At 44.5% G+C, this 72,089-nt stretch overlaps 1 long non-coding RNA gene across 1 annotated transcript; it reads left to right on the forward strand.

Annotated features, from left to right (window-relative positions):
- The first annotated feature begins 25,990 nt into the window (after nucleotides 1–25,990).
- Nucleotides 25,991–52,901, forward strand: LOC122690612. The gene is made up of 3 exons (XR_006340056.1): nucleotides 25,991–26,094; nucleotides 41,140–41,146; nucleotides 52,872–52,901. It is a non-coding gene; the product is annotated as an uncharacterized LOC122690612 (long non-coding RNA).
- Nucleotides 52,902–72,089: the final 19,188 nt, after the last annotated feature.

Consider the following 72,089-nt stretch of genomic DNA (forward strand, 5'->3'; position numbering starts at 1 on the left):
TCCTCCTGCTTCCCATTAAGCTGTCTAATGAGACATCTTGGCATCTTTCTGAGGGTCATCTCCAAGCGTTTTCCTGATGCCTGGGGTGGAGGAAGGCAGCAACCTCATTCTAGACTCCACCAACCCCTGTCACCCTACTCTTCCCACCTTAGTCTTTGATTAAAGGCAGAATCTCACAGTCTCTGGGACCCTACAAATCATCTAGCCCTATCCAATGGAGAGACTCAGGCCCAGAGAGGGTGAGTGACTTGTCCAAGGTCACAGAGCATAGAACTGGGCAAAGTGGGACAAGAAAAGGCCCAGGGCTCTCTTGTCACACAAAACTGTGTCCCCCTATTTGTGTATTTAGCAGGTATTTCTTGATTATCCACTGTGATCCAGTCATACTGCTAAGCGCCCAGTATAAACAGTTGGATGAGTCATGGGATCAAACTCCCAAGAATTTAAGAGTCTCATTGAGGAGAGGTACACATAAATAAGAATACAGAACTCTAATGGATCAGTGCACTAGTCAGTAGAGCTGCCACAAAAAATATCTTACAGATGGGACGGCTTAAACAACAATCCTGGAGGCTGAGAAGTCCAAGATCAGGGTGTCAGTCAGTCAAATTCCTGGTGTGAACTCCCTCCCCGCCATGCAGAAGGCTGCCCTCTTGCTGTGTCCTTGCATGGTTTTGTCTCAGTCTGTCCATGAGGGAAAAGAGAGATCTCCTTTTTCCTCTCCCAGTCAGTCTCCCAATCTATTAGGTGTGTGCCCTATCTTTATCATCTCATTTAACCTTAATTACCTCCTAAAAGCCCATCTCCAAATATAATCATGTTGAGATTGGGTTTCAATAAATAAATTTGGGAGGGGGCACGATTAAGTCCACAGCAGTCAATAATAAATATAGCAATAATAACCTTAGGCTATAATTATTGAGAACTTCCAGTGTACTAGGCCTCCTACTAAGTACTCTCTATGTATTATACCATTTAACCCTCATAGTAACCAATGAGATCAAAGGTATAATCATCCCCACTTTACAGATGAGTCAACTGAGGCCCCTGGAGAGGTTAAGTAACTTGCCTAAAGACACACAGACAGAGTCCCCTTTACCAATATTGGGGAGAGGGTGGGAAAAGCTTCCAGGAAAGTTTCCAGTGATGCTGGGAGACATTTCAAAGGCCTGGGAGAAGCAAGTGTCAGCCTGTGCTCCCTCCTTCTTAATCAAAGGACGGACTCCTTTTCCCAAGCCACCTTTTTCTTTCCAAAGTTGCTAGCTGCAGCCCGGCTGGGAGAAATGCTGCATTTGCCACAAGGTCCCTGGGCTCCAAACTTAAGTTAGCCCGCATTAAGTGCTTTCTTAGTGACCCAATACCGCCTGGCAACTGGCCGCCTTCTGCTTTTGACAGCTTGCCATATTTGGTCATTTACTGGGTGCATGTGAAGATCAAATGGGTTAAGATTCTTCTCTTTAAACAGCAGGGAAAAGAACATCAAAAAGGTGTACATTTCATTTCCCCAGTTTTGATTAAGTCAAGCATGAAATGAAATGTAATACCCTCAAGTGGCCAGGGTTTACCCCATTGATGGCGTTACTTCTGCTTCAGGAGGCCTAATCAGCCCTGGGCAAGGAGGACAAGCTAACAGAGTTTTAGGGTGGCCAGATGGACAGGGTTTACCGTGGTTGAAAAGGCAGCTTAGCGCTTGCCTCTTCCAGCCAACTGTGTGAAATCCTGGGGCGGCCCCTCTCCTCCGGCTGGTCTTCCCGCAGCCCCCGCCTCCCTCTCTCTGTCCATTCTGGATGGGGCAGTCAGCTTATGGATGGATGTTCCATCATCCAGGGCTATTTTGCCTGTGATCCCTCTTGCCCTAACAGGCAAGAAGGGGACCCCCTCCTGGACTGTCTGTGGGGCACAGTGGCCCCAAGAAGGAATTAGCATTCAAAGATCTCTGGCGGCTCTCTCAAGAACTCATTAATAAGTGATCCTTGGGTGGGAAGCTGAGGTCACCCCTGTGTGCCAGGTATGGCATTGGGCCCTGAAGAGGGGAACCCAGCCACCTGGCTCTTCTGTTTGGTTTTGCCAAATCCTAAGTGGTAGGCTGGGAACATCAAGTCAAGGTTGAAAGGCTGCCCCTAGGGTTCACCAGCTGACTCAATTCAGCTGAGAATAATGTTGAGTCAGTCTAGGGCAAAACTGCATTTAGAAGTCATTTCATCCATTGGCCCAAGGTCCACCATGTTCCCTATCTAAAAATGAAGTTAGAGTATTGGCTTCCAAATTTAAAAAGAAAAACTGCAAGGTCAATCTTATAAAATGTTTAATTATATTTCTGAAGAGGTCAGATCATGTCAAATGTTTGAAATTAAACTCTTGTCCGATTGTATCTAAACAACCGATCACATGGGGCTCCTCCGCTTGGTGTCCCACTGGTGAAGACTCTGTGCTTCCATGCAGGGGGCGTGGGTTCGATACCTGGTCAGAGAACGAAGATCCCGTGTGCCATGTGGCATGACCAAAATACTAAAAATAAAAATTAAGAAAATAAATAAAAATAAAATAAGTCAGAACAAAGCGGACCATTGATTCTCACTAAAGCAAAACTGAGAAAATAACTAAAATATTCTAAAAAGGTTTTCAGAAATTCTTGGAGTGAACAAGATTATCTTTAATATGAGATGTGGAAGCTTTTTATAGATTTGATAGAATGTGAAAGGGGAACCCCCTCTCCCACTTCAAATTTGGGTCCTGGTGGGATTTGAAAACAGCTCTGCTAGGCCACAGGCAGATGCTTCTGCATTGGGCTCTGGTCTGAGATCCAGCGTGGTCTTTCTGAGGCTGGAGAAGACCCATTTTGCAGAGGTGCTTCCGGAAGGTTCTACCCCGACCTCAGCTGAAATCCTCAGGCTCTCAACAGCTGGAGGAGAATAGCAGGGCTTTGGGAAGAACTTAATAGAATCCTTAATGCCGCTAACAATCCACTGCTATTGAACTGCATTAAGTAGATATTATGGGAGGACAAAGACCTAAATAGCTCGACATCACCCTCATTCGGCATGCGGGCCCCCAGCCGCCCCCGGGCCGAGGACCATTTTTACGGGCAGCGCCATTGTTCTGCACTCCCCAGGTTAGCTTTAAATTGCAAATGATACTCTGAAAAGGAAAAGAGAAGTGGTTTTCTTTTCTTCTCTCTCTCTTTCTCTCTCTGTCTCCCTCTCTTTTTCTGTCTCTGCCTCTCTCTCTCTCAAAATGGCCCTCACAGAAAGGAAATCATCTTAGGCCAGGAGAAAATGAGAGGCATTGTTACCATAGCTGGACCGTAGCAAATGAAATACATCACGGGCTCGGGAGCTGAAAGCTACACTCGGGCTGTTTTATTTTGGTGCTTTGGAATGTGGTCCACATGAGAACATAAACAATGCCAAATCTGTACGAATTAATAGGCCGGGCTTGACATATTTTCCTTTGTTTGAGGCCATGCAGGCTGGCGTTGTTGGGGTGTGGGAGGAAAAGGAGGAGAAGAAGGGAGAGGAGGAATCTTATTTGATTAAAAAAAAAAAAATCCAATAATCCGGATGAATAGGAGGAGCGTGTGGCCACCCTTCTGAAGACCAGCCTTCAGAATCAGTGACGAGCTGGCCGTCCACCACTTGAAGTCTCGTCACTTGCTAGGATCAAAATGTTTTTTTGAAAAAAAAAAAAGAAAGAAAGAGGGAAAAAAAAAGGTCTCCATAGAATTGTTTGCAAACTGCAGAGTGCTTCAGCGACTGACATGAAAATGTTAGAAGCTGGAAAACTATTCCCAGGCAGAGGCCTCCTCTGTCACCTTGGTGGGTGAATAATTGTGCCTTTTGCATACGCCTTGTCATCAGCAGCAGGAGTGAGGGGGCCCCAAGGACCGCCCTGGCAGCGCGGGTGTTGCACCAGCAGAGTAAATTAAAACACGGATTAGAGCCAGTATGATTGGGGATGACAAGCGGGGCGGGGGTAGCCACAGAACGGGCCGAGTGGCCCATATGGTCCTCGGAAAACCCACGCAGCGCTGCTTTCTCCCCAGCCTGCTCCAGCTGCCCGTCTGAAGGGGGCATTTAGGAGGCCTCCAGCTATTTCCTGGAGCTGGGAAAATTAGTCTCCTTTCTTTGCAAGTTCAGACATACCAACAGCTGCTACCAGGTACAAGGAGGTTGAAGCGGTAACATTCGTCTTCCCCACCAAGACCTTACTCCCTAGAAGGGCTGGGCGGTGCTGGGTGGGGTACTCTGACAGGCAGGGCCACTCCTTTTGGCTACCCTGTTTGCATTCAGAGAAGAAACTTTCTGCATCTTAGAAAGCAAGGTACAGGCGGCACCCCAGCCAATCTGGTGGCCATGATCACAGGGAAGGAGCCTGGGCTGCCCTGAGAAGATCACTTAGCAATATTGATGAATATATATCAGGCACATACCATGTTCTAAAAGTTGTAGCAGGGCTTCCCTGGTGTCCAGTGGTTAAGACTTTGCCTTCTGATGCAGGGGGCTGAGTTCAATCCCTGGTCGGGGAGCTAAGATCCCCCATGCCTCGCGGCCAAAAAACCAAACACACAAAAAGGAAGCAATTTCGTAACAAATCCAATAAAGACTTCTAAAATGGTCCACATTAAAAAAAAAAAATCTTTGAGAAATAAAAATATATTAAAGTTGTAGCTTTATTTCCAGGACCTATGTGAATGGTTTGGGTGAACAATATCATGTCAGAGATGCTCAGCGGAGACCAAGGAGGGCTGAAATCTAGTTCTCATCCTCTTCACCAAGCAGAGTGGTGTTCCTGGGAGGGAGGGTGTTTTTCCTATTTCCCACAAATGCACCATAGGGGGCTTGCAGTGGACCTGGATTTACCACAGCTTTGCTACATCTCTATGGATAAGTCTGATCACCATCATCCTCATTTTACTGATGAGGATTGCTGAGGCTTAGAGAAGTTCCACAGTTTGCCTAAGGTCACACAGCTAAGAAGGGGCAAGCTGGGACTCCGGTCTGTGTCTTTTGGGCCTGTCCCTCTTTTTTTTTTTTTTTTTTTAACGTTTATTGAGTTCTTTTTTTGTTTTTAATATAGCTTCCGTCTTTTTTTTTTTTTCTGACTGTATCAGGTCTTAGTTATGGCACTTGGGATTTTCATTGCATCGTGAGAGATCTTTCGTTGCAGCACAAGGAGTCTCTAGTTGTGACATGCGGTCTCAGTAGTTGTAGCACGCAGGCTTAGTTGCTCCACGGCATGTGGGATCATAGTTCCCTGACTAGGGATCGAACCCACGTGCCCTGCATTGCAAGGCGGATTCTTAACCACTAGACCACCAGGGAAGTCCTTGAGCCTGTCCCTCTTAATCTCTGTGTGGGAAGAAGGATAGTGAGATTTGGAGAACTGGAAAGCTACCCCTTGCCCTGAAGCTATGTCAGCGTGGAGACCTAGAAGCCGAAAAGGATGTGAGGATGGTTCCTGGAATTGGGACAGACTTGGGAAAGGGGGTAGGGCTGGAGATAGGAGGAGTTTGAAATCACTGCAAGTAGACAAACCAGGGTGAACTCTGCCAGGACAATAAGCAGAGGGTCACTTTCAGCAAACTCTAGGAGGATCCCCCATCCCTGAAGACCCCCAATCCCTGTTTGATGTCTTCATAGCCCACACCAAGAATCCTGCAGGGTGCATGTGCTCGCTCTCGCTCTCTCTCTCTAAAACATGGCCCACCTGAAACAAGTACCAGTGGGCTGCACACTCACCCTCCCTCCTGCTGGGAAGGAATTGTCATCACCCAGTCACATCCTCAGTAACAAGAAATCATCTCCAAGCAGCCATACTCTTTAACCCTTCCTGCAAAACTTACCGCATGAAATAAATTTCATCCCATAACATCTTGTGTGGAGAGAAGTTGGAAAACCAGATCTCCTTCTACACATTCAGCGGCGAGAACTCTTGCAAACCCCATGAAGAGTTACAAATTGTAGGTCATGGATTTGATTCTTCCAGGAACTTAAACAGGTAGAAAAATATTCCTTGCAAGAAATTTGCTTCAAAGGGGGTGATGGTGGTGAGGATGGTAAACAAAGCATTCATCTTTAGAGTTGACCCTTGCACAACATGCACTTGAACTTCTCGGGTCCACATACATGGATGTTTTTCAGCAAATAAACTGGAAAAATGTTTGGAGATCTGCAGCAATTTGAAAAAAAAAAGAAACTCATAGATGATCCACATGGTCTTAGAAATATTAAAAAAGTGAAAAAAAGTTATGTCATGAATGCACAAAATATTAATATGTATGTAGATGTACATATAACATACAAAGTATGTATTAATCTACCGTTTATGCTACCAATGAGGTTTCTGGTCAATAGTAGGTGATCAGTAAAGTCTGGGGAAAGTCAAAAGTTACATGTGGGTTTTCCACTGTGCTGGGGTGGGTGGGCGACCCTAAACTCTATGCTGCTCAAGGGTCAGCTTACCTCAATTATCAAAGACTGGGAGGAAGAGTAGCTTTCACTGACACTTGAGTGTCTAATGGGGGTTTTGTTGTGTTCAAAGATGAATTTCTGATGTTTGCTTTTATCCTCTCCCCAAAATTGTCTCTAGCACCTTCTTCATCTCTGTCTATGAGAAGTCTATCTTCCCAGTTGCTCAGGCCAGACATTTCAGAGCTGTTTTTGACCCTTTTCTCTCTCTCAGACCCACACCGCTTCATTCCACATCCTTCCATCAGCAAATCACGGCAGTTCTCCCATCAAAACATAGACATTCCACTGCTACTGGTCCAGGCCACCATGCTTGTCTGGATTGTCGTACGACCCTTCTCACAGCTTCCTGGCTTCTACCTGCTTCTATGTCACAACCTTGAAAAAGATTCTTCTGTTCAGGACTCTATGATCATTTCTGTGTGCATGTTAAGTCATTTCAGTTGTGTCTGAGTCTTTGCAACCCCTTGGACTGTAGCCCAGTAGGCCCCTCTGTCCATGGGATTCTCCAGGCAAGAATACTGGAGTGGATTTTCATGCCCTCCTGCCGGGGATCTTCCTGACTCAAGGATGGAACTCACATCTCTTGTGTCTCCTGCACTGGCAGGTGGGTTCTTTACCAGTAGTGCCACCTGGGAAGCGCGTGATGGTTTCTTGTGTTACTTAGAATAAAAGGTGAAGTCCTCGCCACAACTACCCACAAGTCCTCACGCTGACTGTTTCCTGCCACCTCTGTTCTTTCCTCTCCCATCCTCCTCCCAGATCACGGTGGTCCAGCCTGGGTGGGCTCCCCGCTGAGCCTCACGCACACCAAGCCCAGTCCTGCTGCAGGGCAGCTGCACTCAGTTCTTCTGTCATCAGCAGAGCCCACTCCTCCCCCAGACACCCACCACGGCGATTACGCCTTCGTTTCCTGCCTTCCAGGCTCTTGTCCATTGCCACCTCGTCAGAGAGGTCTTCCCTGGCTTCCCTAAATAAAGTAGACTTGCCACTCCCATATCACTTCTTTCTCCCTCCCTGTTTTATTTTCCTTCCGAGCACTTGTCACCTCAACTTTGTCTGCTTTATCTACTGTGTGTGCTAAGTCGCTTTAGTCATGTCAGACACTTTGTGGACCTCATGGACTGTAGCCCACCAGGTTCCTCTGTCAACTAAATTTTCCAGCGAGAATATTGAAATGGGTTGCCATTCCCTTCTTCAGGGGATCTTCCAGACCCAGGGATCAAACCCAGGTCTCCTGCATTGCAGGTGAATTCTTTACCCTCTGAGCTATCAGGCTTTATCTACAAGCTAGAGTTAAAGATCTGGGTGTTGGACTGCCTTCATGGCCAGTAGGATGACCCCAGGCCCGAATTCCAGAAGTGGGATTCAAAGGTTGAGATTCTTAGAAGGGGTCAGAAGGGGGATCCTGAGCATTTCTGGAAGCCATTTCATTCTGTGCTGGGGAGAGAGAAAAGGAAGCCTGGATAGAACAGGGAATCACAGATTGTCTAGGCAAATCACTTGGCAGAGCTGCTGGCTCGTAGTAAACTATCAACAAAGGTTTATTGTCATTACGTTATTACTGCTATTCCCTGGCCCTTGTTCCACATACATCAATTACAAACATTGGCAAAAATTTGTACTTTAAGGTACCTATATTGGGATTTCCCTGGAGGTCCAGTGGGCACTTCCACTGCAGGTGGCCCAGGTTCGATCCCTAATCAGGGAACTAGATCCCACGTGCCGCAACTAAACATCCCAAGTGCCAAGCAGCCAAATAAATAGAAAAACATATTTTTTTAAAGGTGTCTATATTAAATAGTGCAGTCATTTATTGAATCTAATCATTTTTTTTACTAAAAACATCTGAATGCTTTAAAATTTATATACCTTTAAAAACATTTTTCAAACTATAAAACATATGACAACCAGAAGTAGTACCTGCTCCTACATGGGGTCCTATACTGCAGTGGGGGGCGAGGGATGCTATCAAACATTACTGGGCTTCTCTGGAGGCTCAGTGGTAAAGAGCCCACCTGCAAGGCAGGAGACAGGTGTTTGATCCCTGGTCTGGGAAGATCCCCCATGCTGCGGTGCACCCGCTTATTTTATTTATTTTTGTGTGCCACAACTACCGAGCCTGTGCCCAGAGCCCAGGAGCTACACCTATTGGGCCCATGTTCTGCAGCTGCTGAAACCCTCACACCCTAGAGCCTGTGCTCCGCAACAAGAGAAGCCACAACAATGAGAAGCCCCGGGTACTGCAACTAGAGACTAACATTCGCTGCAACTAAAGAAAAGCCCTCACAGCGGTGAAGACTCAGCACAAGCGAAAATAAATAAATAAAAGTATTTAAAAAAACCCAAACATTATTGGGTCAACTGACAAAATTGAAACATAAATGATCAACGAGATAAAAGTTATTGTATTGAGGTTAAGTTCACTGAAGTTGCTATTGATGTTGTGGTTAAGTAAGAGGATATTCCTGTTCTTAGGAAATCCCCATGGAGACATCTGGGGATGTGTAACTTGAGGTGTGTAATGTACTCCCAAGTAGTTTTAGAAGCAAATTTGGGGTATGTGTGTATGTGTGTGTGACATGTATAATGATGCAACAATGGAAAATGCTAGTGATAGGTGAATCTAGGCCAGAGTGAAAAGGTGTTCTTTATATTGTTTTTAGTTTTGTAACTTTTCTGTGAATTTGAAGTTATTTTCAAATAAATATTTAAAAATAACAAAATAATGCTCGTAGATCAGTGTTTTATAGGAGTGTAAGGAATATGATCAAATTGGAAGTAAAATAGGAGATTAAATTATCTATCTTCAAACTAACAAAGAGAAGATAAAATTCTGGCCTGTAAAGCTGATGGGGAGGGTGCTTTGTTTGTTTGTTTGGTGGTGGGGAAAGTAGCTTTTTATTTTTTTCAGTGCGTGGAAGGCCTTCAAGACTGAAATATGTGATTTCACCTTAAAGAATCAGAAAACTTGGGAAGATGATGAAATGCAGCATGTCTGATAACTCAAGATGCTTCTTGACCAGGAGGCTTCTTTGAAGTTGGTTAGCATTTCAGAGCTTCAAATGTTAATTGTATGCAAAGAAATAAAACACTTAAGCAAACTTCAATCTAAGGAGATTTGCATAAAGGATTAGGACCCCTTGGCCCTCCAAAATACTCTTCCATCTGAAAATGGGTGCGCTGTGCTTTCAGATCCCCCAAATTTCTTTGTGTTCTCATTGAAGTTCCATTTAATCCTTCTCTCTTCATTCACACCTTCTCTCTAAACCTCCCAGGCCTGCGCTTTGACAGCCAAAGTTCATTCTTCTCCCTGGTTGAGGGGGGTTGGCTCTTCATTAATTTCTCTAAGAAGATTACCAAGTGCTTGTTTGTTGTTGTTGAAGCAACTAATTTCCCTCAAGCTCTTTGTTTTTCCAACTGGTTTACACTTTAATGCCCTTGATTGAATTTCAACAACAAGGGATCCACTCGACCAACCAACTCTCTTTAGGAAGAAAACAAAAAGTAAGAACTTGGTGCAAACTATTTTAATCACAGGCTGGCTCTAAAAATATCTATTCAGCCATTTAGACAGTTTCCAAAGAGATGTGTCCTAATTAGCATATCATTCAGGCCTTCTTTCCTTCCTAAGTCAAGGTGACCTTCACCAAAACGGAATTTCTTTAATTACTAAGGGATGGGAAACATCTCGTATAACAACCTTGTCAAGGTAACAGTGTTTTAAAAATTTGGTTTGTGTTTTCTTTTTCTCCCTTTTTCCTAATATTTCTTGTCTTTAATGGTGTAAAGCTGGAACAGAATGACAGATCCTTCTCAAGAACTTCAATACAGAGATTTTAAAAGCGATCAGAAATGTTTCGGACACACTTGTTTAGAGATCCATTTTTACCAGGATAATTGTGTGGTGGCTAAGTGGGAACCCCCTTCACTCTGATTCACAGCCATTTAAACATTTGTGCCAGTTAATTACCATAATTGGTTTGTTTAATTAGCATGAGGAACACTGGCGCTTTCACAGGGCGATGCCTCTATTTATTTGGAGATGGCTTCCCTGTCAGGCACCCCAAGGACACCAGCCTGGCTATTGTGGACTGAGTTTGGCTTCAAGTCTCCAGGGAGTTCCCCCCCCTGTCTTAAGCACCTTGAAGATTGACCCTTGAACTTTCTAAGCCTAAAATGCTATTGATATTCTGTACTTTGTCAGAAGAAAGGAGATGGGGGGGTAGGGCCTGGGAGCTGTGATGCGCTGCAGGAGGGTGGAGCCCAGTGTGGCAGCTAACTTGCAGATCTATGGACTCCCCAGACTGAAGCAGAGTTCCTGGGGCTGTGTCTGAAGGCCGGATCTGGGGGACCCCATGCTGCTCTGTTGAAGGCATGCTCACCCACATATGATGAGTTTCTTTTACAATCAGCATGGAGGATGGAAAACGAATAGCCAAATTGTAAACCCCAGGAACAACTATTGAGTGACAACTATGTGCGGAGTAATCTACTAAATGGAGCATCACCCTTTGGGAGGGGTTGTCAGTGAGGAATTGGAATCATCTAGGCCTGAGACCCAGGTGGTGCTAGTGGTGAAGAGCCTGCAGGAGACATGAGAGACCTGGGTTCAATTCCTGGGTGGGGAAGATGCCCTGGAGAGGGGCATGGCAACCCACTCCAGTATTCTTGCCTGGAGAAGCCCATGGACAGAGGAGCCAGCCTGGCAGGCTACTGTCCTTGGGGTCTCAAAGAGTCAGACATGATTGAAACACACAGACACAAAGGCATGAGACCCAGCATCCAGCACTCTGGGGGGAAGAATGACAGGGAAAGTTGTCATCAGAGAATCCAATTTAAAAGCATGCTGTTCTGTGTTCTGTTAACGTGAAGATTTAATTGTAGGATTTAACAATTTTGCGAGCACTTGTTACTATATTGTGATAGATTTTGGACCAAGTGCCTCTTTAAAACTCTGGAAATGGACAGAGGAGAGGATTCTTTTAACAAAAGGAATCCCACATTCCAAAGGTAAAATATCACAGATTCCAAATAGATGACGTTTGGCTTACTGTAAAATATTCTGAAGGAGAAAGCAGAAGTGTTCAGAATTCCAAATGGCTGAAATGTAAATTGAGGACAGAGTCCTTTCTCAGGTTTCCACAAGGCAGAACCTGCAAACATATTCATTGAAAAAGCGCTTCAAGGACTTTGAAGAAAATAACCTCAATGTGAAATCTATTTACTATAATTTTGGTTAATAAAGACATCGAGAGCATTCAGTTTAGAACATTTTTATTTCTTAGTGTGGGAACGAAATCACACACTCAGATTTTTTTTATTGTGTTTACAATTTTGTTTTGTAATTATTATTTTTAAAAAGACCCACCCTCCTAATACTGGCTCTGATGTGACTTAGCTGAAGACTCCTAGCTGAGCAATAACCCATCCTACACAATCATATAATTTAATGAAGGTAGATGCACTCCATCTTTCAAAAACTGCACCAGCACCCAGCTATTGATCAGACATGTATCTAGGCGTGTCTTCTTGTCCGAGAGTTTTAATAATCTAATTTAAAAATAGGATTCTTCTTTGAAAATATCTGAGTCTGACCCTCACGCTTCCTGCCACCCATAGTAATGTTGAGCTAATATGATTAGGAGGTAAGCTAGTCTACAGCCTGATTTGATGAGGAAGTGGGAGGGGGTGTGAGGCCTCATTACTTGACAATTACTCTAACTTTAGAAAGAGTCTCTGTATAGTGGAGCTGTAATGAATAATTAAAAGAAGTGTGGCCGTCCACTTTAATTAGATCTCAGCGCATTTTTCAAACAGGCATGAGGATGACTGGGTGAAACCAGCAGCCGCATTGTGTGTGAGAGCCAGAAATCTCTTAGGGAAGACCCTTGTCCCAGGGATCCCGCGGTTGTCACTATGTGGTGATGAAGTACCCATTTCTGAAAGGGTGCTGCCGTGGCAAGGGAACATCCACATTGGCACATCTTTTCCCAGCTTCATCTGCCTTGTCAGCACCATTGCTCTAGGCATCTCACCACCCTTCTGTCTGGACCAACATCAGAATGCGGCTGCTTCTCCAGTCATCATTGTTATCAAGCCCGAGCGAATTCCGTGTGAAAAGCAACCACTAGTAGAACAGTGTTTGACATTACATTTTGAACATGAATAAGCAAATAGGCAAGTCGCCTCTCTGGGGTCAAGCTTTATAGTCATTTTTATGACCCAGGAAATCATTTTCGGTGACAGTGATGACAAACGCTGAACACAGGCCCTGTATAAATACATCCGTGAACGTGGCCTTAGAAACACTGGGGTCATTGTCTACCCAGGGCCCTCCCACCAAGATACCTACTGCTTGGCAGGCACCTACTCCATTGGAAAAAAGAAGGTTAAGAAGGACTAGCATGTTGACTCGAAGTTTCTAACAAGATGTGAAGAGTGGGAGGGTGCCCTGTTTCACAGGCTGGTTAATGAGGTGGTGATACCCTTCAGTTTTCCTGAGATGGATACCAGCAGAGAACGTGTGTGTGTGTTAGCTGCTCTGTTATGTCCGACTCTTTGCGACCCCTTAGATTCCTCTGTCCAAGGGATTCTCCAGGCAAGAATAGTGGAGTGGGTTGCCATTTCCTCCTCCAGGGGATCTTCCCAACCTAGGGATTGAACCGGGGTTTCCTGCATGGCAGGGAGGTTCTCTGCCATCTGAGTCACCAGAGAATAGTTGGTGATGAAATTTCTCAAATGTGGCTCCCCTTTGGCATCCTCTTTTAAGAGAATTGTTAGAAATCAGAAAGCAAGTTTAAAATGAAAATTGTCATAATCATCACACTTTACAAATCTTCTTCCTTCAGCCAGGTCACACCTCTGACCTATTAAATCTGAATTTCTGGGCCTAGGACCCAAGCAACTGAGTTTTAAAAAATTCCCCACGTGGGGCTTCCCTGGTGGCTCAGTGGTAAAGAATTTCCCTGCCAATGCAGGAGACACGGGTTCGATCCCTGGTCCAGGAAGATCCTAAATGCTGTGGAGCAACTAAGCCCTGGGGCCACAACTACTGAGTCTGTGCCCAGGAGTTGTAACTACCGAGGCCTACGTGCCCTAGAACCTGTGCTCCACAACAAGAGAAGCCACTGCAATGAGAAGCCCGTGGACCACAACTAGAGACTAGCCCCTGCTCTCTGCAACTAGAGAAAAGCCCGTGTAGCAGCAAGAACCCAGCACAGCCAAAAAGAAATAAATAAATAAAACATTCCCCAGTTAGTTCAATACAGAGGCAAGTTGGAGTACCAGTGGCTTAAGAAACATTTTGAAAAAAGATACTGGAGGGAACAGTTTTCTTTTAGAACTTCGAGTTTTGATGGCTATGCTGGAGTTCTCCACAAACAAACAAAAATAATCATCATCAGTTAAAGGTGTTGAAATGTAATAACCTAACTACACAAATATCGTCGGCAACCCAACACACGTGCTTAAGAGCCCGCTGCCTCCCTGGGAGAGCCTGTTTGTGTTGCTTTATAATGGAAGCCACTCCCACCATCTATTGAACTAGCTGGCACCAGGGGCTGCCCTTTATCTCATATTTAAAACACAAGCAATGCCTGAAATTCATTTTCAATTTATTTTCCAATCATATGAAAGGAAGAAAGAAAAGAGATTATTCTATTGAATCTTCTTCAGGCTGGTAAAATGTTGGCGAGGCCGGTGCTGGATGCGTGGCGGAGAGCGCCCAGGATGGTCTACAGGGAGCAGAGTTAATCGAATAAACTAATCTGGGCTATGGAGATTAACTCTCAGTGGTTGCAGGAAACAGGGAGAGGCAGAATGCAAATCGCAGAGACCTCAAAGTGCTCAAGGGAGGCAGTTTGGACGCTCCCTGCCTCACCCCAAGGCTGGATCCCCTTCTACCTGGTCGTAAATGTTTGGTGGTGTGAAGCTTAGAGGCCAAGTGTTTGGGCTAGTCGCTCAGTCAAGTCTGACTCTGTGACCCCATGGACTGTACCGCTGCCTGACTCCTCTGTCCATGGGATTCTCCAGGCAGGAACACTGGAGGGGATTGCCATTCCCTCCTCCAGGGGATCTTCCTGACCCAGGGATTGAACCCAGGTCTCCTGCATTGCAGGCAGATTCTTTACTGCCTGAGCCACCAGAGCAGCCCTTAGAGGGCAAAACATGATGTTTTTTTGGCTTTTCTGAGGGCCTGGGCTGCTGCCCTGGGAAGCCAGAACATTTGTAGTGGCAGGGAGCCCAGGCTGTGTGTGTGCTGGAGGTAAATACTACCTGGAGGTGAGGATTTTGCTCAGAGCAATCCCGGACAGTGAGAATTGTCTGATTCTCTGGGCACATTCTTTCCAGTGACCTTTGATTCCCTCTGCCAAGGCACACCAGCCACACTGAGGGTGAAAGCCATTGTGTCAGAACTCCCGGTGTTCCTGGGGATGCAGGTTAAAGTCTCCGCCAGCCCCCAGGGTGGGAGGCAGGGGGCCTGCGAGGGCTCTGTGGGTCTGGAGAGGGCTTCCAGCACCCCGGGAGGCCTGTCTCCCTGTTTGCCTGGTTCTCAGGGAATCCATCTGAATGTGGGTCCCCTGGGATCTGCCGGCTCCTGCAACCCCTAGCTTCGAAGGTGGGAGCTCCCAGGACTTCACTTTGACAGTGGGAAGTGACAGCTGGGTCCCTGGAGGGACTGCCAGGCTCTCTGGTGAGTTGACACCTCCCCGCTCCTGTTCCCCAGCACCCTCCCCCCATACTCCCAGAGGGGAGTTGGGTAGGAGCTAATTCTTCCACAATTAGGGTAAAGCATGGTGTTGAGAACTCCCAACATCTCTAAATCGCCCCCATCTCCCCCACCTCCCTCAGCAGCAGTCCAGCCACGGCCCCTAATCTCAGTGCTCCGGAGCACCTTCAGGGTCTCTGAGCGGGTGGCCTCAGTTTCACTCTTGGCCTCCTCAGATCTGTTCTCTAGGAGCAGCCAGAGGACTCTCCCCTGTCATAAGATCCAGATGAGCATCTGGGCTGCTCCCACCAAGCTCCGACTGCTCTCAGGATAAGGCCTGATACCTTTAAAAATGATGCAAAGAGCCGACTCATTAGAAAAGACCCTGATGCTGGGAAAGAGTAAGAGCAGGAGGAGAAGGGGACGACAGAGGGTGAGATGCTTAGATAGCATCACTGACTCAGTGGACATGCGTTTGAGCAAACTCCAGCAGATAGTGAAGGACAGGGAAACCTGGGTCACAAAGAGTTGGACATGACTGAGCGACTAAACAACACCAACACCCTCTAATAAATACCCAGCCTGCGCCTGGGGCAGCAGACAGAAGGATTAGAGGGGTACCTGGGGAAACCAGGCGGGCTGGCTTTAAATCCTCCCTGTATGATGTTGGGTAGGTCCCAGAAACCCTCTGTTTTTTAAAAAAATTTATTTATTTCTTTTAATTGGAGGCTAGTTACTGTACAATACTGTGGTGGTTTTTGCCATACATTGACATGAATCAGCCATGGGTGTACATGTGTCCCCCATCCCGAACACCCCTCCCACCTCCCTCCCCATCTCATCCCTCTGGGTCATCCCATTGCACAGGTTTTGAGTGCCCTGTTTCATGCATTGAACTTGGACTGGTCATCTATTTCACATATGGTAATATACATGTTTCAATGCTATTCTCTCAAATCATCTCACCCTCGCCTTCTCCCACAGAGTCCAAAAGTCTGTTCTGTATATCTGTGTCTGTTTTGCTGTCTCGCATATAGGGTCATCTTTACCATCTTTCTAAATTCCATAAATATGTGTTAATATACTGTATTGGTGTTTTCTTTCTGACTTACTTCACTCTGTATAATAGGCTCCAGTTTCACCCACCTCATTAGAACTGATTCAAATGCATTCTTTTTAATAGCTGAGTAATATTCCATTGTGTATATGAACCACAACTTTCTTAACAGAAACCTTCTCTTTGGCATGAACTGTAAAAGGGAAAGAAGATGCTAGTCCTGACCATATGGGTTTTTTGTGAGGTCTGAATGGGTCAACAGAGGCTTAGAGGATTGCCTGGCACCCAGCAAGTCTGTTCTCATGATACTTTACTACCATCTTCTCCCGCCTTCTGCTAAAGCTTTCTTGACTTCAGTCAGGCAGGCTTGCTTTCTGTTCCTCCGGTATGCCAGAGTCTTTGCACACGCAGTTCCCTCTTCCCCGCCTTGCCTTTTCCCCAGTTAGAGAAGGCTCGTTGAAGCTTCTCAGCTTCTCCATCATCGGCCCTGATGGATACTGAAAGGAGGATGGGCCCTTCCCTGCCCCCAAAGGAAGAGTGGCCCTCTCCCCCCTCCCGAGACTCACAGTTACCATCTGTGGATTTGACTAAACCTGTGCCTGAGATCACAGCAGGCTGACAGGAGCTCCAGAGTAGCCTGGGAAATTCTTCACAAATTTTCATCATCTCTGGAGGAGCAGGGTTCTAGGAGGGGAGTGGGGCTACTTGCAAGAGGCAGCAGAAGCCTTCTGCAGCACTGGGATCCTACCCAGGTCTGTGTCTCTATCTGCACACAATTCTCTTTTATCCTCAGTGGAATTTTACAGGGTTGGTGTTACCATCTTCTTGTTATAGACTGAAAGGGTTCAGAGAGGTTAAGTGACTTGCCCAAAAGCAGAGCTTTTCCAATGGTGGAGCCCTTGCTCCTAGACACCACTCTCTCTGTTGGCACTCACACTAGAGTGTGGTCCCGCTAGAATGGCCTGACCCTCACGGCTCAGCTAGAAGTTCAGTTCAGTTCAGTCACTCAGTTGTGTCCATCTCTTTGCGACCCCATGGACTGTAGCATGCCAGGCTTCCCTGTCCATTACCAACTCCCGGATCTTGCTCAAATTCATGTCCATCGAGTCGGTGATGCCATCCAACCATCTCGTCCTCTGTTGTCCCCTTCTCCTCCCACCTTCAGTCTTTCCCAGCATCAGGGTCTTTTCCAGTGAATCAGCTCTTTGCATCAGGTGGCCAAGTCTTATCTTTCATCATAGAGACCTTCAGTTCTCAGTGGTTTAGGGAAAAATAAAACAAAACTATGTCTTTGGGTTTTCAGGGTAGCCTCTCTTTCAAGTCCCAAATCTGATGGCACCTCTTCCAGGAAATGGTCCAGGAAATGACAAGGCTTTCACTAAGCTCCTGCTCTACCTGATGGTATAAGAAACTCCCCATGACCTAACTATTTTGTTTTAAACCAGCACCTGCCACTCTCCCTCCTCATTTTGCTCAAGGAAGAATGTTTCATACATGTCTATGGACCCCAATCACGTTTCTGGAGTGTCCTCTCTCACTTTTCCGTAGCAAATTGCCAGTGTAGCAGGGATACTCTTCACAGCCACAAACTCAGATATATGAAAATGGACCTTTATTTTCCAATAACTGAACCAAACTTTGCTTTCCAGCCCAAATTCTACCCAAGAGCAGAAAATGTGATTTAGGAAACAGAGATAAGCCCAGTTCGGATTTTCCCTTTAGTCCCTTTTGGATAAATAACCCAGGCAAATGCAGGGCCTCCCCTCTCTCCTCTTCTCTCCTTCTTGGCAAGGTTGATTTCAGTTCTGGGAGCCAGGGGGGCTTTGTCAATCACTGAGGCATCCAACAAAGGCCTCTGGTCCCTCCTTATCAGTAGCTGTCCATGCTGGGCTCTGCCATTGGCCATGGTCATTGGCAGTCAAGCCTGGTGGCCCACATGGAGATGAGCTTGTCTTCCTGTGGGCCACATGATGGCAGAGGGGTAGGGGTTGGGGTGGTTAACCATTTGAATGGGGCTGGAGATTCTGCCTCCTCTAATAATGTATGCTCAAGAGAGGGTGTGATGGGTGACAGGAATCTGTCTTTTACTTTGTAGGTCTTTTGCTTGCATATTTTCTAGAATAGGAATATATATTGGGAGGATAAAACTTGAGCTTGGCCTCTGAACACAAAGCAACTGCTTCATTTGACACTCAATTGAAATGACCAATAATCTTTTCCCACACTGTTAATCCAGTATTGCCCACTGAACACACAGAGTCACTGGATTTTCAATAGCCGGATGGAAATGTTCAATCATCACATCCCGCCCCACCCCCTCCACCATTTTACAGATGAGGAAACCAAGGATCAGTGAGAGAGGTTGAGGATTATGTCCAAGGCCCACCGTGGAGAAATGGTACCACAGAGGTGAGTGATAACTTCTCAACAGTGAAAGGCATGTTGGCAGCTCAGGCAAAACATGTCTAAAATCTACCCTTGAAGCATCTCTTCTGTTTGAAATAATGCTTAGAGGCGCATCCTCAGCCCCGCTCAAGCTCACATTAAAAATCCGGTGTCAGGACTTCCCTAGTGGTTCAGGGGTTAAGACTCCATGTTCCCAATGCAGGAGACACAGTTTTGACCCCTGATCCAGGAAGATCTCACATCCTGTGGAGCACCACACCCACAAAAAGTAATCAATGGATCAAATGTCTTAGTTTGGGGTGCTATACCAAAATACCATAGATTGGGTGGCTTAAAAAACAAATGGGTCCCTCTCACAGTTATTGAGGGCAGAAGTCTGAGTTCAGGGTAGGCTTCTTGGTGACAGCTCTTTTCCTGGTTTGTGAATGGATGCCTTCCTGCTATATACTCATAAGGCAGAAAGAGAAGTTGTCTCTCTCTTGTCCATTCTTTTAAGGGCACTAATCTCTTTCATGAAGATTTCACCTTCATGACTGAATTACCTCTTAAAGGCCCCACCTTCAGATGCCATTGCAATTGGAATTAGCGCTTCAAGATTAAGAATTTTGACATAAATGTTCAGTCCATAGCACCGTGTATGTGAGGGTTAATTTCTGGAATCTCTATTATATTCCATTGGTCTATCTGCCCATCCTGAGGCTAGTTTCATGCTGTTTTCTAATACTGTAGGCTTGTAGTAAGTTTCACAGTCCAGTGATATGAGCCCTCTAACTTTATTCTTCTTTTTCAAGATTGTTTTGGTTGTTTGGGTCATTTGCAATCCCATATAAGCTTGAGGATTGGCTTTTCTATTCTAGTTTTTTTTTTTTTAAAAAAAAACAAACTTGGGATTCTGATAGGGTTTGTGTTGAATCTGCAGATCATTTTAGGAAGCATTGACATCATAACAATGTTGCATCTTCTTATCCATGAACAAACGACATTTTTCCATTTATTTAAATCTTTAATTTCTTCCACCTATTTTTGTAGCTTTTGGCATACAAGTCCTTCTCCTCCTTGGTTAGATTTATTCTTCAGTATTTAGTTATTTTATGTGCTATTAAGTGGAATTGCTTTCCTAATGGCATTAGCATTTTTTAAAGCTCTCTAAGAGATGCTTCTATGCAGTTGGGGTCGCAAACCACTGTTTTAGTCAAAGCTTGACAGATGGAAGCAGATCTCTCCCATACTCCCTGTTTCCATAGCTGGCAAGGACCTTCACCTTGAGTCATTGCTCAGTAACTTTTTTTTTTTTAATAATTATTTTATTGAAGTGTAGTTGATTTACAATGTTGTGTTTAACTTCTGGTATATAGTGAAGTAACTCAGTTATACATATACATACATATATATGCATGCAATACATTTACATATATGGATATACTTTTATATTGATATATATATGTATAAATATGCATATATATGTATATACAGTATAAAAGGATAGCCTGGTGGGCTACAGCCCACAGGGGTCTCAAAGAGTCTGACACGACTGAACAACTAAGCACAAACATACTCTGTGTGTGTGTGTGTGTGTGTGTGTGTGTGTGTGTGTGTGTGTATGGGCTTCCCTGGTGGCTCAAATGGTAAAGAATCTACCTGCAATACAGGAGACCCGGGTTCAATCTCTGGGTCAGGAAGATACCCTGGAGAAGGGAATGGCAACCCACTCCAGTATTCTTGCCTGGAGAATTCTATGGACAGAAGAGCCTGGCCGGCTATAGTCCATGATGTTGCAAAGAGTCAGATACAACTGAGCAAATAAGCACACAAATACTATATATATATACACACACACACACACACACACACACATGTATACATACATATACTTTTTCAGATTCTTTTCCATTATCATTTATCATGGGATATTGAATACAGTTCCCTGTGCTACGCAGTAGGACCTTGTTGTTGATCCACTCTATACGTAATAGTTCACACCTACTATTCCCAAATTCCAAGTACATCCATCCCCCACCCCTTCTCCCCTTGGCAACCACAAGTCTGTTATCTATGTCTCTGAGTCTGTTTTTGTTTCATAGATATGTTCATGTGTGTTGCATTTTAGATTCCACATAAAAGTAATATCATATGGTATTTGTATTTGTCTGACTTACTTCACTCAGTATGATAATTTCTAGATCCATCCATCTTAGTGCAAATGACGTTATTTCATTCTTTTTTAATGGCCATCAGTAACTGTTTTCTGGTGCATGCATGTGTAGCTTCCTTCTTGGAAAATACATTTTAAAATTTGTTAGATTTCAAATAGGCTGCACCTGCACGCTGATGGTGGTCCTCTTCCTACCCCCTAACATTTTTCATATTCCCATTTGTTTCCTGGAGGGACGGCCTGTTTATCACTGACTCCTCTGAAAGACTGGATTCATCCAGGAAGGTAGCTGATGTTGGCTACAGAGCATCTCCTACTGGGATGGGACAGGGGACCCACCCCCCTTCCTGAAAAGCAACGATACTTGATTTCAACCAAATAACACAGGCTGGGAAATGACCCCCTGTGCACAAATAGCAGCATTCAGACATGCAGAGTGTGGCTGCCTGATGGATGGGTCAGCTGGAGAAAGGAGGGGGTCTGCTTTGATTGAGGAGACCAGCACAAACACCCCACGATGGTCATATATGCCATCATCTGACTGTGCCCACCTTCCTTCACATTTATTACGTGCGCTCATTACGACTGGTATCCAGGGGCCTCCAGCCCCAGACACTCACTCGGGGACAGGTGGCCTTCCGCTGCAGGGTTTCCGGTCAGAAATTCACAACAATGAGGACTCCAAGTTCACCAGCCCGATTGGCAGTGCTTTCTGAGAAACCCAACAGATGGGCTCTAATTGCAGACCTGTTGTGGGGACATTGTTAACAAACACACAAGTAGCTGTATACAGGGCTTTTTGGAACCGAATGTGACTTGGCAGCTGGGGATGGCGATCTAATTACCAACATCTGAGTTTCTTGTTTAATGAAGGGGAATGTGGAAAACGGCCGTGCTAGAGGCAGCCGGGGGATGAAGGCAGCCAGGGCTGTGACTGCGCTGCGCCTGCAGTCTCTGGGCGGCCAGGTGCCCTCCTGTCAACCAGCCACCTTCTCTCCCCTCTCCCCGGAGACCAAACATCACTTTTGGGAGAGAGGATGGAATTCTTGGGATCCTTAGGTATCAACCATGGACCGTTAGAGAAAAGCATAGTTGGAGGCATGCTGGTCCATTAATATCCATCAGATTTTTATTCTTAGATCATCAAGTTGACATTCCAGGAAAAAGACACCACATTTAATATATGGCTTCCTATATCTCCATGCACAATGCTATTTAAACTTGAAATACATTTGCCCCATTTTCACAATTCACACATTTCAAATAATACTTGTTCAGGCTTCTGTATACTTGCTTGTCCAAGTGCTATTCTAAGCACTTTACCTGATTAGCTCATTGACTCTTTTTTCTAAATTATTATTTTTCTTTCTTTCTTTCTTGCTGTGCCACAAGGCTTGCAGCATCTTAGCTCCACGACCAGCGACTGAACTCAGGCAGTGAGAGCGCTGAGTCCTAACCACAGGGCCACCAAGGAATTCCCTCTAAATTGTTTTTTAATTTTTAAAATTGTATTTCTTCTAACTCTATTGAGGTATGATTGACAAGTAAAAATTGTATCTATTAAGGCTGTATGATGTGATTTTTTTCAAAGGTGTACCACATGATGATTTAATATATGTTGTGAAATGATCACCATAATCAAGGTAATCAACATATCCATCACCTCACATAGTGACGATTTTGTGTGTGTGTGTGTCGTGAGAACACTTAAGATCTATTTTCTTACCAGATTTCCAGTATACAAGGTAAGTATTGTTAACTGTAATCAACAAGCTGTACTTGAGATTCCAGAACATATTTATCTTATAAATGAAAGTTCACATCCTTTAACCAGTATCTCCCCATTTCTCCCACTCCTCATTTAATCCTTCAAGTAACCCTAAGACATAGATGGCATTCTTGCTTCCAGTTTACAGATGAAGAAACTGAGGTACAGAGAAGTTAGGCTACCTCTTGGGGAGAGGTTGGCCTCAGGTTAGGTTCTAGCCTCAGGATGACTTATCTGATGTAAGTCATAAATGGCCCTCAAGGAGGGCTTGTTGAGCCCCAGATACTGAGCTTGACAGGCTTGATCTCAGTTAGGCCTCCCAGTACCTTTATGAGGCAGACACCCATCATTGTCTCTGAGACTCGGATCTGAGGGTCGGAAGGTTGAGTAACACCCTCAAGTCACAGAGCTCGTGCTCTGCTGAGCTGGGATTCAAACTCAGAGCGCCTTCTCTGAGCCTCACTGTCCTGTCACTTTAAGAGAAAAGGATCTGAGATGTGGCATCACTGCAGAGGTTCTTTTTGTTTTTGAGGTCCTTAACCTCGTGGTCACAATGTCCATTTAAGAGGGTCCATGGAAGAAGCTGGGGTCTTCCAGGTGGCTCAGTGGTAAAGAATCTACCTGCTAATGCAGGAGACATAGGAGACACAGATTCAGTCCCTGGGTCGGGAAGATCTCCTGGAGGAGGGCATGGCAGCCCACTCCAGTATTCTTGCCTGGAGAGTCCCATGGACAGGGGAGCCTGGTGGGCTACAGTCCATGGGTTTGCAAAAAAACTGGACACGATTGAGCAACTAACACTTTCACATTTCACTTCAGTTCTAACTTCAACAAAAGAGAAATAATTCACCCTAAGCAATAACATAAAAGCACCATAGAGTGTGATCAAAGCACATGGATTCTAGAACCAGACTGCCTGAGTTCCAACCTTGATTCTTTCAGCAAACACAACTTAGCAATCCTGGGCAAGTCACACATTCTCTCTGCCTCAGGTTCTCTATCTGAAAAATGGGAATGAAGTAAATGAGCTAATACATGCAAAATTCTTGGAATAGTACCTGGCCAGAGTAAACTGTTCAACAGATGAAATTGATGTGGGCTAATGTTTCAGTTATCTACCATAATATGGCACATACTAAATAAACACAAACCCAGTGGCTTGAAAGTTTATGGATCTGCTGGGAGGATAGGTGATTCTGCTGGGCTGGGCCAGGCTCACTCAGGGGTCTCTGGTCGGCTGATAGGTCACCTGTGGATTGATTTTGTGGCCCTTGGCCATATCTGTTCACATCTTGGGAGTTGACTGGCTATTGGCCGATCTAGGATGGCCTCCCTCTGTGATCCATGTGGTCAGTAGGCTTGTTTAGGTACATTCCCTGGTAGTGGCAGAGTCCAGAGAAGCGTGCAAGGTGTTATGAGACCTAGATTTGGAGCCGGCACCATCACTTCTGCTATAGTCTGTTGGCCAAAGCCAGACCCAAGTTCAACCCATATTTATGTGTTAAAGTCCTAAACCCTAGTACCTTAGAATGTGACTATATCTGGTGTTTGTTGTTGTTGTTTAGTCGCTGAGTCATCTCTGCGTCTTTGTGACTCCATGGATTGTAGTCTGCCAGGCTCCTCTGTCCATGGAATTCTCCAGGCAAGAATACTAGAGGGGATTGCCATTTCCTTCTCCAGGGGATCTTCCTGACCCAGGGATCAAACCATGTCTCCTGCTTGGCAGGCAGATTCTTTACCACTGAGCCACCAGGGAAGCTCCCAATCTGGAGACAGGGCCTTTAAAAAGATGATAATGAACCTGGAAATTATCAGACTGAGTGAAATAAGTCAGAGAATGACAAATATAAGATATCATTTGCATGTGGAATCTAGAAAAAAAAATTGTACAAATGAACTTATTTACAAAACAGACATAGAGTGTAGAAAAGAAGCTTATAGTTACCAAGGGGGAAAAGTGGGGGGTGATAAATTGGGACATTAGGATTCATATAGACATACTACTATACATAAAACAGATAACTAATAAGGATCTACTGTGTAGCACAGGGAACTCTGCTCAATACTCTGTAATGGCCTATATGGGAAAAGAATCTAAAAAGGAGTGATATATGTTTATGTATGGGGCTTGCCCGGCGGCTCAGTGGTAAAGAATCTGCCTGCAATGCAGGAGTTACAGGAGATGCAAGTTCAATCTCTGCATCTGGAAGATCCCCTGGAGAGCATGGCTACCTACTCTGATATTCTTACCTGGAGAATCCCATGGATAGAGGAGGCTGGCAGGCTATAGTCCATAAGGTTGCAGAGAGTCAGGCAGGACGAAAGTGACTTAGCATACACACATATATGTATGACTGATTAACTTGGCTGTACAACTGATACCAACACAACATTGTAAATCAACTATACATTTTTTTAATAAAAAAATCAATTTTTAAAGTTTTAATTAAAAAAATAAAAAGATGATTAAGGTAAAATGAGGTCATATGGGTGGGGTCCTAATCCATTACGACTGGTGTCTTTATAAAAAGAGGACATCCTGAGGTCCACAGATGTGTACAGACCATGTGAGGACTCAGGGAGAAGATGGCTATCTACAAGGCCAGAAGAGAGGCCTCAGAAGAAACCAACCCTGCCCACACCTTGGTCTTGGACTTCCGCCCTCCAGAAATACGAAAGAATATACTTCTGTTGTTGAAGCCCCTGGTCTGTATGGTTCTTTGTTGTGGTGGCCCTACAAACTAATACAGATTTTGGCTGGGCAACAGCCTTTACTTCTTGACGTGAGGAGGTGCTGCAATAACATTGCAAATAACGTGTTCAATAGAGAGGCATGAAAAACTAGGGTTGTTTTTGCCATCAATTTACTGCCCCTAGAGATGGGTGTGAAGAGCTGAGCTCTTCAACATGGCAGAGAGAGAGTGATGGGTTAGAAATCAGGAAGCTTGGCTCTACTCCCAACTCTACCTTCACGGGGCCTTGGTTTCCTTATCTGTGTTGTGAGGGGGCAGGATCAGCTCTTGCTATGTTTTCCCACAGCTCTGATAGTTAGGGATCAAGTTCCTATGACAAACCTAGACAGCATACTTAAAAGCCAAAACATCAGTTCACTGACAAAGGTCCATCTAGTCAAAGCTATAGTTTTTCCAGTAGTCATGCACAGTTGTGAGAGATGGGCCATAAAGAAGACTGAGCACCGTAGAATTGATGCTTTTGAACCGTGATGCTGGAGAAGACTCTTGAGAGCCTTGGACTGCAAGGAGATCCAACCAGACAATCCTAAAGGAGATCAACTCTGAGCATTCAATGGAAGGACTGATGCCGAAGCTGAAGCTCTAATACTTGGGCCACGTGATGCAAAGAGCTGACTCATGGGAAAAGACCCTGATGCTAAGAAAGATTAAGGACAAGAAGAGAAGGGGGTGACAGAAGATGAGATGGTTGGATGGCATCACTAACTCAATGGACATGAGTTGGAGCAAATTCCGGGAGATTGTGAAGGCCAGGGAAACTTTGCATGCTGCAGTTCACGGGGTTTCAAAGAGTCGGACACAACTGAAAAACTGAACAACTATCAGCCCCAGGCTCCTGCCCATCTCTCCAGTGTCTAAGTTTGAATCAGGAAAAGACACTCCTCCACTAACCCTATGGGGATTTCACCCTCAACCTCACCAATAACTGCTTCCTGCCCACGGACAGAGGGCACCTGCCCAGGAGCATTTACCTAACACTGCCTAACAAAGAGAAACCCTGCTCCAAAGCCCTGAATAAAGGAAAAGCCAACACTAGTATCTTTCCTGTTATCTCCTGAACTAGTCCCCATCCCCTCAGGAGGGCAACATAATTGAGTATGGATTTGGGGGAGCTTTGCTTGTGGCCTTTGGAGAATCTGGCTGACAGTAGCAATCAGAAGGGAAAACTCAGACAAGTAAGAATGAATGGGATCCCAGCACACAAGAGCTATTAGAAGAGGAGGGGTAGCTATGGAGAGGGAACACTGGGCAAATCTGATGCACAGCCATTAGGTGACTCGGATGAGATGAGCAGCAGGTTATGAGAATTCCCCTAGTAAACATGGCAGAATCCTTGAGCTGGTGAAATTGTGGATAGACGCAGTGAAACGGCCAGAACTTTTGAAAAAGCCATGAAGGAATGTCACAGATACCTGAGAATCAACAAATCCCATAATATAATAATAAATCAACAATCCCATGATGATAACAAACTGGGTTCTTATGATCTGCCAGACACTGATGGATATATTTTAAGTGTATGAGTTCATTGCATCTTTACCAAAGTCCTGCGAGGTAAATACTGAAATCCTGTTACCACTATTTGTACAGAAAAGGCAGAGAAGCAAAGAAAAATTGACTGTCTCACCCAAGGTCTCACAGCCAATAAGGAACAGAGTTGTACTTGAACCTGGGCAGTTTGTGTCAAAAGCTCAGGATCTTAAATGTTTTTGTTAAATCGAGTCTCCGTATTTTATGGAGCCTGGTATGTGAGAGATGGAAAATGGCCCATTTTATAGATGAGGAAACTGAGGCCCAGAAGGATCTTTCAGTAGCACCAGTTGTCTGCACTCCACTCATCATGCTATGTTCTTTTCCACTCGACGGTCTTATCCTCTGAGTCTATCTGACGAACTTTTACTTACTGGCCAAGATTCAGCTCAAGTGGCACCCTCTCTGGGAACCTTCTCTCATCACCTCAGGTAAATCATGTTTTTCCTCTTTTGGTTCCCACAGAATTCAGCTTGTGTCCTTATTAGTTTGTTTTTCATATGCAGTAAGTATTTTCTTTTTTCTTTTCGGAATTCTTGAAAAAGTCAATTGCATAATAGATACATTTTAAATATTCATGTTCCCATCAACTAGAATTTATGTTTGTTAACATTTAGCCATATTAGTTACAAAAGTTGTTTAAACAAAGAACTTGAACATAATAAATGAACTTAGAGGGTTTTTTTTAAAAAATAAAAGACATAAAAAAAAATCACAGGTGAAGTTGAAGTACCACATCTGCAGTCCACTTTCCCTTCTTGCCCATTGGCATGAATCTGTTGAGCATTCTGAAGATCGATTTTTAAATTTGTATGTGTCTATTTACCAACATGTGTGTGTGAAATGTAACATGCATTCAGAAAATAACCAAGCAATATATGTGTACAGGGGGACAAGCAGTTAATATCTACCACCAATGACAAAGAGAAAACATTGAAAATACCCCAAAGACTCAATGCACTTCCTCCCTGGTTATAATCTTTCCTCTCCTTGATCACCAATAAATTTTTAGACAATGTAATATAGCTTTTCAAGATTTCAACCTTGGTGTAAATGGAATCACTCAGTAAATATTCTTTCTTGTCTTGCTGCTTAGGCATGATGTTGCAACTTTGAAATAGTATGTGTGCATACCATGCCATTGAATGACATACTTCAATTTATTTATCCATTTGTCAAGGCATAGGCATTTGATCTCTTCCCAGTTTGCACCAACTATAAGAACCTTGCTGTTGTGAGTGTTTTTGCCCATGTCTGCTGGTTTATATTGCACGTACTTTTCTAGGACACGTGCGTAGTAGAAGAATTGCTACATCAAAGGATGTATATGACTCTGGTTGCACTGGTGGTGGTTTAGTAGCTAAGTCATGTCCCAACTCTTGTGACCCCATGGACTGTAGCCCACCAGGCTCCTCTGTCTATGGGACGTTGTAGGAGTGGGTTGCCATTTCCTCCTCCAGGGGATCTTGCCGACCCAGGGATCAAACCTGATCTGTGGCATTGCAGGTAGTCTCCTGCATTGGAGGCAGATTGTTTACCGACTGAGCCACCAGGGAAGACCCTGGATGACGCTAAATTGTTTTCTAAGAGTCTGAAATCTTAACTATAATATCAAACTCCCTTACCAAAAGGATGTGTTGAAGAAATAAATTGGATTTCAAAAAAGCAATATAATGACTACAAGGAGGAGGAGGGTGGCATTACCTAGTATCAGAGGCTGGGAATCTGAGCATCTGTCTACTGAAGGAGCATCTCCCTGTGGCACCTGAAGGCTGTGGACCCCGGAATTAGCTGAAATCAGCTTCCCTGGAGGGTTGTAAGGAACTCATCACACCCATCCAACTCTGACTGGATGGCATCTGCTGACAAAGCAGAAGAATAGATGTCCGCACTGATGTGGACTTTATCTCTTGACTGCTTCATTACATTCTACCCAGAGCAGTACTGACAAGCAGTCACCAGCAGGCAGCCAGAACACAGGGCTACCCAAGCTGCACTGGAGTGGCCCTGCCTCAGTTTCCTTTTTGCTTTTCAGAGACTCCTGGGGACTCAGAATTATCTCAATGATCCAGATTCAAGGTCCTCTTGGGGGTGGCTCTAGTATATGCCCCTTCCACTTTTATCCCCAATATCCTCAAGAGGACCCCAGCAGGGTCTCCCCGAATGACTGAGAAACCCCTTCATTACTCTGCCCAATATGTCAGCAAGGGCTGTGTACAAATCCAAGGATTCTCTTGCCAAATGTACAGCCTGTTCCCCAGGCTTTCACATTATAATGAAATGGAGAACAAGCAAGACATCTTAATATCCTATTCTACTAGAAAGTGAGATTTCCCCCCTCCCTCTCTCTTAATAGATAAATTAATATCATCAAACATTCTGAAAAGATCCTTTGTGAAAACATCTCTCTTGCCAAAAAGAAAAGTTTATTATAAAACTGGAGAAATTTGTTTCAACTTGTAAAAAGCCCTATGCTCAGCAGTGAATTTGGTTCCCCTCCCTTTTTTCCCCCCTTCTTCAATTAATTTCACACTAATCCATTTCTTTATCAGGCGTTGGAGTGAATGCGTGTGGAGTGAGTGATGATGATGAAGGGGCAATGGAGGTGTTTGGCTCTGTAATTTCATCCTTGAATTTTGTGATTACTAACAGGACAACTTTTTTAATTTGCTCTTTTGTCTGGATTCCCTGGCTGGCAATCTGCTTGGTGAGCTCGGCTTTTTAATCAATCACCTAGATAATCAAATGTCACTGGCTATCTGCTCCGTGTAATTACTTTTGCAATTAAAAATCAACCTCAAGTTGCCTCATCTAATTAGAGGGATGGGCAGATTTTCATCTAGATTGATTTTTTAATAAATATTGACTTAAAATGCCATAATCTCATCATATTCTTTCATTTTCTTTGTACCAAAAATCAAACAAATGGAAGAATTAGCAAGCAGAAGGAATCGTGGGACTTCAAAAGCTTCTGCTGGTTCAGACACACAAAACTATGCTATACAGAAGCCCAGCTTAGCTCGCCTAATAACAATACTCAAAAGCTTCCACCTTTTATTGGGAAAAAGAACAAAGCCATCCAACGATTATATTTCACATTAACATTGTTGCAAGCCCACAATTCTAAGGGCTTCTAATTTCATTTGTCGTGCTGCCAGAGACAATCATTTCTATCAATATGATTATTTCTTTAAAGCAATCCCATACATGCTGCTAAAACTTTTAGTCATTAGCAGGAATATATATATATAGGAATACACACACACACACATATATATATATATATGTATATATATATACATCATGCTCGGACCACCACTGTGAATTTTTCTTAAACATACAAATGCCACTAGAGGCAGATAATTTTCTCATCTTCGCTGTCTTGGATCTTTTACGTATTGTAATTAAAACATTGTCAATAACACACTTCATTGCTTTTTGGTTGTCGTAGATGATGTTAAACATGGCAAATCCACAGTCTGGTAAGGGGATTACCTACAGGAAAATAACACACTTTGCTCAGAGAGCAATTGTCCTAAAATGAAATGTAATGGTATCTTGTATGCCTGCTTTAAAAAAAAAATATCACGTCGGTGACCCTGACAGAATTCAATTTAAACCTCAGCTGACTGGGGGCATGATGAAGAAGGAATAACGCTTCTAGCATTTCTGCTTTATTCCATCACAAAGAAGGGACTTCTGCCTTCTTGTGCATTCACATTACCAGGGAGGAATAGTGAATTGGAATCGCCCACATCTGCCTGCACAGTTCACGCTAAGAAAAGGGAGAAAAAAGCCATAACCAAGGAACATCAAACTTTCAGCTCTTATTGGCAGCCAAACAACAGAGGGGTCAGGACAGACCAAAATAAAAGAGGCAAAGACAGTGAAAGAGAGAGCAGTGTTGCCCTCCGTGGCTCCCTCCACGAGGCAGAGAAGTACCTGCTTGTGGGGATGGTTTGTCTGCAATGGTAGCCATGCTACCAAAGTGAAGTTTAAGTTCGCCATTTCCCCAAAGGATAGCTCATGGTCCCAACAAACTTGACTCCAAAATGGGGGGCTCTGTGGTCAAATTGGGCTTCCCTTGTGGCTCAAATGGTAAGGAATCTGCCTGCAATGTGGGAGACCTGGGTTTAGTTCCTGGGTCTGGAAGATTCCCCTGGACAAGGGCATGGCCACCTACTCCAATATTCTTGGGCTTCCCTAATCACTTTTAAAAAGAAAGAAACCACAACATTTTCTGCCTCCTTGCTGGAGAGAAATAACACACGTTATTCTTGAACATCTCCAAGAAGTCTTTCCATAAGCCTGTTTGGCTCAGAATTTATCAAATTTATTTTTCCCTGGATTGTCCCTATCTATCTATCTTTATATCTACTATCTATCTATCTATCTATCATTTATTTCTTTAGAGGATACCATGTGGAAACACTCTCTCAGTGCACACTTTGGGAAGCGATGGTATCTTACACCACATAAAGAATCTCATTTTTCTGCACCATCAGCCTCTCTGGGGGACAAACCTTGTCTTCTAGATGTGCCACTGATTATGTTTTCTAAGCGCAAAGTGATGTCTGGCATGTCGGAGTGTGCTTATGGCCATCTCCAGTGACCTGCTGCAAATGAGGAAGGTGATGGGGGGGTGGGAGGTCCTGGGATCATAGTAACTGGGTATCCTCTGTGCTTCTTGCCGGAGGGAAATTCTGTAGGCCTGTGCCCTGACACCATCATGCTCTGTGCAGGTGGAAAGAGTTGCTCGATTGCCCACTGCCGTGTGCAGGAAGGTTGAGATCCCACCGAAAGTTTGAGAGAGTAATAGAAAGAGCAAAGGGGAAAGGATAGGAGTGAGACTTGTTGATCATTACTGAACATATACCCTATGGTAGGCACGGGGTTGAACATTCTTTCCACCTGTCCTTTTCATTTAATCATCCTAACAACTCTGTGAATCCAGCATGGTTTGTATTATTCTTCTTCCCATTACACAGATGAGGAAATGGAGGCTTCAAAAAACAAAGTGCCGGTGAAAGGCAACAGGGCTGGGAATGGGCAGAGTTTAGCCCCAGACCAGTCTCTGGAAGCCATCAAATACTTGAGGCTCTGGACCAATTTCATCTTCTAGGAGTCAGCCTGTGGACAAGCGGTGGAAGCCGCTGACTTGGGGGAGGGATGGCGCTGTTGGGAAAGAAACATCCTTGTAGGGAGGATCAGCTATCTGTTGCCATAAAAATTCTGTGTTACAAGACACTGCAAAAATGGCTTGACGAATAAGCATTTCTTAAATTTCCGAGTCTGCTGGTTGATGGGGAGTTTCTTTAGCTCTCAGCTGGCCCAAGTCATGAGTATGACGTCAGCTATAGATTGGCTAAGGGTTGCTGGTAACTGGGGCTGGCTCTCTCCTTGGTTTCAGGGTAGACTGGTTGTTGTGGGTCTAGGATGACTTTGCCTGGGACAACTGGAGTTCTGCGCTCGGTTCCATGAGTCACATCTTTCAACAGGTTGGCCTGGGTGTGTTCTTGTGTGGAAGGCAGAGGGGCAGGAGGGGAAGAGAAGATGTACAAACACCTTTCAAGCCCCTGCTTGCCTTGTGTTTATTAATCTCTTAGTGACCAATGTGAGTCACAGAGTCCAGGGCCAGGCACTGCAAGGTTACAGAGCCCAGAGCAAGGATCCAGGGATGGTGAAGGTTCACAAGGGACAAGTGACAAGCTGCAAAGCTACAGTTTGCCAGAGCTCACCTCATCAGACCATGCGGATGCAGGATGCATCATCCATGCCATACCAAGCTCCGCCCTTTCTTCCTGGGCTGCTGGGGGATTGGGTACCGTGTACCAGTGGATGAGGGATTCCTTCTTACAGAAAGATCAGTCAGTGGTTGGAGACTCTCCCCACCCAAGAGACTTAAACACCTCTCTCAATGAAAGCCAAGGAGAGTTCACACATACAGGGCAGGTGGACAGGTGACTGACAATCTGCTTTTCACACTGGCCCTGTGCTGGGGTTGGGCTGGTGGCCAAGCCCCAGCTCCAGATCTCCACAACAGGCACCCTCAGGACCCAGAGTGAAGTTCTGGAGGTGTAAGAAGCCCAGGGTTCAAACTCAGATGCCAGAAGGAACACTGAATAAATACAATTGCATTCTTTCAACACAGGTATGCTTTTGTTTGTATATTAAATACACAGAAATTTTCTTTAATTCAATATGGAAACATGCTCTCTACTCTTTTTTTCTTAAAATGTGATTCTTTGTTAAATTTGATGTTGTTTCCTGCTTTTGTTAGCATCATGGTTACAGAGGTATATTTCCTTTAAGAAGAAAACACTAATCAGCGATATCAATGTGAGGACACAGGACCGTATTTAGTTGATCTTGGTGTTGGACATTGATAGGGAGTGGTGGAGACTGCACCAAACTGGAAAAGTACTCCATTCATCTGAACAATGCATTGCATCTGCTTGTTCACTCCAGCCGCCGCTGGCTGGGTGGGGATGTGGGTGCCATCTCTCATGGCTTTATTTTCAAAAGTAGCTGGAAACCTAGATTTTGATGTGCTTTTGAATGGTGGTTTCTGTTCAAGAAACAGACATGCAGACAAAAGAAAGCTCACCTGTGGGTTGGATCTAGCCATGGGTCACTGGTTTTCAATCTCTAGTCTAGGCTAATGACCACATTGCATAGCTAGGGAAACTGAGACCCGGAGATGGGAAGGGACTTGCCTGAGATCACAAACAGTCCATTTCAGAGATTAAACCAGCGTCGGCCTCACGGTGTGGCCTTTGATACTTTCCCACTCTTAGATTCTGGTGGATCTGTCCTCTCTTATGCAACTGTATTATAGCATCTCTTGCTCTGGGTTTAACTTTTAGTCATTTGTTAGAGGGAGCTTTCTGAGGGCAAGTACTATGGGGATTTTTCCTGGGTATCCCTAGAACCTAGTAAAAGAGCTAGCACAGAATAACTGCTCATTACACATTTAGGGAACAAATAGAGATACAATTTGAGAGAGAATCATGAATGAAGTATGAGAATAAAATAGCAAATCCTATTTATCCAGCCAGTATTCTTCACCCACACACTATCATCAGGGTTTTTGCAAAAGATGAAAAAGAGAAATAAGAGACAGCAGAGCAGAGAGGTTGAGAGAATGGCACTCTTGGGGTCAAATGCTGGCTCTGTCATTTCCTAGCTACGTGATCCCAGGCAAGACATTGATGCTCAAATGTTCCTGTCTGTAAAAATGGGTTCATAACAGCACCAACATCAAGTGGACTGTGCGGACCATGTAGAATAATGTACATAATTAGCTCGGTGCCCCCATGTAGTAGGTGCTCGCTAAATACTCTCTAGTATTATTACTAAAAATGCAGCTGGGCTTCCCTGGTGGCTCAGTGATGGAGAATCTGCTCGCCAACGCCAGGGACATGGGTTTGATCCCTGGTCTGGAAAGATCCCACATGTGGCAGAGCAGATAAGCCTGTGCACCACAACTACTGAGCCTGCGCTCTAGACTCCAGGCGCTGAAACTCCTGAAGCCCGAGACCCCGAGAGTCAGTGCTCCACAACCAGAGAAGCCCCTGCAGTGAGAAACCCATGCACCGCAACTAGAGAAAGCCCACGCGGCGACAAAGACCTAGAGCAGCCAAAAAAAAATTTTAATAAATAAAAAAGAGAGAGAGAGAAGCTAAATGGCTCTTTCTCCTTCAGCAGTTCCCAGCCTGCTGCCCACCCTCCACAGATAAAGTGGCCATAGTGGACAGGCAGGATTCGGAAGCCAAAGCCAGGCTGTGGCAGGAACTCAGGGCCCTGGGGCCACCAGCCCTACCTCTGGGGCTCTCAGCTTTCTCTGTCCCACGCCTGCTTTGAAGTCAGACTCCTTGGGAAATCAGTAGCCTCCTCGGCAGCCAGGGATGCAGAGACATGCTGCCGTGACTTGCTCAATGGAGCTTTTCCTGCGTGAGCCTCAGTAAACACGTCCTGAGGGTCTCCGAACTCAGTCTCGGCCCTGGCCTGAGCATCAGCAGGCGGAAGGGGCCGCAGAAGCGGGATCCTTTATACGTCTTCATCTCTCTCCTCTCCAGGAAAACAGGCAGCCACTACTGGGTCTCAGTTGTCCATTCCGGCTGAGCCTGAGATCATTCTAGAGACAGCCAGCCCGCCGGCCACGTAAGCCATCGTGTGCTGAGGCAAGCGGTCTCTGGAAACCAACACATTCTAATTTAGGTGTTGGGTCCGCTTAGAAAAGCGTTCTCTTTCCAAACTCAATTATGGCTTTTTAATCATCATTATTATGATCATCATCATCATTATTATTGTTCTCATTGCAGTATTATATACAGTAAGGCAATCCCCCAAGTTGAATTTATGACCGAATAAATGCACCGGCGAAGAAGAATGACCCTGTTTTTCTCAGTATAATATTTTAGTTGCATTTGCATTTGGAGGAGGATTTGTGGTGAGCGGAGGGATTAAATCCCATGAAATCATTATACAAATTTCCAAATGTCAAGTACTCTGATAGAGATTATGATTTTATCTTCTTATTTTGACAGGAAACCGTGTGTGGTCACCTCTGTTCTAGAACAAGCGAATCAGGGAGGCCAGGGGAGACCAAATAAAGAGAGAGGCGCTTGCAAGTTTCCTGAGCGGCTGTCTTTTTTATTCTGCTCGCTTGTACGACAGACTGTAATAGACATTTTCCTTTGCAGAAAATAATAAGAGCAGTACTTATCGCACGGTGCCTCCAGCCAGTGGCAAAAGGAAATTAGAAAAGTCCAATGAAGCTGAGAAGTAATTAATCATCATACAGTGGGGCCTGTCAAATCAGAAGGGTCCTTCCAGCTGATAATGCTCCCCAACTCAATTTAGACTGATAGAAATTAGAATTTTTTTTTTCCTCTGGCAAAAACAAAAAGACTGGAGTTAGCACAAATGTGGCCAACTGCTGGCTTTCCTGACTGCCTGACCCATTTATAGCGATGTTTGCATCGAGTTTAACTCATGCCAAAATTGAAGCAACATGGTTTCTTCCTCTAGGCAAAGGGAAATCATAACGATACTGTTTTAAGACTTTTCCCCTCTCTCCTCCCCTCCATCCCCACCCTATAGCCTTAGCTGTAGAAGAAAAATTAAAGTTTGGGTCTATTGATCAAGTTAGTGGATCTCCCCATAGAGCTGTGGGGGTTGGTTGGTGGGGGGGTGGGAAGCATTTACCAAGGTCTATAATGAGTCTGGACTCTTTGGAGATCAAGTGAAATAAAATGGGTTCAATAGGAGCCACTGAGGGCTTCTGGTGAAGGGGAGTGGGATAACAAGATGCTTTCAGAGATTCTTGAGCCCCCCTGCACAGGGGAGGCAGGATGGGGAAGGCAAGGTGGTTCTGACTCAAGAAAAGACATCCACCTGTTGGAACGAACTATGCCACTTATCTAGAGTGCAATGCTCCCCACCCGCCACCACTCCCACCCAGCCTCATGTCCCCATGCTCTAAGGGGAAAGTAATACTTCCATTGCTTCCTTCAGCTGCCCCCTGGAGATAGGGGCTTCAAAACTCTACGGCAGGGATCTTGAACCCAAATGTCTACAGGGACCAGGAAGGAAAGAAAATGACTGAAGCCGGCAGAGTAGACAATAGAGATTAGTGGGGACTGTGGCCAACTGGATCTGGTTTTGTGTTTCCCGAAGGGAGCATTCTCTGCTGGGTTCCAGCCAGTTGCAGTTGAGGGGCGATTCACACATTATGTTGCCAGATCTTCTCACTGGCCACAAGAAGCCCTGCATTTAGAGTTCAACATAAAATCTTCTAGCTTTTAAATACAGGTGACTAAATTTTTTGAAGTGTGAGTGTAGGGATTTCCTTGGTGGTCTCCTAGTTAAGAATCTGCCTGGCAATGCAGGGGACATGGGTTTGATCCCTGGTCAGGGAACTAAGATCCCACACTGCGGAGCAACTCAGCCAGCACGCCACAAATACTGAGCCTGCTCCCTGCCTAGAGAGTCTGTGTGCCAGTGTGAAAGATCTCTCATGAAGCATCCCACCTGCCACAGCTAACACCCAACGCAGCCAAATAAATATTAAAATAAATACATGACTAAAACGTGTGAGTATATCTGCCATCGCCTACCATCTGTGGCTTTGGATAATAGAGAGGGGCAGGTCCTATAAAATGCTGTATTTCAGACAAGGCTGTGGGTCCTACAGTCCCACACACCAGGATTTCCATCCTGGCCTCTCACTGTTATCAGTCACATGTTCCAAATCAAGTGACTCCCCTTCTCCTAATTTCAGTTTTCTCATCTGTGGAAGGTGGAGAATCATTAATGCCCACCTTGTTGTTGCTGTTGTTTAGTTATTCAGTTGTGTCTGACTCTTTGGCAGCCCCGTGAACTGTAGCCCACCAGGCTTCTCTATCCACGGGGTTTCCCAGGCAAGAACACTGGAGGGGGCTGCCATTTCCTCCTCCGGGGGATCTTCGTAACCCAGGGATTGAACCCGGGACTCCTGCATCTTCTGCATTGGCAGGCAGATTCTTTACTGAGCCATCTGGGAAGCCCAGCTACCTTGTATATTGGCTAAAAATGCAGAGTACCACTGCAACTTCTGGAACACTTCAGTATCCAGCAAAGGACAGCTAATTGGATCATCACACTGTACCACTCAAAATGCATCCGTTTCAACAAATCTGCCCTTGATGACACCTGTCCCCTCCGCCTGCCCCAGACGCCCTGTCTTCCCAATGCTTACACACACCTCTTGTCATCTCCTTACATGGAACTTGTAGTATGACACTTGGTGACTTCCTCCCACTGGAGAGGCCAAGCAGAAATTCACCAAGTTTTCAGAATCATAGAATTTCAGGCTGTACAATTGCTGCTCAAAACAAACACATTCTTCTACAGCAAAGCAAGCCGTTTATTATGTAGGAAATGCAACTGTCACGCCCTGTGTTCATATGACTGCCCTAGGAGTTGCACCATCTTGCTCATCATTTGAGGTCTGTGGGTACAAATTAATTGAGAGGATAACTTGATGACTGAGAGGGAGATAATCTCTTGTAAGTGGTATTTACTTCTAGAACTTTGGAAAGGTTCTCAGGGGTCCCTGATTTTTTTCACTCCCTTCAGAGCTGATGGCAGAGAAACCACTGCACGGCTGACATCCACAATGGCAAACAACCACAGCCAAGCCTTCTCCATCATACCTTCTATTCTTGTTATCTCTAACTGTGACAATGCTGCGTGATTCCGTCATTCCATCTCCTTTTTACAGATGAAGAATGTAAGGCTCAGAGAGGTAAAATGACTTGCTGAACACCACACAGCTTGAGTGTACCAGAACCAGGTTTTGCTGCCTTCAAAACTCATCTGTTGGGACTTCTCTGGTGGGCCAGTGGCTAAGACGCCATGCTCCCAATGCAGCTGACCTGAGTTCGATCCCAGGTCGGGGAACTAGATCCCACATGCTGCAACTAAGAGTTTGCATGTCACAACTAAAGATCCTGCATGATGCAATGAAGATCAAAGATCCTGTGTGCTGCAACTAAAACCTGGCACAGTCAAGTAAATAAATAGAATATTAAAAAAAAACAAACTCATCTGATGTTCTACATTGGCAAGAGTACCCTGGTTTCCCTTTCCCTTCTCTTGGCTTTCTTCTACGCTCCAGCTCATTCATTCATTCAACTCATTTTTTAAATTAAAATATATTTGACACAGAATATTGTGTAAATTTAAGGTGTATAGCAGGTTAATTTGATCCATTTATATATTGTTATGTTATTGCCACTGTAGCTATAACTAGAGCCTCTATCTGTGCCATAAATATCATTTCCTTTTAGTGGTTGGAATAAATAAGTTCTAGCCTCTTAGCAAGTTTAATGACTATAATGTAGCCTTGTCACTAATATTCACTCTACTGTGCTTGAGATCTCTTGGGTTTGCTTACTACTCACTGCAAGTTTGTATCCTTAAAACACGTCTGCCCTATGCTCTCACCCCCGTGCCCTGTTGACCACCATTTTTCTCTGTTTTTATGAGTTTGGTTTTTTTAGATTCCATACATGAGTGATATCATACAGTACTTCTGTTTGTCCGACTTACCTCACTTAGCCTGATGCATTCAAGGTTCACTCATGTTGTCTCACTTGGCAAATTTCCTGCTTTCTCATGGCTGAGTAATATTCCATTGTTTATGTACATAGCACATCTTCTTTATCCGTTCACCCCCGATGGCCACTTAGACCCTTTCCACGTGTTAGCTTTTATGAATAATGCTGCAATGAATACGGGAATGCTGATAGCTGTTCCATATCCAGCTTTCATTTTCTTTGGGGATACACCCAAAAGTGGGATTGCTGGATCATCACATTTTATAGCGTGCCTTCTGTGTGCCAGGCTTCTCCTTCAATTCAGTCAGTTCAGTCACTCAGTTGTGTTCAACTCTTTGCAACCCCATGGACACTAGGCTTCCCTGTCTATCACCAACTCCCGAAACTTGCTCAAACTCATGTCCATAGAGTTAGTAATGCCATCCAACCATCTCATCCTCTGTCATTCTCTTCTCCTCCCACCTTCAGTCTTTCCCAGCATCAGGGTCTTTTCCAGTGAGTCAGCTCTTCGCATCAGGTGGCCAAAGAACTGGACCTTCAGCTTTAGCTTCAGTCCTTCCATTCAGGTGTCCTGATGTGGTTTCCAGGAACACTGTCAAATGGACTGTGTCTGCTGTGACACTTGACAACAAGAAACCTAGGGAGCCAAGGGTCCACATTTCCTTATCTCACCATGCATCTGATGTGTACAGTCCCTCTGCTCAGAGACTCAGTTCCTTTTGTTTCCTGGCCATCCCCTAGGGTTGGGGTCAGCAAACTCTCTCCCTAAAGGGCAGATCATAAATATGTTTGGCCTGCTGGTCATAAGGTCTCTGTTACAACAACTCGGCTCTGGGGCTGTGGCCCAAAAGCAAACCTAGGCAGTGCTCACGTGATGGGTGTGGCCAGAATCAGCCAACTTTGGGCTGGATCTGGGGCAGAGGTCATCGGCCCTGCCCAGGGCATTGTCACCTTCTGCTCGGTCTCCGCCTTGTCCAGATTCCAGCCAGTCTTGAAGGGGCAAGAGAACATGCAGGAGGCGTACCTGATGTGTTAGAGCCCAGAACTGAAAGTAGCCCATGTGACTTGGCTCACATTTTATGGGAAAAAACTTAAGTGGCCCTGATCAACTGCAAGGGAGTCTGGGTCATTATAGTCCAGCCAGGCCAAAGAAGAAAATGGATTTTGTGGGTGCAGGCAGTTTCGGCCACAAACCTTAATCAAAGCAAAGGAGGCTGCATGGATAGTGGTTCTCTTTCCTCAGAGAAACTTTTGCTCTCTGTCACCCTCCTTATTTAACTTAAATGCAGAGTACATCATGAGAAACGCTGGGCTGGATGAAACACAAGCTGGAATCAAGATTGCCGGGAGAAATAGCAATAACCTCAGATATGCAGATGACACCACCCTTATGGAAGAAAATGAAGAAGAACTAAAGAGCCTCTAGATGAAAGTGAAAGAGAAGAGTGAAAAAGTTGGCTTAAAGCTCAACATTCAGAAAACTAAGATCATGGCATCTGGTCCCATCACTTCATGCAAATAGATGGGGAAACAGTGACAGACTTTATTTTGGGGGGCTCCAAAATCACTACAGATGGTGACTGCAGCCATGAAATTAAAAGATGCTTGCTCTTTGGAAGAAAAGCTATGACCAATATAGACAGCATATTAAAAAGCAGAGACATTACTCTGCCAACAAAGGTCTGTCTAATCAAAGCTATGGTTTTTTCCACTAGTCATGTATGAATGTGAGAGTTGGACTATAAAGAAAGCTGAGCACCAAAGAATTGATGCTTTTGAACTCTGATGTTGGAGAAGACTCTTGAGAGTCCTTTGGATTGCAAGGAGATCCAACCAGTCCATCCTAAAGGAAATCAGTCCTGAATATTCATTGGAAGGACTGAAGCTGAAGTTGAAACTCCAATACTTTGGCCACCTGATATGAAGAACTGACTGATTTGAAAAGACCCTGATGCTGGGAAAGATTGAAGATAGGAGGAGAAGGGGACAACAGAGGATGAGATGGTTGGATGGCACCACTGACTCGATGGACATGAGTTTGAGCAAGCTCCAGGAGTTGGTGATGGACAGGTAAGTCTGGTGTGCTGTAGCTCATGGGGTCACAAAGAGTCAGACATGACTTAGCAACTGAACTGACTGAACTGAACCCTTGATCCCAAGATCTACGTGGTGTTCAGGAAACCCATTTGGAGGTTGCAGGTGTTTCAATGCAGCTGTCATTTAAGAAATCCTTTTGATTGTAATATCTGAGCTGCAAATTACATCCCGAAAGATTTTTGTCTTACTATCCATCCGTCTGAAGTTGCTCAGTCGTGTCCAACTCTTTGCGACCCCATGGAGTGTAGCCCACCAGGCTCCTCCATCCATGGGATTCTCCAGGCAAGAATACTGGAGTAGGTTGCCATTTCCTTCTCCAGGGGATCTTCCCGACCCAGGGATCGAACCCAGGTCTCCCACATTGCAGGCAGACGCTTTAACCTCTGAGCCACCAGGGGGCCCCTATAGGTCTTACTAGGCTGCTGCTGCTGCTGCTAAGTCACTTCAGTCGTGTCCGACTCTGTGTGACCCCATAGACGGTAGCCCACCAGGCTCCCCCGTCCCTGGGATTCTCCAGGCAAGAACACTGGAGTAAGTTGCCATTTCCTTCTCCAATGCATGAAAGTGAAAAGTGAAAGTGAGGTCACTCAGTTGTGTCCGACTCTTCACGACCCCATGGACTGCAGCCCACCAAGCTCCTCCGTCCATGGGATTTTCCAGTCAAGAGTACTGGAGTGGGTTGCCATTGACTTCTCCGTCTTACTATAGGTCCTTTCAAAAAGCTAACTACTCGGGATTTCCCTGATGGTCCAGTGGTTAAGAATTCTGGCTTTCACTTTGGGGAGCAAGGGTTTGCTCCATGATCAGGGAATTAAGATCCTGCATTCCAAGCAATGCTGCCAAAGAACAAACAAACCCAGCCAACTACCCTTGAACATTTAGGAAGAAAAACAGTGTTCAAAATTTCCATTTGTATACAACCCATGAGAGAGGCACCCTGCTTCTTTCAGACTCAGTTTATCTGTTCTTGCCCTGCAGAAAAGGCTCCACAGAGTCCAGAGAAGATACTTTGTGTTCTTTGCACCCGCCCCTCCACCCGGCATCCTGGGTCAGCCACCTCTACTGGCTCCGCCTCTCTGAGAAAGGGGCACAGGGCTTTCCTCTAATCACCTGATGGCCTAGTAAGGGGAAGCAACAGTCCCTCCAAACTGCCCTGGACCTGTCAGAGAATCTGGAGGCCTCAGGGTGGACCCATAACAGAAAGGGGAGGACTTTGGGTCCTATTTCCTGCTAGCCTTACCATGTGGCCCAGGAGAGCAGGATGGGTTCCAGCCTTCTCTCACAAGGGGCACAGAATGGCCAGGAGATGATTACATTCTCTCCCAGTGATAAGACCTGTATCACCAAAAGTTCTCAACAGGGCCAGATGGATCAGCCTAATCATAGCATCTCCACATGTTTGAGATAGTGCCACCAGATAGACCCTCCATCCTTGGGTGCTGGGGGATGGAGAGGCATCAGTGTCGGCTTCTTGAGCTCAGGGCAACAGACCCACTGTCTTCTTCCCTCATCTGTCCTGGAGGGGATGAGGGGCCCTAGGTTCACCTGTGGGAAATCTGGGCTGTGAAGGGGCTCACGTCCTTATTGTGGAGCTATGTGCCCAAGGTCTGTCAGTGGAAGACAACTCTTTTTGAGACCAGAGATGATGCCATGAAAACCATCTCAAACCTTCCTGCACGTTAATGTGAAAGTGAAAGTTGCTCAGTAGTGTCTGACTCTTTACAATCCCACGGACTGTAGTCAACCAGGCTCCTCTGTCCATGGAATCCTCCAGGCAAGCATAGCAGAGTGGGTTGCCATTCCCTTCTCCAGGGGATCTTCCCGACCTGGGGATCAAACCCAGGTCTCCCTCATTGCAGGCAGATTCTTTACCATCTGAAAACTAACTGAAACTTGGGGTGTACTCTGTACCAAGGCCCATTCTGAATTTTAGTTCCTGGAACAACCCCATGGGCTGTTTTTGCTCCCATTTTACTGATGAGAAAACTGAGGCACAGAGATGTTATGTAAATTGCCTAAAATCATATAGCAAGGACCCACTCAGAACAGAAGTCAAACCCAGGCTGAGTCTGGACTCTTAACCACCAGACTCTTACTATTTCTTGATACGTGAACTTAAAGCCTACATCAAAACTACAGTCAATCTATTTGATTTTTCTTTTGTTATCTGCAAGTGGCTGCAGGAAAAGGAAGGAAGGCAGGGAAGAAAAGGGGAAAGGAAGTGAGGAACCAAGAAGGGGAGAGGAGGAGAGAGGGGATTCAAGGAGTGAACAAGAGAGGAATAACCAGCTAGAGGGAGAACTCAGCCCACCTGAGAGTGAACTGCCCTCCTACGACTGCTGAAATCTACATTTTCTGCTGGTTTATTTACAGATCGGGTGTTAGATCCTAATAAATGGGAGGATTTTTAAAAGGTCCTCAGGATAGCAGAGCCAAGCTAAGCAAATGGCTCCAGCTCGTGTACACAGCGAGGTGAGATAAAAGGCCCCCGCCGCCCGGGACCACTCCAGCCCCTTATCAGCCACTGGCCCTCTGTGGGGTTTAGAAAGCCCAAGTGGGAGGTACTGGCGGAGAGTTCAAAGTCATTTTTCGAGTAGATATCGCAATCAAAAGTTTGTCTATCTGTTGAAATATTTAGGAGAACAAGATATCGCTTTGACCCGCCTACACCTGGGACATTTCTGAATGCTGTTAAGATGTGTTTTAAGCTTGTTTGTAGTCTTAATCTCTAAAGGGCTTCTGCATTTTTCAAAGGGTAGAATTTGGCACAACAAAACCAAACCAAAAAAAAAAAATTTTTTTTCTCCATCAAGAGAAGTGTGTTTGGTAACCTTAGCCGTTCCCATGCCTTCTGGAAATCAAAAGAGAAAAAGGTGTATGACCAGATCTTAACCTCACAGTGGTAGCAGAGGTATGCAGCTGCCTTTCTTAACCCAAAACGTAACTTTATAGAGTTGAAGCCACCACCTGACTTCCCAGACACTGGTCCTTAAAAGAGGCGGAGAACCTAGACGTGATGCTTCAAGTTCATGGTGAACTTGGTTTTGTCTTGGGACCCTGGATGTTTGAAGCCCAAAGAGGACTCATTTAAAGAATGCAAGGATGATGCTGTAGAAGAAAATAAATCTAGTAATTTAAAGAACAGGGCTTCCCAGGTGGCACTAGTGGTAAAGAACGCACCTGCTCATGCAGGACATGCAGGAGATGTGGGTTTGATCTCTGGGTCGGGAACATCCCCTGGAAGAGGGCATGGCTACCCACTTCAGTATTCTTGCCTGGAGAATCCCATGGACAGAGGAGCCTGGTGGGCTATAGTCCATAAAGTCTCAAAGAGTCGGGGCGCGACTGAGGGGGCTGAGCACAAATTTAAAGGAGGGAGAGAGTTTGGGGCACAGAAAGCCTCAGTTAAAAATGGGACATCTTGACTGCCGCTTTCTCCCAAACCAGGCTGTCTGGAGCTCGCTTGTTCATGTTTCTTACAATCCTACTGGAACAGTAAAATGGAGTTAACACTGTCTCCTTAACAGAGTTCTTCATGAGCTCCAAAGATGACAGAGAATGTATGTGAGATGTCCACACGTGCTTGGCATATAGAAGGAGCATACTGCATGTGACCAAAAGAGAAAAAAAAAAAAGTTAGCTTCTCTCCTCTTCCTCCTTCTCCTCTTCATCATTATCTTCATCACTGATGTCATTAGCATCAGTCATCAAGATGACTTATATATGTTCCCCCAAATATATGGCTTCTTCCAGTTTCACTGGAGGAAGAGGACTCAGTTCTAACATTCTGAGGCTAGTAAAGAAGTCCATGGTCTCCAGGGCTGCTTTTTCAGGGTGCAAGCTTGTGGTGGGGAACGGGAGCTCCAAAGGTCTGACTCAGTTGATTCTGTGGAGATCCCTGCCACCTAGAGGGGTGAACCAAGGGCCACCTGTCCCCTCCCCAAGCCACGAACCAAAAAAAAAGAGAACCCAGTCCTTGACCTTCACATTCCCATGGTGAGCCTTGACTCAGAGTAGGTGTAAAAGTCATTAGGAAAGTTAGCAAGCATCATTCAAGACGGTAGGCCATCACTGGCCATGGTCTCTCCATGTGGTAGTGATACACGGATCACAGGCTACTGCCCACCACCGTCATCTCCACTGCTTATCTTTCTCTGGATTTATCCTGTTACAGCTGGTGTGTTTCCAGGTCCTGGGCACTCATCTATAAAATGGGGTTAAGCACTGTTTATACTACCCCATAGGATTGCTCTGTAAGGTAATCATAGCAACAATGTTTCATTAATAGAATATTTACTATGTGCCAGGCACTGTATTACTATTTACCATTTCATTTCAACTTTGTTAGCAAGCAAATAGTTGCAGATGAAAACTGCTACATGATACCATTACATTCCCATACGTTGGCAACAATTTAAAATGTCTGGCAATAGCAAGCATTGACAAGAGTGTAAAATCAAACAACCGTGTCGGGAAAGAGTTTGGCAATATTTACTAAAATCGAGCAATGTATATCCTGTGAGTCAGCCTTTCCCTCTCAGTGATGAGCCTGGAGAAACTCTTACACAGGCATCCTAGGAGACATTTGTAAGAATTTTCATAAAGCATTGCTGTCTATAGTAAGAAAGTTGAAAATCATGTAAATGTTCATGAGAAAACAGAACGTCCAACAACAATGTAAACGATGGCTTTGCACTGCACATATCAACATGGGTGAAGAAAGCATGTCTCAGAACTGTATGAAAAATTTTGTGTAGAAGGACATATATAAACAGTTAAAGTATAAACAAGGCTTCCCTCTTAACTCAGTCTGTAAAGAATCTGCTGGCAATGCAGGAGAATCGGGTTCAATCCCTGGGTCAGGAAGATCCCCTGGGGAAGGAAATGGCAACCCACTCTTGTATCCTTGCCTGGAAAATCCCATGGACAGAGGAACCTGGCAGGCTACAGTCCATGGGGTCACAAGAGTCGGACACAACTTAGTGACTAAATCACCACCAAAGTATAGAGAAATACCCTGAAATGCATACCTTCAATTCAGAGTGAACTTTCTTTCCAAGGAGTGGTGGGAAGGATGTGATGAAGAGAGACACACAAGGGCCTTCTACTGTATTTGCAATATTTTATTTCTTAAGCTGGGTGGTGGGTACATGAATGTTTATTATACTTTTTAAAAGAATACTTTTTGGGTGTCAAGAATTCATCAGTAAAAATAAATTGACTTTCTTAAAATAAACAAATGAAATTGAATTCAAGTCTCATGGAAGGCAGACCTGCTGGAAAAGAATTCACATGTGCTATAATGGCAGCCTGCCCTGGTCAGCACAGACCCTGGGTCCCCCTTCAGGTCAGGCAGATGGGACAGAAAAGCCAGCTCCAAGTCCAGCCATGGACCCCAGCAAAAGTACTCTGTTCACAATCTCCTGTGCTCTGGCGTGAATTCCAGGCAGAGGAAGGGTCAAGAAGATGGGACTAGTGCAGATGGGGAGCATGAAGCCCTTGGATCGACAGAGGTCCTGCCACAAAGTGGGGAGAAATGATGGATTGATACATTTAATGAAAAGTCACCTCTGGAAGAGTAATAAAAATATGATCATGTAGGCAGGTATGTTTGGTGGCTTTTTTTTTTTTTTTTAAAGTCTCCACTCTGACGCTCATGCTCTGGTACAATTCTTTTGTTAGCTCAGGTAATATTTTTGAAAAACAGCATTACAAAAGGTTAAATGTAGAACAGATGTAAGTTATAAAATACAAGCTGATCAAAGCTGAGATTTTGAGACAGATATGTTAGCAAATGATGATAAATCCGTCCCAGTAGGACTGTAAGAAGCAGACAAATGTAACTGTGGAAGAGTGAAAGTCAAGGGTTGAAAATGGGGGAAGGGGAAAAAGAGTGAAAACAAATGTTGGAGTTAATTCCGGTGAACTCACTCAGAACATCAATGAATCTATGCCAAGGTGGGACAGAGGTAAGGGACACAATATACACCATTTTCTTTAAAAGAATAATCAAATTCCTGGGTTTTGAATAATCCAATTATGGATTCAGATCCCAGAGTCCCAGGATCGCTCCTTAGGTCCCTTTCTGACTCTGGATTTCAACCTCTTCAAGTAACAGACGCTGGATTCTGGTTTAAAGCCTTTTAAAAATCGGCTTTCAAATTCGGGCATCTAAACTTCTCATTAAAAAGCCAGATAATTTATAGTCACGTCATTAAACCGCTTCCTCAGTCTACCATGATAAACTTATCATTTGGGGCAGGGAAGGGGGGAGATTTCAACAAAGCATTACGGACTCCTTTCTGGGAAGGCAGCAGAGAAACAAAATTAAATAAATCAGCCTCTCTGTGTCAATAAATGAAGCCCATGAGAAGTAAACTATTTACTGAGGCTTAAGTGAAACAGAAAACATTTAAAGATCAAGAAAAAAAGGAGGTAATTGTTCAGGCTGTCAGCAGGGGACCGCTGTGATAATTTGATCTGAACTCTGCTAACAAATGACTGAGCCGTTCTTCCAACTTTAGTATCTGTTTATGCTCCTACAAATTGAAACCCCACCGCTCAGCTACACAGCACAGTACCCAGTACAATAGCACATCAGCTCGCCGATTAGTTCAAGGTGGGGATGGATTAGCTGTCCATCCCAGGCTTCTGAGCCCTCCGAGCCCTCCAGAATATTTTGTCTTTCCCTGCTGGGGTAAAAGGGTGCAGACATATGTAACTAATAAAGAAACAGGCTTCTATGGACTGGAGGTTGAATGAAAGGAATGCAGAACAAAACTATAAAATAATAATAGACAAAGGGGCAGTGAGGACTCAGGGAACTCAATACCTCCTCTGCTTACCCAGCCGGGGCTGTCGCACCCTCATCCCCACCAGTTTTTAAAAGGGAAGGGGGTCTGTTGTGTATGTGATCTCCTAGCCCGGGGTTCCTGGCCAGGCAAGTCGACATTCAGGACTGACATGAGATCAAAAGCCTGATAAATGAGAGGAAAGGGAATGTTTGACCCACTAAACCATATTCTACAAGAATCCCAGGCTTTTAAAGTAATAAGCAAGGCCATAAATTACAAGGTCTTGGATCTATTCTGATGTATTCTGATGCACGTGAATGTTATTCGAATATAATATTTTTAGAGAGATTCATGAGCCCTTGAATGCTTAAGACTCTAGTTCTCTATTAGAATTCTGCATCTAGAGTTCACACTGGGAAAAAAGCAACTTATCTTCCTGTGGTTTCGGAAGCTAAAAGGGGTAATTAGGTGAAAAATATGCTTTAAATAAATGGGAGCAAATTCAAAATGACACCAGACATCCATACTCTGCTTCCTTAGATCAATAATGAGTCACATTTGGAAAGGGAACTTTAGGGTGGAATGGAAAAGAAAAGAGGAATAAAAGAATAAAGCAGTGTAGTGTAGGGTTAAACACGTGGGATCTGGCGTTGAGGCCTTTTCTCCACCATTATAGGCTGTGTGACCTTGGTTGGGTCTCTCGGCTTCTTCAAGTCTTGGTGAAAGTGTTAGTCAGTCAGTTGTGTTCGACTATTTGCCACCCCACGGACTGTAGCCCTCCAGCTTCCTCTGTTGATGGAATTCTCCAGATAAGAATACTGGAGTGTAGTGTAAAGTAATTAGCCTCCAACTTGTAAAAATAAATGGGAAAAAAAAACAAAACAAAGAAAAACAAAAAAAGAATACTGGAGTGGATGCCATTCCCTTCTCCAAAGGATCTTCTGACCCAGGGATTGAACCAGAGTCTCCCGCATTGCAGGCAGATTCTTCACCTCCGAGCCACCAATGTGTATGAATAATAATAGTAATAATACCCTCTGTCCCAAGAGAGCTATTGAGAACACCAGAGGAGGAAGCATATAGGGCAGGAGTCCCCAACCTCTGGGATCTAATGCTTGGATGATCTGAGGTGGAACTGACGCAATAAAAACAGAAATAAAGTGCATAGTAAATGTAATTAATGCACTTAAATTATCCTGAAATCATCCCCCACCCCTCACTGTCTTCCATGAAACTGATCCCTGATTCCAAAAATGTTGGCCACCTCTGATACAGGGGACACAGTGACTAGACACAAGATTAACTCATCAGTAAATTTTTGGTGATGTGGTTATTACAATTATCAGTGAAAGACCATATGGGTATACAGATGAAAGGATGGAAAGAGCTTTGGTTAATCTACCAAAAAAAAAAAAAAATTTCTGCCAAGAAATTAGAAAGCTTGTGGAAAAAATGACTAGATACAAAGGAAGCTACTGCAAAAGTTTCCTATGAGTTGGATTATTTCATTTATTCTTTTGTACTTGTGCCGTTTCCCAAATTTTCAAACCATGTGCCCCAACCTACTCTGAGACAATGTTGGCAAATCTTCCAGCAGAGGGCACTGGACCCATGGAGAGCTGGGGGGACCATTTTGAAAATGGCTGCCTTAACTGCACCCCCCACCCCCCCCCCCAAAAAAAAAAGCCTGCTAGCCACAGAGACAAAAACATAACATGTATTTCCATCCAGGCAAAATCGCCTTCAGACCAAAAGCATCTCCCGATGGCTGATGTTTTGCCTGCTAGGATGTTGCCAGATAAAACAATTGCTTACCAGAACCTAAATAACTCCAACAGCCATGTGATGAAGCAGGCAAAGGCAGAATGAAAAGGATAGCTTAAGCTTTTCATCCTTTTTAGCTAGCCTAGTGGTTCTCAACCAAAATGGGGATTTTTGCTCCCAAGGGGAAATTTGGCAACGTCGAGTGTCATTCTGGAGGGCAGGAAGGATTGCTACTGGCATCTCATAGGTAGAGGCCAGGGATGCTGGTAAACATTCTACAGGGTGTGTAGGACAGCCTCCCACAGCAAGGAATTGTTGGCCAAAAATGTCAATAGTGATGAAGCTGGGAAACTAATCTAGACTCAGAAGTGTGACTCTGGTTTTCCACGTGGCTCAACTTGGCCGAGGTACACATTAATGTTGGAGATGTGATATCACTGAGCCTGAATCTCAGCAAATTAAAACCAAAACATAATAATGAACAAAAGCTGCTCTTGGCTGACTAAGCTTCAGTGAGGGAGGAGAGAAAACAGGTGTTGAGAACACAACTTTGATTTTTCAGTCCTAATCTCCAGAGAAACCAAAATGATCAGAACATGGTCCAGCTCTTTTCCGTTTTCCCGAAGTGGAGAAATTTATGGCCACAGGCTGAATACTTAGAGATGTACTCAGAATCCCTGAGGGATGCTGGATGCACTGGAACTTAACCAGAAGTTAGATGAATAGATTGGGTGGGAGGGGAGCCCACAATGGAGTCAGTGAGGATCTGAGTTTAAATCCTGGCTCTATCTCTTAATAGTTGTATCACTCTGGGCTGGTTAGTTCATCTCTCTGGGTCTCAGTTTCCTATCTTTAAATCAAGGTTAACTCCATCTTCCTTGCAAGGTGGTGGGGAGGATTAAATTTAATAATGTAGCTAAAGTGTGATATTCTTAAATTCAAGAATGAAATCCATTTTCAAACTGCCCAGTAGATGTTACATTAATTTCTTTCTTTCTTTTTTTTTTCGGTTTCAACAGCATGCGGGATTTTTAGTTGTAGCATGTGAACTCTTAGTTGTGGCATGTGGGATCTAGTTCCCTGACCAAGGATTGAACCCAGGCCCCCTCACTGGGAGCTCGGAGTTTTAGCCTCTGGACCACCAGGGAATTGCATTAATGTCTAAAGTTAACCAACATTTATTGAGCACTCCCTAGGTACCGCGATTTGCGTTGATTGTCTCGCCTTAACATTCTTTTATTATCATCCCCATTTTACAGATGGGGAAACTGAGTGGTGGAGGCAGGGTTTGAACGCTGGTGGTCCAGTGCCAGAGCCCACATTCCTCTACTCCTTCTACCATTTTTAAAGAAGTCGGTGGTAGAAGGAACATTAGAGACCACTTAGGCAATCCTCCTAATTTCTCAGATGGACAGTAGAGTCCCACAGGGACTAAGTATTTTGCTTGTGATAGAGCTGGTATGAAAACTGGGGCGGGGGTGGGGCAGAGGTTGGGTCCTGACTCCCATTTCTTTCAACAAAGAACAACTTTGTTTTTTTTTTTTTTTTTCCTTTTCAAAATCAGATACCATTTTCCCAGCAAAGGGTAAATACAGGACAAATCACTTAGCGTGTGTATCTTAATAACCCAACTTGACTGAGATGAATGAATTTACATTCAGTCATCATATAAGCCTATTAAATATTCTGGGAGGCTGCAGTATACATTTTAATGGATGTTGAAACACTGAGTGTGTGTGTTTATGGCTCTTTTAATCTTGCCAGTTTTACTAATATGATTAGTTCGGGAACCATTGCACATTGAGACGCAGACATAAAAATAAAAACATGGAAGTTTCTAGAACATTCTGTGCCTTGACTTTTTTTTTTTTTTTTAGAATGGAATATTTGGTTCTCACCCATGAGCTCAGTTAGGAAAGAAAAACACAAATGGCTGAAATCACGACATTAGCCCTTTCTGAGGGATCCATAGGTAGAAACCTATCTTTGTTCACTATGAAATACTCAACTTCTTGGTTATAATTGTGCTACTTCCCTGTTGGGGGATCCAAGATTTCATAGGCTGATAGCTCTAGCTATACCCAACTCTCAGGCACGAGGATCCATGAAGCACGACGTGAGGTGCCCCCAAACCTGCCTCTGATATTTATCAGACGGTCCATAGTGAACAGCAGCCAAAAGAGAATCCGCATCTGGGAAAATGATTGCAAATGGCCAAGTGCCACAGTGAGAGTTGTTTGTTCTGGGAATGGAAGGAGGAAATTGTCAGAGGAAGTGAAATAGGAAATGAAGAGATCAAAGGGAGGAGGAAATGAGATTGAATTGAGCCCTTTTTGGACTCAACTTTGCACTCTTAACCCATGTGAGGCAGAAAGATTAGCCTTTAAGCAGCTGGGATTGGGAGAAACACTTTCCAACGGGTGCATCCTGGTGATGGCAGCTCCCACATCCCACCCCACACATGCACTGCGGCTGGGGATCTGAGGGAAGCCAGGCCCACTTCCCACAGAAACTCCAGTGGTGAGTGTCCAGAGTTAATCCTCAAATGCCGATTTAACCCATAACACCCTTAAACCATGGGATAGGAAGAGTTTGTATAACCCAAGCCCGGACTCTCTCCCCCAAAAGGAAGTGAGACTTCACCTAGAACCAGCCCTTTCCCTTATACCCAGGGTAGAAAATGGGGTTTCCACAAGTCAGAGTTAACAGCAGGGATGTGGGCCCACAGGATAATGGGTTACGAGCCACAATCACAGTGATGATCCTTTGTCCCAGCTTGAATCTCTGGTCGTTACAAATCTTTGTAAGGACCCAGGTGCATCTGTCTGCTTCTCATCTCAGGAAGAAGCAGCTTTGTAACATATTCAACAGACTTATTAAAAAAATAGTCCATGATAAAAAAAAAAAAATCTAAGAAAATAAAAAATAACATTAAAAATATGCTATTATTAAGGTTGTGCCTAGTGTTGTACCCTAGAATCTGCTCTTTTGTTATTAAAATGAAAGCTTGGAAAAGTTAACAAAGTATTAAAAACATATTAGCAACCAAACTTAGAGTTTCTCTTGTTGGTATGGAAAGATTGAGAAGAGATTAAAGTGAGTTAATTTTCTCATTAATTCATTAATTAGTGCTGTACCCATGTACCACCCAAAGTCACTTGAACTTTGGGAAATTCTAAACTAATCAAATGGACTTGAGTTAGAACAAATCCCTGGAGACAGTAAAGGACAGGGAAGCCTGGTGTGCTGCAGTTCATGCGGTTTCAAAGAGTCAGACACTACTTGGCGACTGAACAACAAACTAATCGATAATCAATATTTGTGCCCTTTTATTTCATTTCCTTTTGCCCTATGCTCACCTTTTCTTCCTCCAACTAGACTGTAACTCTCTTTAAGGCAGAGGCTACACTTGTACTTTTTAATAGTTCTACCTAAGAATCCACACTTCTTAGGTGGGGCCCTTAATAGGCACTCCATAAATGTTTGTTGGCCCAATCAAATCTAGTTGAATCTTAGGCTTGGAACTCTTGGCAGGCAGGGCTGATATTTCTCTAAAGTCATTTGGAGGACTCTCACCACGTTCCTGAGAATCTCTAGACTATAGTGAATCAGATTCTCAGAAGTCATCATCTTCTCTCTAAGGCGAGATGCTTGCAAGTCACACCTTCCATAGTTCCCGCTCAGTTCCCTGCGTGGCAGACGGTGTTCTCCATGGGCACTGGCCTTTAGGAGCCTCCAGGAGACAGATCCACTCTGCAGTACTGGGCTCACCAGACACAAGCAGACAATCCAATTTTCTTTCTCCCCTGTGATGAAAATGATCCATAATATGGCTCTCATACACATGATGACGAAGACTGGAATTTTGAATTAGATCTAGAGGTCAATTTTCTTTTCCATGAGTATTTCATGGTGACATCAAGCTTCAGAGGAGGAGGTGCATGAAGACTCATGAGTAATTTTGTCTCACTAACAGCTTGTCTTCACTGTCCGGGCTGATTGGTTTAGTGGCTGGGTTGGTGGTGGGAGAGGAGAGAAAAACTGGTCATGAAAATTATACTTGAGAACACAAATCTTTTTTGTGAAGTAAGAGGACAAAGTGTTGATTTGTCACAAGAATAGGTTTCTAGCCTTCTTGGTCTAGGAGTCTAATTTTCTTTCTTTCTTTTTTTTTTTTTGGTTGTTGTTGTTACTTGTTAAAGGAGGCTGATATTTAACATTTAAGGATAATGCCATATATAGCTATAGTTAAGGCCTGAGTAGAATCTCAATGAAGCCCCCAACAAAAATGATTTGTTAGCAGGCACTTGAGATCACCAGCGACAATTCATTTCTGTAGAGTAATGTAAACTAATTATCTACCATGCGGAAGCAAGGACTGTGCTTGCATGATAAATTGAAGAATATTGCATTATAAGAAGAAATATTAATTCACATAACATAACATTAAAATTGATGACAAACTTTTCCCTTTTTTAATTGTTTAATTTTTTAATTACTATTGTCTTACAGCGGCTGACATCACATACCTCCAGAGGCACACAAATGTATTTGCCTGAAAGCACATTCTTTGCAAGAAGAAAACAGGCTGATTCAGAAAACAAGCATCTTAATTCTTTCTTTCGTTTCACGGAAATTTATTTTCTCTCCTGGGAAATAAATTTTAATATGGCGGGGGAGAGGAATTTTTTTTTCTTAGCATATTAGTACATTTTTAATCAGAGAAAGTCCTAAACTTTTAATAAAATTGAAGGCAGCATCACCACCAAGATAAACACAAAATTCTGAGAATTAACATTCTGACTGGAGGGTTGCACTTTCTACTTTCTCTCGATCACAAATTGTTATTTGCCACCATTTTCTGTCCCTGAGTGCTTAAGATAAAACTGACAACTTGATGGAGAGATTCCTATCACTTAGTTCTCTCCATAGGTCTAGCAGGAAAACGCCTAATTGAATTATTTATTTCTTTGCTGTTCCAAAAGAAATTAACATTCTGGGTCCAGAATGAGTGGGTCTTGACAAGAATGTCAATCAAGGAAGTGGCTCTCAGGTCATTACACTTAGATTGGATGGGGGAGGGGAGGGGGAGGCGGTGAAGGTGTTGGGGGGAGGGGCTTTGCAGGGCAAAATGTTGTCAGTTCAAGGGCTGGTTCTTTATTCAAACTAGCTTCCGTGGCATCTTAGAATCTTTGGAGATTTGGGCATTAAGACCCATGGCCCCAGATGAGTGGACATGTATTACCTGGTCCCTTCCCTCCCAGCCACAGCTTATTGGACCAGAGATCCCAACCCAAAGATAATAAATCTCTGGACAGTCCAATGACATAGTCTGGTGTTAAGAACTCTGCTGAGTCCAGGTGGTCGGAGTTCTCTCCTGGGACTCTGGGCTGAGAGGCTGAGTTAGTTAGGGTTGTGCAGACAGGTTGCATGGTGTGGTGGGCTGGTGGCCAATTTGAAAGGCAAGGAAGAGAGGGAGACAGAAGTAGATAAGAAAAGAAAAAGCAGAGATGAGAAACTACATAGCCCATGGGGGAGGGCTTGAATATTTGGTTCCTGACAGTCAATAAGTTCCCTGAGACTTGGCTGTATTGTACTTAGAGTCCAGGAGCCTTTAGTACCCTTATAATCAGTTCAGTTCAGTCGCTCAGTCGTGTCTGACTCTTGGTGACCCCATGGATGGCAGTATGCCAGGCTTCCCTGTCCATCACCAACTCCCAGAGCTTGCTCAACCTCATGTCCATTGAGTCGGTGATGCCATCCTACCATCTCATCCTCTGTTGTCCTCTTCTCCTCCTTCCTTCAATCTTTCCCAGCATCAGAGTCTTTTCTAATGACCCCATATTTTTATTGGCATCCACTTGAGTGGCTTGTTGTGCCTTCCTATCAAAATCATCCCAACTAGTCATCCTTGGAAGAAGTCCATTGGCTGTTTCTCAACAGTCATCTTCTTTCATCTCTGGATCTTTGCACACACAGTTCTCTCTGCCTTACTTCGCTGAATCAATTGCCTGTGTCTCCCCCAGGAATCCCCCACTTTCGGCAGCTTCTCTGACCCACCTTGAGTTCAACACCATGGTCCCTTTGCTGTGACCTCTGTGATATCATGCAGTGACCATCTTCTGTGTCTGACTGTGAACTCTACAGAGGCAAGGCCATAGCATCCATCTCTTAACTTTAAGACCTGGGACACTGAAAAGGCTCTCTACCTTTTCACTTCAAGATTGGAAGTCAAAACAATCAACTCACAATCTTGCATGTTCATTCTTTGGCTTGACATTTAAAACTCTTTATAATCCAACCCCAACCATATTTTCTGGTCTATTTCTCACTGTGGAGGCCATATTATAGTCCATAAAACAAACACATTAAGAGGCTGCTTACAACATGCGAAACACATGGCTGCCAAGCTGGATACTTGCTGGTTTTGAATCCTATTTAGTAATTCCCTCATGTTAAGCCTTTACTTGTAGAATTCTCTCTATCATAAAGGTTTCCTCTCATCCATCTCCAGTTCTCAATATCCTACTTTCCCTCTGAATCCAGCTCAGAAATGAGTCCTTACCCCAGGTAATCACTGGTCCAATGTAGCTTCTGTCTCTAGCAGAAAGGGAAAGGGTCTTTGGGGGATCCCTTCTGTACCCTAGACCTACCAAAGGCAGTCAGAAGAGTCTCACCTGGATATTGTCTCATGCTCCTCATTATAATCAAAATCTCCCCAAGGGCCAGAGCCATGCCTTATCCTGGGCAAACCCCGTCTAACACACACACACACACACACACACACACAAATTAAATGAAGAATTTTTACCACTTAAAGCATGCTTGTGCTAGGAGAACCTTAACTTTTCAGGGTAGTTTATTCATCTTATCAGAAAGAAGTAAATGAAAATAAAATAGCACATGGTAGATTAAAGACAAATCCTCTAAAAGTAGTACCTGGAATGTTCAGCCTAATACCTAGTCTTGATCCACAGGCTAGAAGGGTAAGTTCACATCTTCTGAACGATGAATCTCAGCTCATTCAGGTTTTCAGTCTCCAAGGGTCTCCAGCTATGTTCACTACTCTCTTCACTAGGTGATCTAAGTGGACTGGTCCATCTTAGAAACTATTTCAACAGATACTGGAACAAAAAGGGAGTTCTGATTTCCTTGATTAACCAGGGTCTTTGTTACTGGAGTATCGCACCTTCTGATCTATTAAGGTTTTACTGCAGTGAAGAAATAAGGAGGAAAGAGCCTTCCTTATTCCACTTTTTTATGCCTCAGCATTAGTACTGTTACTTATGTGCCAAAGAAAGAAGGGGTACCATTATCACCTGCAAAACAAAACAGAAACAAAACAATTACAATAACATTGCTACAGAGCACTTATTGAACACTTACTCTGTGCCAGATATTGCTCAGAGAACTTAATCTGCATTAACCAACCTAATCCTTAGAGCATCCCTAAGAAGTAGGAACTGTCATGTTCCCATTTTGTGGATGAGTAAAATGAGGCACAGAGATTAAGCGACTCCCTCACTATCAGATGGCTGGTATGTGATGGAGCTGGGACTTGAACCTCAGCCAGATGGATCCCTGAGCTGCTCTTCTCAACTTCTGTGCTCTACTTTACAAAGCTTGTGGGTGAGAGGGGCTGCGTGCTGCAGGGGCTTCAAGTGAAGCATTCATCTGCCAATAACTTATCACTTGGCTCTGTTCTCTGGCAGTATAAGAATTTCAGAGATGAATTTTGCTCATCTCTTCCATTTACTCATGATATAAATAATGAAATAAAGCAGGCTAAGGATATTTGACTCGTGGAAAATACAGGGTAGAATCTCAAAAGCCAATTCCTTTTCCCCTAATCACCATCTTCCATTTCTCTCTAACACCCCAGCAGCATCTCCCGAATTCACTCATTTCAGCACCATTGCTATGGCTTTTCTCCATTGGCCAGCCGCTACTCCTTCCTTCAGGGCCTCACTGGTGGATCACAGGTCAAAATTCTACCTGCAATGCAGGAGATGCAGGTTTGATCCATGGGTTAGGAAGATGCCCTGGAGGTGGGCATGGTGACCCACTCCAGTAATCTTGCCTGGGAAAGCCCATGGACAGAGGAGCCTGGTGGGCTACAGTTCATGCGGTCACAAAGAGTCGGACGTGATTGAAGTGACTGAGCACCGACTTCTTCTTTACCCACACTGTTCTCTGTCCTGAGAGGCTGACCTCCGAGAACTGCATCTCCCAGACTCTCCCTTGACTTTGGCTTCTGGTTGGGTTGGAATGATATAAGTCACCAGCAGTATGCTGGAAGATGGAAGCAGAGAGACGTCAGGGTGTTTATTTCTCTGCTTCCCAATGAGGTGGGCTTCCCTTGTGGCTCAGCTGGTAAAGAATCTGCCTGCAATGTGGGCGACCTGAGTTTGATCCCTGGGTTGGGAAGATCCCCTGGAGAAGGGAAAGGCTACCCACTCCAGTATTCTGGCCTGGAGAATTCCATGGACTGTATTGTTCACGGTGTCACATAGGTGAGAGACTTTCACTTTCACTTTCCCAATGAGGCAGCTGTCTCCCACCTCCTAAATCCCAGGTCTCATGTGGCTCTGGGGAAACCCCCCTTCCCTCACACTCAGCCCTCAGAGGCTAATGGCTCCCACAGTTGCTAGTCCTGAGTGTTCACCCTCTCTCTTTGGTCCCCTTCACCCTGCTCACAACTCTCTAACTAGTCATTTCATTAATCCCTTTCCAGTTAATTCTTTGAGCATGCCTTTCATGCCACTTAGAACAATCTTCTTGATTTTGCCTATCCAAGTCCTTGCCTTACCTAAGGTCTACTTATTTATATTTATCTAATATATTTTTAAATAAATTACACTGTTTTATGTTTCAATTATTTTAAAGTAGACACTCAATCCCTATCATAAATGGACAACCATGTCCATTTATCCTAAATCAAATACAATCATTTAAAAGAAAAAAAAGCAGGGTGGGGAATTCCCTGGTGGTCCAGTAGTTAAGAATCTGCCTTGCAATGGTCGGGGAACTAAGATTTCACATGAAAAAAGTGAAAAAGGAGTGAAAGTGTTAATCGCTCAGTCACGTCCCACTCTTTGCAACCTCATGGACTGTAGTCGGCCAGGCTCCTCTGTCCATGGAATTCTCCAGGCAACAATACTGGAGATCCCACATGCAGCAGAGCAACTAAGCCTGTGCCCCCAACTATGGAATATGTGCGCTGCAGCAAAAGATTCCATGCAACACAACAAAGATTCCTTATGCCACAACTAAGGCCTGATGCAGCCATATTAATTAATTAATTTAAAAAAAAAGGAGGGCAAACAAATCATCATCACTAGTCCATAGCTAGCTAGTATTGCCTCCATGGCTTTGAGCCCAAGTCCTCCCCAAACTTTGGTAAAAATGGAGGTAAACAAGAGTTTAAAAGGTGTTAAAGACAATCTACCAGTAACTTGAGATATCCTGGTTGATACAACCAGAAGGATCATGAGAGCATTGTTAAGGGAATAATGTTCTCATGGGGAGAATCTACGTTATTTGATACTCCACCTCAAAGGCAGTTTGTGTCCCAACTGTTGGATAATCCTGCCCACCAGCAACCAGGAGCAAGGAGCCATGGACATAGTTCATAACCTCAAGTTATGTCTTTGAGATGAAACAGGAAGATACTAGATGCTACTGGAAGATACTAGAAGCTGATACCAGCATAAGGAAACATAATATACATTCACACGACTGCATGAATTAATGAGCCCTCTCTCCATGCTGACGGCGGCTACAGGCTTCCAAGAGAATTGGTCTTTCTCTGCTCATAGGAACATGTAGGTAGGCCGAGTGTCAACGCCAACGTGTACGTGTGCGTTCCTGTGAGGCTGGAGTGTGTGAGGAAGTTAAACTTAACGAAGGCAGATGGTTTAAGGTACACACAGAGGGATGCTTCTTATTGGCTGGTGTGAATGATACAAACAACATCAATGCATTTCTTTCTCACGGTCTGATAGCCACGAACTGCTAATTCCACGACCTCACCAGGATAGCGTTTATCAGATAGACTCTCTCCTCCTCGGTGTTCCAGCTGGGTTGAAAACATTTGTTTCAAGCATGTCCAAGGGCTTTCTTTTGTTACATGCACCCTACCCTGTTGCTCCTGCTATGTTTTATTAGGCAAATATAAAATTAACAACACAGCAATAATTATTTCCTAAACTGGGTTCCAACACAAATTTCCAATTTGAGGTCAGATGTATTGCCTAATAAAATTTTTACAGCTGCAGTCAAATTGTGGTAGTTAATTCTTGGAAAATACAATTCTTAATTCGCCAGAATTAGTTTTAAGTCTTGATTCATCCTCTAAAGACGAATGTGTATTACTGCCGTTTATACAAAATGTTCAAACAGTAATATCCAATATAATAGCTTGCATAATTTCAGCTAATTCTGTTAGAGGTATTTGACCTACTTATACTTTCGCTGAACCATACATCATGGCTTTAAGATCATTGGGTCTGATCTTTCTAAATTGCCCTTTCCGAACTGCATAAGTATTGCTTAATATTATGCAGCTAAACATGGAACCATGTCAAAGAGGAAAGAATAATTAGAATATCCATGAAGAAGGATTCTATTTATACTCCCACAGCTACCAGTCATTTGTTTCTCTCAGACCTACACCTTACTCACAGGTTCTGAGCCTCTGTCCTGAACGGCAAGATTCACATACATGTACCTGCAAAATTCAAAACATTTCATCTGTTCAGGCTCCCTCAAACCTTAAAATGTAATTAAAAATTCAAATAATAAATTAAGGAAAAATAGTAATAACAAACACAATGCCTATCATGTGCTAGGCTCTGTTCAAAGCATTTTAGATATGTTAACCTTTTAATCCAGACAACAATCCTGGGAGACATGAGCATTTATTATTATACCCATTTTACAGATGAGAAAACAGAGTCACAGAGATAGTAAGTAATTTATCACACATCAGAGAGTTGTACAACAAGAGGCAGAACTGGGACTCAAGCGTAGAAGATCTGGCTTTGGAGTCTCTGCTTTTGACCACTTTGTAATATTTTGTGAGATAAAGAGTCAGACCTAAAACAAACAAATGATTAATATTCACCATAGCTGGCAGATCCCTATTCTTTTCTTTTTAACTATGTAGTGAAGGCAGCAGAAGAGGAATGGGACACATATGAAACATCTGGAGATATGAAAGACAAATAGGAGAAGAGTGCCTGACTTCCCTTATCTAAACACTGTTTTCTAAGTGTCTAAGACATGCCATTGCATCAAGAGGGGTCTAGAAAAGCCTCCAAGGATAAAGCTTACAGACTTCTGGAAGAGGAAGAGGCCACCTTCTGCAAAACAAATGCAAGCTGACTTCTAGGTGAGGACCATGCAAGTTCAGTCATGCTTTCTTTGGCCTCTGGAAATAATTTATTCCTATGCCAGAGCCTTGGCACTAGCTGCAGAGAGGCAGAAAGGACCAAACGTCTGTGCCCTGACAGGCCGGAGTTCATTCCTGTTCAGCCACTCCCTAGCTATGTGGGCTGAAGCAAAGCACTGAATGGGTCTGTACCCTCATCGTTCTCTTTTTTAAATGGGCATACATCTATTTCCTGTCCAGTCCATTGTGCCCCGCTTTGGAGGCACCCATTTCTCCGTTAGGGTTCTTGAGTGCAAGCAATAGAAAGCAGCCCTGGCTAGCCTAGCAAAACAAATGAGTGGGAGAGATGCGGAGTTTCATTTCATTATGAAATGAAAGAAGAACCAGCTGGAGAGAGATAGGGCCTACAGTCACTCAGGGTTACAACAATAACTAAAAGAGATAAAGCATGCCAAGCCCGTGACCCTTAGAAGGCACTCAATAAAGCTTCATTCTTTCCCCTTCTGTCTTGGGCTCCTTTTCACCCAATTCTTCATCCCTTCCAACACATACTGTGTGCCTGCGCTACGCAAATGCCATGATCACTATAAAGAATGTGAAAAGGAATAACTCAGTCCCTGCCAAAAAGTCCGCAATGCCCTCACCCACAGTATTCTTTTATGTTGTTGAGAAATACCCAAATGAATCATTCATCTCTGAAACAAATGGCTAATGTCAAAACATTTACTAATGCAGACAGAGCTGACTGAAATAAATGACTGAATAACCCATTGTTTGAAAATCTACAAGAGTAATATATATTACAATCAGATAAATCAAAATTACAAAAGGTTTTCTGCTGCTTTTCAAAATGCTTGCCAGAAGTTGGTCAAATGACAGTAAGAAGGATAATCAGTTTAACAAGTGGTTGCCAGTTACCTCTAGGGAATGAAACTGGGGGGTGGGGTGGGGGGTGGTGGTGAGGCGGAGGAGGGAGGGGGGGACACGAGGAAGACCACTTTTCATTTAATAATCTCCTGGAGGGCTTGCATTTTTAGACTCAATGTATGTGCCTATGTTATAATAATTGAATAATAGTTTGTATAAAAATAGACTCATCAGGGCACATTTGTTAATTTTAGAAAAAAAGGAGTTTGAGCCAGGAGGCAGACAGGCGGGATTTAGTGGCTCAGGGCAGAAGGCAAGGAAGGGCGTGGAAGTAGACCCAGCCTGAAACTTCTCTCTGTATCTCTGTATCTCTGCACCTCCACCTCTGCCTGTCGTCTCTGCATCTCGCTTCCTGCAGCTATTGCCACAAGGCTACAACTTCCACTGATCCCTCTTTCCAGCCTCACATCCCCATAACTTTGTGGCTAGAAAGGAAAATGGTTTTCCTCTCTAGGGTCAGTCAGAACATCCCTAAGGGAGGCCCGAACTGGTCTAGCAAAGCCATCCACGGTCTGGGGTTGAAGGAGACTCCTGGGCTCAGCTTCGTTTAGGGGCTCCTTCTGTAACCAGTCAGAGAGGAGGCCCCGCGTGGCTCTCATTGGACCCACAGAGGGGGAGGTGGAAGAGAGCTGGTAGGACCAGGCCAGGCACTGGGAGGCACTGGGAGCTGGGCGGCCCTCCCGGTGTCTGTGTTACCCCTGAACTCTCTGACCTGGCTCTTTGGACCCTGGTCTTCATATCTCTCCCCTCAAAAGTCCTAGCCCCAAGGGGACCTTAGAAACCAGATCTTCTGGGCAGGTCTTCTTATGAAAAAGAAAAAGAACTTGGGTGTCTAAGTCTTTCAAGTTCATTCATAAAGTCAATATTGTGTTCTTATGCTTTGCTTCCTTTCTAAACCAAATCCCGGGAGATAAAGGGCAGGATGCTAACTAAGTCCCTTGATATTTTTTCTCATCTTTGCATCCCCTTTGCATTCATCTCATAAACATTTATTGAGTACCCACCATGTGCCAGGCTCTATTGAGCACCTGTGTGCATTCGTGGGTGCTAAGTCACTTCAATCGTGTCCATCTCTTTGTGACCCTATGGACTGTAATGCGCCAGGCTCCTCTGCCTATGGGGCTTTCCAGGCAAGAATACTGGAGTGGGTTGCCATTCCCTTCTCCAGCTGAGCACCTACTGTATGCCAAATATCAGGGCCACAGAGCCAAGAGTGAAATGCACTTCACAGAGCATATATTCTGGTAGGGAAGACAAGCAACATATACACACACACCTTCAACAATTTCAGATCATCATGAGGGCTATGAAGAACCTTAATGCAAGGTGAGATGTAAACAAGCATCAGGTATAAGGGGTGATTGCAAACAGCATGGTCAAGGGCAACCTTGTTTTTTTTAAACAAATATTCTTTATTATTTCTTTATTTATGTCAGAGTATAATTGCGAGGAGATGAATGTATACATTGGGCTTCCCTGATGGCTCAGGCAGTAGAGAATCCGCCTGCAATGCAGGAGACACAGGTTCGATCCCTGGGTTGGGAAGATCCCCTGGGGAAGGAAACAGCAACCCACTCTAGTATTCTTGCCTGGAGAATCCCATGGACAGAGGAGCCTGGCAGGCTACAGTCCATGGGGTCACAAAGAGTCCGATAGGACTGAGGGAGTAAACCACCACCACCATCATGTGTATACGTATGGCTGGCTCACTTCAATGTATAGCAGAAAAGGCAACCTTCAGAAGAAGTGACATCTGAACAGAGACCTGAATGGATGAAAGTGGGTGTCTTCCAGGCAGATTTGACAGCGTGTACAAAGGCTTTAAGGTGAAATGAGGTTGGCAGGTTTGAGGATCAGCGAGGAGGGTGCCCCAGCTGGAGCAGAAGAGGGAAGGGGGCGATGGAGGGGAGGTGGGGAGAGCATACAGGGCCAGGATTCTCTTTTGAGTGTTATTCTACATGTAAGGAGGAGCCTTGGAGTGGATCAGGTTGGGGAGTGACATGCTCTGATTTATTGTACTGAAGTGACTAGTAGGTGGCAGGCTCTCGAGAAATATGCTTAGTCGTGTCCAGCTCTTTGTGACCCTGTGGACTATAGTCCCCCAAGCTCCTCTGTCCATGGGATTTTCCAGGCAAGAATACTGGAATGGGTTGCCATTTCCTACTCGATAAAGATCTGTTAACAATTTTTAAAAATGTCTGATAAAAAGCATTTAATAGTCTTTTTGGCAGAAGAGGGCCTGTGTTACTAATAATGAAAACTCACAGACGTTTGTCCAGCGCTTTATAGTTTACAAAGCTCTTTCACCCCAATGATCTAATCCGACCTCTCGTTTGGATGCGGATATGTGACCACATGGTACCAGGGCCCACTTGCAGCAGAGTCTGCACCAGGCGACACAGCCGTCACCGGGGGGCGCAGGCTTAGGGACCAGAAGATGCCACAGGGATCCCCCCTCCATAGTAGGCTCTCCCAAACCCAAGGAGGGGCATTCCCACGCTCATTTTTCTGGAACCATCATGACAGCTTAGCTTCGCCAGCCAGAGGCCCGGGGAGACCAGATCAAGAGGAGATTATCTATGCTCTGGGAGATTTACTTTTTTCCCCTTTCTCTTCTACTCACACATGAGGGTGCCTTTGGTAGTGAGAAAAGAAAAATTATTTAACCTGCCCCTCAGGCCTGGGATTAAGGCCATTAGAAACCATGGCAGTGGGGCTCCCCTAAAGGAGCCCCTGATTTAAAGAGCTGGTGTCAAGACCCTCAGTGACATCATGGGGTCACTCCCTAGAGCAGGGCTAGACTGTCACCACCCCCAGGCCTCATGGCGCCTCAGGCCACAGCCTCAGAAATCACCCTGTCCTCTGGCTTTCTTAGCCTCAGTGACAGTCATCTTTCCTCTGTTCTTGCCCAACCATATGGGAAAGGTAGGTTCTCAACCTTCCTTCCTGGGAGCACGGAGATTGAGAAGGTGGGGTAGGGGAGAGAGAGAAGAAAGGGAGGAGAAACCCCAGGCTCCTTCACATAATCCAGGTAGGTCAGGGTGCTGGTCTCACACCTCTTACTAATAATCCTTCTGACCTTGTTGTTAAATCACTCGGTCACATCCGACTCCTGGCAACCCCACTGACTGTAACCCGCCAGGCTCCTCTGTCCATGGGATTGTCCAGGCAAGAATACTGGAGTGGGTTACCATTCCCTTCTCCAGCGGATCCTTCTGACCCAGGAATCAAACCTGGGTCTCCCAAATGGCAGGGAGATTATTTACTGTCTGAGCCACCAGGGAAACTCCGGCATGGCCAGTCATGTCCAACTCCTTGTGACCCCAGGGACTGTAGACTGCCAGGCTCCTCTCTCCATGGAATTTTTCAGGCAAGAATACTGGAGTGCGTTGCCATTTCCTCCTCCAGGGGATCTTCCCGCCCCAGGGATAGAACCCATTCCTCCTGCATTGGCAGGTGGGTTATTTACCACTGTGCCACCTGGGAAGCCCCTGAAAGTGTGGGGTTGGAGCCCCAGCGCTTCAAGTGATGCTCTCAGAAGCTGCCCCCTGCTCAGAGGCTGGCCTTCACCACTGACATGCCCTTTCTACCCTGGCATTTCCCATTAGATATGGTGTTTAAAATGTCCTTAGTCTCGGTGTATTTTTAAATATTTCTTCGTGCCACTTTCCAGCTACTTCTTACAAGAGTCATAAGAGAGGGCCTTCAGAATTCACGGAATGAATGCCATTGTTAATAGGCTGTTGTGTAATTGTCGGAAGAATACATGTGTGCATTCTGGCCTCCAAAATACAGTTATAATAGAATGAAAGCAAATCTGCATTTTTCTGTTGTCAATCATGTTTATTAAATTGAAAGAAAAAATGTCTGCTCTCCCAGGCAGTATGAAAAGTGGAGGGAAAATGAATTTATTCTCTGTTGGAGAACGGGGCTAAAAATGTCATTAACAGAGGCAATTATGCATTCTGATGCAAAGTGCTTCAAGCTGACAGTAGGCAAACTTACAGTGGCGCTCCCAGACCACAGGCTGCAAATTCTCTAACAACTTTATTCATACGTGTTGGCCTACAGTTCAATCTGGCTTCCTTTGAGTATCTCCTGCAAATAAAAGGCCCCATTCTTCGGCTTCCCCTGGCTTTATTTGCAGTGAAAACACCACTTTGTGCCCACGTTGTGTTAAAAGAACAGATTTGTGTTCGTTCCTGTAGGTTTCTGATGGGAGGACGGAGGCAGGCGATCTTCACTGCGGATGGTGAGCCGCCTTTTTGAGGAGGAAGATGGAGAGAACGGGTCTCCAACAGGGAACCTTTGTCCTGGCATGCAAATGAGCCTCTGCCCACAGTGCAGATAATGGCAGCCTCGGCCCGGCCTCGAACCCATCCATCTGCAGCTATTTTGTTAACCCGATGTTTCCTACCTTCTTTCTCTCATACCAAATACTTGGTGTGGACAGCTGTGGATTTTAAACAACCATTCTGTGTATGTTTTTCTAATTTTGTGTATTCAGATTGTTTCTCCATATTGGCAGGGGGGCGGGCGTGGCGGTGGGGGGAGGTGCATGGGGGTAGGTGGGAAGCTAAGTACCTAAAAGGATGTTCCTTTCCTTGGAGATTTCATGCTTTTCAAAAGTCACAGTGATTCTGATTGCTAAACAAAGTAGAAATTCAGTGGGCTCACCAGTAGCATTTGGAAGGACCTGTAGCGCAGAAGCACTTTGGAAAAGGGCAAGGCTGCGGGAGGCTGTGAGACAGAGAGGCCTGGAGGCAGGTCTCTGGAGTGATATGCCACTCAGGCAGGGCCTGGTGGCCCCTGGAAGCCGAATCCTCCTTCACATCTGCCCTGGTTTATCTGTAAAATGGGTCACAGGAGCAACCTCTAAAGGCCGAAAGTAAAGACGTCCTATATCCAGGCCACCGACCCAGTTTTATTTCCTCTTTCCAGCTCTGATTACATTGTTCTGGCGCCAATCTCTCATCTTAGATAGAGTCCAAAGCCATGGATGTGTTTTTAAGCATGAAGGAAAACAAGATGAGCTCCCAGACTGAGGCCTGTGTTCCTAAGGCACGCAATAGGCAGCATGATTTTTTAAATTTGTGTACAAAATTAGACTTTTGTCTCTTTGATGTAAGGCAGTTCACAACAAAAAAAAAAAAACACAGAATAGAAACAGAAACTCTGGACAAGAAAAAAGGAATTTGCGAACAGGGCAAACATAAAGCTCATTGCTGGTCACTTCCCAGGTGGCTTGATGAAAGAATCCATGTACCTTTGCAGGAGATGCAAAAGATGTGGGTTCCATCCTGGGTTGGGAAGATCCCCTGGAGGAGACAATGGCAACCCACTCCAGTGTTCTTGCCTGGAGAATCCCATGGACAAAGTGGCTGGGCAGACTACAGTCCACAGCATTGCAAAGAATCAGACACAACTGAGCACACACACATGTGGAACTTTGAGACCTGATTCAGAGCTTCCTGGCAGCAAGAGTGAAAGGGGAATGACCACCAGTGACAAAACCTCACCTTACCTAAGCATACAGGTCTTCACTGGGGAGAAACATTTTCCGGGCACTTCATTGTCAAAGCAACTTTGCCGTCAAGGCTCTTCATAAGGGGGTCAGGAAACCCAAGTTCAACGTCAACTTGAGAGCAAATGCTGTTGTTAAATTCCAGAGCCAGAGTACAAAAGTAAAGCAAATGGGCACCTGTCTAGTACCCACTCCAGCTGCCTGGTTGGTTCACAGAGAGCCTCTTGTGAGAAGAACTCAAGGCCACATGGAGGCCAGGCAGAGAAGAGGGCAGGTGGCTGAACACACATGTGCTACAGAATGCCTCACCTTGGGCTACACCAATCCAGCACAAATGAGAAAGATTCTCGTGTCCAACTTGATCCAAAGATAGAACTCTGGGGCCTCAAGGGGTGTATGGCCGTCATGATCCTTAGATGTCCCTGAATAACACTGCTCTCAGCTGGGCCTTCCAGGGGAGCTGGATGGCTGCCTGGGGTTTCTATCAATGCTTGGGCGACAGAGGAAGCAGGTGGTGGGGTTGACAGCTTAAATTGTAGAAGCCCGACCTGTAATCACATCTAGATTCAAGGCCATACCACCTCCACATGGGACTGGCCTGGGCCAGATGCTTTTTTTTTTCATTTTAAAACGTTTCTGCAGGACTTCAGGGAACTTTGGATTTCTCTTGCTTTTCTGTATTGTATGAACTTATTATAACACATATTACTTTTACCATCTGAAAAGAGTAGATCGATCATTTTAAATTAGCCATTTTCCTTGCTTTTCTCTTTTGGCCTCAAGTCATACCAACCTTTGGTAAGGGCTATCCTTCTGGTGGCCTAGAAGGCAAAATTGATGAACAGATTTCATCTAACTGGATTCCCAGAATCTGGATTGGTGGAGATCTGCCTACTCTTGGAGAAGAGCAGATGGTAAGACAACAGATATGGAGAGTCTGTGATCGATACATGTGGTCACGGCTCCAAAAGGGCCACCCAGTCACACTCAGGTACTGATGACTCCGTATTGACAGGACAGGGGTCAATATGGGATCCGGAAGGTCTGCAGGCTTCCCCATCATCACGTGAACAATTAAAACAACAACAACATTCACTGGACTTCACTAAACATTAAGGCAGGAAATACAAGAACTCAAGGTCACATGGAGTCCAGGCAGAGAAGACGGCAGATGACCAATGTGTGTCGTGGAACTCCTTACCTTGGGCCAAGCAAATCCAGCACAGATGAGCATGATTCTAGTATCCAATTTGATCCAAGGATAGAACTCTGGGCCTAGAGGGGTGTATGGCCATCACAATCCTTAGATGTCCCTGAATAACAATGCTCTCAGAAATATCCAAGGACGAAAAGCATTCAAAACTGCTATGGCTTGTGCAGAAAATGCAAAGTCCAAGTAACTCAGCTGGACCCAGAGGTGCTGCCTTCCACCTCACAGGGATCGGAGTACATGGACACCTGTTTCCCTTTCGGGTCTGAGATTCTGCTTTTCTGAGCCTGTCTCAACACCTTCTCAAAAGTCTTCACAGCAATAGAGAATTTTCAAAGCCATTTTCCGGCCAGCCTTCAGTTAACCAGAAAATCAGATTAATTGTGCACATGAACTTCTATTTCCAGGATGTGGTCTGACCCAAGGAATATGCAAATCTGGGTAAAAAAAATCAGTCATGTTAAGAGGGGGGCGGGGGCGGGGGGCTCTCTTGAATATGTTTTAGAGTGTGGAAGAATGGAAAAACAAGACAGTGAGGGCCTGGGGCCAAAGAAAATGCTATATTTAGATGCAGAGGGCTTTGTTTGGCCCTGATACTGGTGTAGACACAGACAGTCAGGAACAAGGGGGCCATTCAACCCATCCACCTGACACCCGCTGTCGCAGGCCCGTGTGTTCTGCAGGCACCAAACTCAAAACCATCCCCAAAGAGGCTGTCGACAGAGAGGCGGTAACAGCTGCTCTGTGGCAATTAACCAGCAGTTTCTGTTGCTGAAGGAGATTATTTTGGATGGCGTAAAGAGATTCAAATAAAAATGTCAACGTGCCCATTATGGATGAAAGTTTGGAAAACTTAAGTGGCCCTGAATTAATCACTGTTTGACAGGAAGGCGCGTAAAGGAGTACTAAAAATCGCCCACAAATCTATTTTCCTGCCTTTTTGGTAATTGTAAAGAAGCTCGTTGGGGGCTGCGGGGTGGGGAGGGCACTTCTTGGCCGCCACCTTAATTCATCTTGGAGTGAAGATTTAATGACAAAGCTACAAGCCCTTAAAGTAGCATTTATTGAGGAGCTAATGAGAGAGTTCCTCAGAACTCTGGAAGAAAAAAAAAAAGCAGCCACCACACAAGAGGCCTTTGAAAATACCGAAGAGAGGAGAGTTCATTAGGCTGTTTTTTTTTCTTCCCCTTTCTCAACAATGAATATTTCTGCTGCCAAACCTTCAGGAATAAGGTTGGTTTCCTTTCAAGTAACTGATGCCGATTTTGCTTCTGCCTGAGTCCAGACAACCACGCCAAGAAGAAGCAGGAAGTCACACCGTCAGAGGAAAACTGCATTCCTTCCTTCCTGGCTGGATTGGCCCCTGACAAACCTTGGATTTATGTAGCCCTTGCCAAAACGCCTCTGATTTCCATGCCCTCCCATGGCTAAGATAACGAATGTGGCTTTCGACCTCTGAGAGCTGTACTTAATTCAAACTCTGGCTCCACTATAGCAAAAATGGCCACTGTCACCCCCAAATTGAGCAAATGAGCCCCTGTCCCACAGCATAAAGGGTAAGAGAGTTATTGAACATCCCCTGCGGCTATGGCCCCATTCACCCTTGCCCTCTCTTGGCATCTTCCCACCTCCCACACTTCCAGAATCTTCTGGGCTCTCTTGCCTCCACTCCTCCTTCTGTCTTGGGGAGCACAGGAAGGAATTGCTGGGGCCAGTCTGTTCAAACTGCATCAAGTTTTCTCAAATCAGGTTTCGTTTTGTTTTTTGGTTTTTTTTTTTAAGAAAAAAATAGAGGTGGAAAGGAATGCTGTGAAGAAAATGGAACCTGGCAAAGGGCTTTAACTTCAAATAGTCTGCTGGTTGGTGCTCTCTCACACACACACATGTAAAGCTCTTTTATAAACGTAAATACAACTGTGCAGTTATAGAAGGTGGGGAAGGAAGGTGGGAAGCTGGAAACCTCCAAGTGTAAAATAGGTTTGGTGACTTCTGATGGTTCAAGATGGAGAAGCATTTCCGTGGAGCTCATATGCCCATGGAGTCTCAGAAGGTATCTACAACATGCAATGAAACTAACATGCAGAATACACGTGTATTCAGAAAATATTAAAAACCCATAAGAACATTTTCGGCCGCCCCAATATTTTCTAAATATGTGTGTATTCTGTGTGTCAGATGAACTTTTTGGCCAACCAATATTTTCACCATGACTTCTGCTTAGCCAAACTTTCCATGTTTCCTGGCATAGAAAAGAGAGGCTTTGCAAGAAAAGTGCCTCCATTACAGAGAACACACTTATTAAAATGCTATTTTTCACAGCTGCATTAATCCGAGATCTGGGAGATGTTTCCTGTTTGTACAATCCCCCCCTGCTTGTGAAGGTTTATGCCCGTGGCACAATACCAGTGCTTTCATAGCCAGATTGCTAATTCTGAAAGAGGTGTCTGCTTGACATCACCTGGGGAGGACTCAGACTAATTTGCCCCTCATTGGAGCACATGCATATTTCTGAGAACATCTCTTTAAGCACAGCCACATCCTGAAGGCTACACATCATACGTTTTCCCTCCCAAGGTTGACAAAATTCAACTGGCATAGTTTAAATGGATCTTTTTGTCGTATATGTAGTCTTCACTTCCAAGGGTACAGTTAGAAGGGGACTTTTGGCTAATGTCACAGGGGAGAAAATAGACTTAGCTCTCTGTCTTCAGATGACTGTTGCTGGGACTGAGGAGCCTAAGGGTGATTAATAATAATCAGAATATTAGCAGAAGTTATATGTAAATGTTATTATTATATCAGCTTTCACTTATGTACTAAATAACGGGATCACCCTTTGTATCCATCTTTTCAATTAAATCAGGCAACATATTTTCAAGACAGGGATTAATGTGTACCTTCATGGTACAGATGAGGATTCAAGAATTCAGAAAGACTAATGAATGTGCCAAGCCCACACAGCTAGTATATGGAAGAGGCTGAATTCAAACCAGAGCTGGCCTGAATGCAAAGCTTAGTTCTTAATCATGATGCCAGTCTGCCTCTTATACTGTTACCTACAGTCACACTAGCTGAGTTTGTAGCCACCCTTTCCTTTTCTATTCACTCTGGCCTGCCCAACACAAACCCCTGTGCTCCACAAGGGAGGCAGTGTTTCCAAATGATTAAGGGCACACAGATTGGCAACAGATGGCTTGGGTCTGAAATTGGACTCTGTCAACTGGGTGACCCTGTGCAGATTTTCTAGTCTGTCTTCCTCTATAGAGTGGGAATATTAAACATTACTATCTAGTATGGTTGCTGTAGAAATGGGATAATGTATTTAAATGTAGGATAGTTTCTGGTGTACAGTAATCACTCAGTTAATGTAAGAAAAGGAAGGAAGAGGGAGAAAAAGAAAGGAAGAAAGAGGGAGGGAGGAAAGATGAAAAGAA

This window comes from Cervus elaphus, chromosome 4 (genome assembly GCF_910594005.1).
Source record: "Cervus elaphus chromosome 4, mCerEla1.1, whole genome shotgun sequence".
Classification (NCBI taxonomy): domain Eukaryota; kingdom Metazoa; phylum Chordata; class Mammalia; order Artiodactyla; family Cervidae; genus Cervus; species Cervus elaphus.